Source organism: Cyprinus carpio, chromosome B17, assembly GCF_018340385.1.
Source record: "Cyprinus carpio isolate SPL01 chromosome B17, ASM1834038v1, whole genome shotgun sequence".
Lineage (NCBI taxonomy): Eukaryota > Metazoa > Chordata > Actinopteri > Cypriniformes > Cyprinidae > Cyprinus > Cyprinus carpio.
The window spans coordinates 635,264-688,742 of NC_056613.1; the positions used below are offsets into that span (position 1 = coordinate 635,264).

General features: G+C 32.3%; 4 protein-coding genes across 5 annotated transcripts in view; 2 read left to right on the forward strand and 2 right to left on the reverse strand.

The window, feature by feature from the left end:
* The window catches only part of plcb2 (phospholipase C, beta 2), a 15,855-nt gene extending 9,926 nt beyond the window's left edge, over window positions 1–5,929 (reverse strand). The window contains exons 1-3 of one of the 2 annotated variants that reach the window (XM_042743150.1): window positions 5,792–5,929; window positions 4,309–4,420; window positions 1,781–1,858 (exon numbers count right to left, since the gene is read on the reverse strand). In XM_042743150.1, the coding sequence (XP_042599084.1) occupies window positions 1,781–1,831 (51 nt within the window). In that variant the 5' untranslated portion in view covers window positions 1,832–1,858; window positions 4,309–4,420; window positions 5,792–5,929. Of the gene's footprint in view, window positions 1–1,780; window positions 1,859–2,159; window positions 2,511–4,308; window positions 4,421–5,791 lie in introns of those variants that run through there. The other variant, XM_042743149.1, reaches the window with a different exon arrangement.
* LOC109072491 (putative transmembrane protein INAFM2) lies at window positions 5,928–7,288 on the forward strand. The gene has a single exon (XM_019088730.2). The coding sequence runs from the start codon at window positions 6,255–6,257 to the stop codon at window positions 6,762–6,764; it is 510 nt and encodes a 169-aa protein (XP_018944275.1). The 5' UTR covers window positions 5,928–6,254; the 3' UTR covers window positions 6,765–7,288.
* A 7,427-nt stretch (window positions 7,289–14,715) lies between these two features.
* On the reverse strand, window positions 14,716–44,813 carry LOC109045582 (coiled-coil domain-containing protein 9). Its single transcript, XM_042743063.1, has 15 exons — window positions 44,654–44,813; window positions 43,966–44,045; window positions 38,432–38,542; window positions 38,144–38,248; window positions 36,243–36,383; window positions 34,869–35,007; window positions 29,937–30,037; window positions 29,520–29,689; window positions 22,541–22,560; window positions 22,322–22,369; window positions 20,421–20,514; window positions 19,314–19,347; window positions 17,283–17,790; window positions 16,306–16,388; window positions 14,716–15,081 (listed from the first exon to the last, which is right to left on the reverse strand). The coding sequence occupies exons 1-15, from the start codon at window positions 44,796–44,798 to the stop codon at window positions 15,055–15,057; spliced, it is 1,806 nt and encodes a 601-aa protein (XP_042598997.1). The 5' UTR covers window positions 44,799–44,813; the 3' UTR covers window positions 14,716–15,054.
* Window positions 44,814–51,937: 7,124 nt separating this feature from the next.
* Window positions 51,938–53,187, forward strand: si:dkey-248g15.3 (cruciferin BnC1). The gene is made up of 6 exons (XM_042743151.1): window positions 51,938–52,093; window positions 52,303–52,351; window positions 52,513–52,523; window positions 52,668–52,691; window positions 52,790–52,813; window positions 52,910–53,187. Exons 2-6 carry the CDS (start codon window positions 52,339–52,341, stop codon window positions 53,072–53,074), a joined length of 237 nt encoding a protein of 78 aa, XP_042599085.1. The 5' UTR covers window positions 51,938–52,093; window positions 52,303–52,338; the 3' UTR covers window positions 53,075–53,187.
* Window positions 53,188–53,479: the final 292 nt, after the last annotated feature.

The following is a 53,479-nucleotide window of genomic DNA, read 5'->3' on the forward strand; positions in this document are numbered from 1 at the left end:
TTGAAATGAAGCAAAAATATTACATTAAAAATATTTAATAAATACACCTTAAAAAGTAAAAATTGGAACTTTGAAATGGTTTAGGTTGAAGTAATAAAATTACTAAAACTAAAACCAAAATATGAAATAAACTAAATAGTAATATCTATAAAAATATATAAATAAATGGCAAAAGCACAAAACACACTTACAAATATTTAAAATTAAAACTGAAATATAAAAATATGAATAAATACTAATATATATATATATATATATATATATATATATATATATATATATATATATATATACATACACACACACACACACACACACACACACACACACACACACACATATATAAACTAATAATTTTGAATTTTGAATATTGTATTACTATTTAAGTAATACATACAATAAAATTTGATTTTGGGCATGGATGTAAGGTAAAGAGGCAAACACAAGTGAACTGAATCTTTATATCCACATAACATTAATAAAAACAAAGTTGATGATTATGAGCTCGATGCGTTTGAGTGTATATTATCACACAATATGCTTTCAGATCTCTGCGTGTTTATATCCAGCAGCCAGAATGTTTCTCTGCCCACAGAAGAAGCTGAAAGAGATCTGAGATCTGACACACTGCAAACCTTCATCAGCACAAATCAATATTCACTCACACACACACACACACACACACACACACACACACACACACACACACACACACACACACACACACACACACACACACACACACGCTGGAGGCCTGCAGCTCTGATGAATATTATGTTTGGATGATACTCTCATAACAGGCAGGGCACTGTAAAATGAATCTAATATATTTAAAATGTAAAATATATACATAATCACTGCATTATCAAATTATGATATTTTCAGCTATTAGAACATAATGGAACAGCAAATATTGGTTGTGATTTTGTGATTGTAAATGCCATTGACAAATAAGTGCTATTAAAATTCTCTAAAACTAAAACCATAAACATAATTTTCTTTTAGTTTAACTTAAAGTACAAAAGTAACAAACTAAAACTTAATGAAAACTAAAATAATAATAATAATAATAATAATAATAATAATAATAATAATAATAATAATAAAATATTACAATATTTTACATTAAAAAAATTCAGAATTAAATAATAAATAAAAAATAAAATAAAACTGAAACAAAAAGCTAATAAAAACTATAGACATGTTTTTAAAAATACACAAAAAATAAATGAAAATGGAAAATATATTTAAAAAATAAAATAAAAATAAACAAAATATTATTTTTAAGTAAAAATGTCAAATTAAATGTATCCACATTTACTTAAAGGGCAAAACATTAGATGACTCTATCATGGAGTGCTGGACACTGTGTATGGTAATACTGTGGTTTCTGGACATGTATCACGGTAGTATTATGGTGCTCTCTGAAGTACCATGTAAATACTGTGGTACAAGAATATAGGCTCATAGTATATCATTCTGGATCATAGCAAATGTAGAAATACTGTGGGATTACCATCACTGTACCATAGTACTTTTTTGTGAGTGTAAGTGGCATTTCAGGTAAATAATTTAGTATATTTTGATAAACAGGTTTACAAATGATATAGAATACATTAACTAGTAAATGTAAAACAACAATGCATACATGTAAGAAGTGAATAGATGGATATGTTTTTATATATAGTTCAGGTGACACATAAAGATCTTACAAAATAGATTTAATATAAATTATTAATAATTATTATTATTTTTATTTTTTTCAAAATTCCTATCTTACCTTGCTCTGATTGATCCAATAGAGGTAAAATCCTTTCGGATCCATCTTCATGGTGACCGGTGTGGTTTTCTTGGAGTCCTGTCAAGCGTTTTTATCATAAAACCATTAAATATCTCACAACACGATACAAATTGAGAACACAAACATCAGAAATGGACCAGAAACATAAATCAAAATCGTCAAAGAGGCCTGTTTTCATTAAACACTGATAAATATTCCCCCCAAAAATCAGTTATGTCCCATGCTAATCGTGTCTTTTTATCTCTTTTTTATAATTATCAGTATCAAGACCAAAAGCACCTGTCGTACGGTCAAATATGAATCCATTAACCAATCTCATGTGTTTATATGAGTCCTAACTCTGATCCCGTCTACTTACTTCTTTCCATTTTGTGAACCTGTCTCCCTTCACCAGATACTCTTTGACATCAGGCTCCTGAAGCGTGTAGCGGTTTCGATTCATTTTGGACGGATCACCACAGTAATGTGGTCTAAAGCTTCAGTCCTGAACTCATTGTCCCCGGTGAGAATGAAGGACTCCGGGGAAACTCGGCAGGACGTCCAGCCTTCAATATGCATTGCAAATGAACGGACCCACCCTGCTCAGGTTTACACCATTTATCTGTGCTAGCATGCCAAAAATCAAACTATAGAGCAGCACAGGATACAAGAATCCAGAACAGAATGTATATATTTAGGCCTGAATTTAAATGTATGTACATGAATTTCATATAAATTCCCATGCATTTGGATTACGCACTTTTAACAAAACAAACTTATAAGTTTGTGATGCATATTTATCAGTCATACATAAATGAAACGGGTCAGATTTCACGCTATAATTTATTAGGAACTACGTATTTACATCTATTTGATTTTATTTAAATAATCAGCATAAATCAAATAAAATTAACATAATGTTTAGTGTTCAGTTAAAAAGTATGAACTTAATTAAAACATGGAATAAGCTTATGTTTAAAATGTTTAAAACACATTCAGTTTATTAGCACTATTACAGAAATCATGACTGACAAATATGCATCATATATATATATCATTCAAATACATAAATATTAAATGAAGGCATAAATATCAAGTGAGCTAATAAAACGTTTTGGTAACATTACAACCAGGTTATAAAATTATTACCTACATTTGTGAATATTAAAAGAACATTCCGTTTTTTTTTTGTTTTTTTTTAAACATTATATGAATGCTACTTTTTAATGTTCTCTGAAGTGAAGTAGTTACATTTAAAGAATGTGTAAATAATGTTTCTGTGGTAACATTTTGAGAACATTATAAGAAGTCTGAGTGAACATTTACTGGAATGTTTGTTCATAACTTACACAAAAAATGTATATGATTGTTATTAAATGACAAGCATAATGACAAGGAGCCAGTTTCACCCGAGTGAACGAGGTTTGACATTATTAATGATGTAAGATTAGAATATGTAAATATTAGCATGGTTCTGGTTGACAGGTTTGACACACAGATTAACGTTTAATAGATTCATTACTATATTCATTCACAGAGTTCATTCATCTGCTCAGTTTAGAGTAAAATCATGAATCTGTTCTAGAATGACCCGGACTGTGGTCAGAACAATATTCATGTCGTTTGGCTAATAGTCAAATATGAGCTGACACATGGAAATCATCACGGAGCACATTAACATGAGGCTGTTTCCTAAAGGACACACATTCACAACACGTCTCACTTCACAATAATCAGAAGACCTCAGAAGAATCAAGCACACATGGTGTGTTCATTAATATTATACTTTTATGTGGATGATGTTAGAGACAGACTATGAACTGACAGAACATTAAATGTGTCACTGAAACAATGTCACATATACACATTTATCTAGCCAAATATGCATGTGACAGAGTTGAATTGTGTTATAATAAATATATATATATATATATATATATATATATATATATATATATTTTTTTTTTTTTTTTTTTTGTGTATAATTATACACTATATATGTGCGTGTAATCCAGCCCAAATCCTTAATCCTAAAAGACAGAAAATAATTAAAAATAAAATATACAAGTCTACTAAAGATCATACCCCTAAACGAATTTTTTTTTATATATATTTTATATATTTAATATATATATTTTTTAACATTTTTTTTATTAAAATGTATTTATTTAGTATTTATTTATGCCATATATATATATATATATATATATACACACACACACAAGACCTACATCTTCAACAACAACAACAAAAAGTTTACTAAAATAACATAAAATAGCAATAAAATCAATAAAATAACCATTTCTATTTTGTGGCTTTAGCAGTAAGCTTTAGCTACATAAATACAAACACAGATTTATAAAATAAAGTTCACTTGCAAAATGTTAACTATTTAATGATAATCATAAATACTGTAATAAAGCAGCATATGTTTGTTTTGGTAGAAACGTGCTGGGAGTGTATTCCAGTCTGACCTCTGTCTCACACAAACAGACCATTAGAGCTGGACAGCAGTGATTGGCTCTTACCGGCCAGCCAATCAGAGAAGGACATCATGGTGCAGGACTCCGAACTCTGAATCTGATTGGCTCCTGCAACAGCAGCAGCAGCACTTCCAGGAGATATGGTGTCAATCAGGTCCTGTGGCATCAGAGGACAGTCAGGCGAACATCCAGCAGGAGAATCGTCCGTTTGAATGTCACAATTAACCTCTTAATTACTGATAGGAGGGTCACGGTGTTAAAAGGGTCAATACGGCCAACTATTATCAGTAACAAATGATTCTGCATGTTTAGTCCACATCAGTGAAGATGCTTCAGGGAAATGCATCTTTATTCAACTTCATGTTCGATTAAACAAACATCTGCATTCACTGCAAATGTTTAATCATTTTGCTTTTATCCATAATGAGGGAAACACATAATCTATCATAGAACAAAACATACAGCCAGAATGCATAATGTAGGAGATCATTTATTTTAATGGATCTATAAATTATGTAAATAAAAATAGCATCAGAAGCTCATATAAAATATTCATTGGCCATTTAGAAATGATTTATTATTTATCAAAAGCACTAGTGGAAGGATTTCTACGAAACAGTAATGATGTGGATACCATAAATGTTATAAAAATATAGTGCTTTCTTATTTGAATGAGTTAAAACAATATATAATAGACCTATATTATTAACATATACTTAAAATAATATTATTCTGCATCTTATTTTCAATAAAATGAATGATTTTTAAGGTATTTGGGCAATGGGATATTTTTGATTGACAGATCACATTTCTCCATAAAAGGAAGATCTGGTAATCAATAATAAATGTATTTAATAAACATTATGCTTCATTCTGCAGATCATTAATCGATGTACATTCAAATAGGAATATCTTTAAAGACACTTTGATTTACACATTTACAGTTTATGGTTTATCAGATGGTTTTATCCAAAGTTTATTTATAACTTATTTAATATTATTATTATTATTATTTATCAATATTAAATATAGGTATAATTAATTAAATTAAAAAAAAAAACATTATAAATATAATTTTTATGACTATATTCTCGACTGTTATTAAAATGACTGAATCCAAGTTGATATGATTTTTTTGAACAGTTAACTGAGATACCATTATAGTTTGTATTAATATTTTGAATCAGTTTTATTATTTTCCATATTTATTTTAATTTTAGTTTTAATAATTTTGTCGTGTGGTTTTGTCATTTGCTTTTTAATTATAGTATTTAATATTTTTGATTTCAGTTCAGTTTTATTTATTTTTGTGCAACAAGTTAAAATGGGAAATGTTTTTCTTACATTTTAATTGATTGAAGCTCAGGTTAATTTTAGTTGATGAACGAAAATGTTTTGTTTCAGTTTTATTTGTATATATTCGATTCATAAAATACGTTCTTATATCTGAATGCACAGCATACAGAACAGCATTATATAATATTTTTTCAAATGCATTTTGATGAAAGTCATCATAATGTTCCCAGACCTTGTGTGAACTGCTAAGCATCATGATGTTGGTGTGTTTTCTCCCTTCATTCTCCGCTGGTCCTTTAAGAGCCTCCTCCTCCTCTCCTGTATTTTTAGCTGATGAAGCCTCTTCTTCAGCTGAATAACACACACACACACTCGCACGCGCAGATGTGTGTACAGTATGAGGATCCGTCTCATCATCCTCAACCCTCTCTAATCCATCCCGTGATACTTGGATCAGAAGCATCACAGCCCTCGGGGGGAGAAAAAGGCTGCGCTGGATGCTGGAAAACACCAGAAGCATCAGCAGCACCACACCGAGCCGCAGCATGATCCTGACGTATTTCTGAGGCAGCTCGAGCGCCATGGATGCACGCGACACGATTTAACCCGCGCGTAAAAGAGCCTCAACATCCTTCAAAACGGACGGAGTCGTGGAGCATCGAGGGAAAACCCGGGCCAATCGGGACCAAGGCTTCATGCCCAACATGGAAAGGGGCAAACCAGCCACCTACACGGGCGACAAGAAGGCAAAGATGGCTGCAAAGACCAACAAGAAGTGGGTAAGACTGGCCACGGTGTTCGCCTATGTTTTATCCGTGTCTCTAGCTGCGATCATCCTCGCCATCTACTACAGCCTCATATGGTCACCAAAGTCCTCCTCCACCTCCACCAACGCCCCCGCGAGAGGCAACGGAACGGAGAGCAACAGCACGCAGGCGACTCCGATCCACATCAACGCCACCGGCACCAACGCGTCTCTGGCGCAGACGGCCGCGTCCCTCTCCAAAAGCGCGCACTCCCAACCCGCGGATCTCTACACATACATGCCCAGCGACAGCCAGACCGCAGCGAAAACACCAGGAGAGTCCTCCAGGAGAGGCCAGACTGGAGACGCGCAACCGGAGACGCGCTGGAACGAGCGCGCAACGTCGCTTGAGGACGACTCAAGGCAAACTCACTCAAATAACCGGCACAGAAAGACCTAAGACTTAAGTTTGAGACTTGGAAACGTTGCTGCTCGTTGGAAACGTTCACAGGCCGAGACGAGGCCGTACACCGACGCATAGCCTATATAGCAAAGGCTCTGATAGTGTTTAACCCTTCATATAGGCCTATAACCTGTTTTGTTTCGCCTTAATACTCGGCATCGTTGATATTTTGGGAGCGTATCATCCGAAGCGACTGTCCATTGCGCTCTATGCCTTGATTCGAACAGCCATTCTTTCTTTTTTGGGGGGTTGGGAGGGGGACAAGCTTTTAAAATAGCAGCTCTAAAAGCTTGCATGAATTTCAACTAAACCTGTTAACCAATTTAATCAGGATTCTTGTGTTAGAGGAACCTGTGTCGATGCTCAGGTATGTGCAAATATCCATGTAAATGTATTGTTTAGTAATGTACATACATGCTCTGGAGACTTTTAGCATCACTAGATCATTTTTATAACAAATGATGTACCATAAGTGTAGAATACATCACCGTAATGGTAAATAAACAACCTACAACTACAAACACTCATTTCCATTCATTGCACAAGGGGTTAAAGAGAAAGATGCTCTTGTGTTATATAAACCAATCTGGGGAGCACATCGATCACTTTGACTAGATTAAAAACAAGCTGGCAAGGTAACGAAATTACAGTTTGGTTAAAGTGAGCGCACTGTTTAATCCTGCATTAACCCATAATCAGATATTAAGATCAACGCAAGATTGGGTTAATGCTGGTCAGAATAGGGTCATTTTTCAGCTTCACAGCCACACGTTTTCACTCTCTTCTGTGTCTTCTGGCCTCATAGTGACTCTCATTTGCTTATTTGTCATCGGTTTCTAACTGTTTGCATCCATGCATGTTTAGTAGTGCCTCTCTCTCTCTTCGTACAGTACGTGATGAAGGTTTATTGACTGACTTCTGAAGTCAAATGCAGGAATTACACAATCCTGCTCTATTTTCAGCAGCGGCTCTTTGACCTGTTACAGCACAGGCCAGAAAATATCTGGGAGAAATTTGTGCAACTCGAACACAGAGATACAAAACGGCGTTCGTACTGCACATTTATGAAAAACACAATTGCCATTTTTTTGCCATAATTTGAACGTTCAATGCAATGCCAAGATGTTTTGAATAGTTTTCAGTGAGTTGATATGCAGTTGCATATTCACCCAAATCTCAAAAATCCACCTTCAGCTCTAAGATAAAGAGTTAAACGCTGAAAGAGTTTGTTCCAATCACCCACCACTAAATCTGTTGATGTTGTGGTGTAACTCTATACTTTGAGTGCACTATTAAGTAGCCACTTCTTGCAAACAAGATGTTTTGGACATGTTTTTTGATTCATCCTGTGATTGAAGACGACTGATTCATCAGCTGTGGGTACAAATCAATGATAAAGCGTCAGTTTGCGCACTTCAAGAGCACAAAACCCCCTTGAGAATCAATTATTAGAGGTGTTTACCAAGTCAGTCCTCACTATTACTAGTGCTGATAGTCATGCGATCAAACCTCCAGCACTAAGTAGTGAAGGTGAATGTGTGCGACAAAAATCCAACTTGAGCCACATACATAGACCATGATGATATCATTATTTACTTGAGAACACCCTAGCAACCATTTAGCATCATTGGCAATGCATTTTACAAAGACAAATTTCCAAAAAAAAGGTAATATTTCTTGTACATCTGATTTGCAAGGCTTTAACAGAGCATCCAATCCAAAAGGAAGCAAATATGCATATATATATATATATATATATATATATATATATATATATATATATATATATATATATATATATATCATATGCATATGCAGTACTGGGTACATATTGTAGTCCATTACGGATTACAGATTTTTGGTTATTCATTTTTGGTTATGTATTCTTATGAGTACTTTTTTAGATTACTTAAAGATTAGTTTTTACCTAACTTGTTTTAAAATGTATCATTCATAATCAATAATACGTTTCATAATTATTTGTTTTTATAGTGTTTTATTTATAGTAATCGGAAGCATGGAGCGCAATTTTATTTACATGACATTTACAATGCCTTTCTGTATTGTGAATATAGTCAAAACTAAATGGCACGACACAGTAAGATTTTTAGAAAGGAGACTTTAAGAGAGAAAAAAAAAAAAAATTAGGAAGAAACAATAAATTTTGAATATTTCTCTGCCATTGTGTGAATAATATGTAATCAAGCAATCCATAAAAATAAATGTAATCTAATTATGAGCGTTTTAAAATGTAATATAATCTAATTACAAGTATTTACTTTTTGGTATCAGGGTAGTAATTGATTACATGTCACCTGGATTATGTAATCAGATAAAAAAATTAAGTACTTGTAATTAGATTACATTTTATAATGCTTATGATTAGATTACAGTTACTTTTTCTATGGATTACATGTTATTCACACATTATCTGACCAAAAATATTTACTTGAAGTCCCCCTGAGATTTTGTTAAGTTTCAATAATTTAACAAATTCACATTATAGTGTTGAAGAATTAATTTAGGTTTATTTTTTTTCCTGATTTAACTTGCTTTTCATCAACTCACGTACACACAAGTGAATCATATACAAGTGAATCATATACAAGTGAATCATATGAATCATAAACAAACCAAGCAAAAGTTCTTGCATGCAAGTTGAATCAGTGGTTCTCAGTTGGTGGGTTTATGGTTGATCCAATTAGTGTTAAATGCAATTAATAAAGCACAATTAATCTTAAAATTGTGTGTTGCTGAATATCCAAACAAATCTGTTAAAAACACCTCCTATAGCCTATCATTTGTTGTTCAAAAGTCATGTGTCCAATCACACTCTATGACTGCAAATTCAATATTATAAGTGTTTGTTCCATGTGTTAGTTCTCATGTTGATTATGCATTCATAAAACTGTCATGTTTATTGCATATATTGCATATTTGGCTCAAGCAGTTCATGCCAATATGAATACACCTCACGTCTGGTATTTCTGTATGATAAACGATGTGTCCAGTCGCTAAAACCTGCATCCTGAAGCAAAACCATTTGAGAACCACTGGATACAGTAAAAGCTGTTGTTTTAAAGAAAGTGCGGGATTATGTTGCAGGTTCATAATGGGCTTTTCAATTATCATCAGCAGACGGAAATGCATTATTAATCAAGCTGAGAGTGCTGTAACCCATCACCGGCTGGATTTCCCATCAGCAGCGTCTGCGCTCACAGCTGCAGGTGCTCGTGATATAATCGAGTGTGTGCCGAGAGACCACCGCACTGCAGCACAGACACGAGGAAAGGGCCAAAGCTGCACTCATGTGGATTTTGCGAGCCTTTTTGTCCCATTTCTGGAATAACTGGTGGTTAGAAGCACTACAGGCTTTTTATAGGGCTGATGTTCCCCTAGGTCTTGAATTGACTATAAAAAGACAGTAACAAACTGTGCAAAAGCCCATAATGTTAAAGAGCTTAAAATGTGTCAGTGCTGAAACACTCAGTAAGAGAAAACTGCACCAAAAATATATTAAGGGCTGTCAAACTGATTAATCACATAAAAATAAAAGTTTGTGTACACATTTAAGATATATACACACACACACACTGGTATGCAAACGTTTGGGAACCCCTTGCAGAATCTGTGAAAATGTGAATAATATATAAGAGAGATCATACAAAATGCATGTTATTTTTTATTTGGTACTGTCCTGAGTGAGATATTGTACATAAAAGATGTTTACATTTAGTCCACAAGACAAAAAAAGTAGCTGAAATTATTAAAATAACCTCATTCAAAAGTTTGTGAACCCTTGGTTCTTAATACAGTGTGTGGTTACCTGATGATTCATGACTGTTTTTGTTTTGTTTTGTGATGGTTGTGCATGAGTCCCTTGTTTGTTCTGAAGAGTTAAACTGAGCTGTTCTTCAGAAAAATCCTCCAGCTCCTGCAGATTCTTCAGTTTTCCAGCATCTTCATTTGAACCCTTTCCAGCAGTGACTGTATGATTTTGAGATCCATCTTTTCACACTGAGGACAACTGAGGGACTCAAACACAACTATTAAAAAAGGTTCAAACATTCACTGATGCTCCAGAAGGAAATAAGATGCATTAAGAGTCGGGGTGTGAAAACTTTTGAACAGGATGAAGATGTCCAAATTTTTCTTATTTTGTTGAAATATCATTTTTTTCCCAAATAGTACTGCCCTTCGGAAGCAACAGAAGATACTTGAATGTTTCCCAGAACACAAATTAAGTACAATTTACCTTCATCTTGAAATTCAGAAAGTTTTCACCCCTGGCTCATAATGCATTGTTTCTCCTTCTGGAGCATCTGTGAATGTTTGAACCTTTTTTAATAGTTGTGTTTGAGTGCCTCAATTGTCCTCAGTGTGAAAAGATGGATCTCAAAGTCATACAGTCACTGTTGGAAAGGGTTCAAATATGCAAAAGATGCTGGAAAACTGAAGAATCTGCAGGAGCTGGAGGATTTTCCTGAAGAACAGCTCAGTTTAACTGTTCAGAACAAACGAGGGACTCATGCACAACCATCACAAAACAAAACAGTCATGGATCATCAGGTAACCACACACTGTAGTAAGAACCAAACTTTTGAATGAGGTTATTTTAATAATTTCAGCTATTTTTTTTGTCTTGTAGACTAAATGTAAACATCTTTTATGTACAATATCTTACTCAGGACAGTACTAAATAAAAAAATAACATGTATTTAGTATGATCTCTCTTATTTTGTGAAAATTATTCACATTTTCACAAATTCTGCAAGGGGTTCCCAAACTTTCCCATGCCACTGTATATATATGCACACACATGTAAATATTTCTTAAATATTTCTATAAATGTACACAGTACACACATATATATTATGTAAATGCAAAATTTTATTTTGGATGTGATTTGTTGCAATTAATCGTTTTGACAGTCCTAAATTAAGTTTAATATCTTAATAGTTCTAAAAAGGCAAAATTTTATATATAGCAACATTTTAAAATTAAAATAATAAATACGATAAAAATTGTTGCTAAATTCAAACATAATTTATGCTAATTTAAATGTTAATACTATATATAAAAATATACTGCTATATATAATATATATCACTATTATTTATATGCAAACACGCACACACAATTGTTGCTAAATTCAAACAATTTTAATATTAATAATATACAGAATCAAAAATCTTAAGAGCGCTTAATGGCTCTTAAAAGGCTCCATTTATTTATTTATTAAAATAATAATTAAAATTAAGAAATTGAAAAAAATCTAAAAACATATTAAGGTATATTTTATATACTATTATATATAATGCATACCATTACATACCACTCTCTCTCTCTATAAATATATGTAAAAAACATGAATTGTCCTTAAAATGCTCCATTTTAATATATTCCATGTATTAAAAACTTTAAAATTAAAATAAAAAAATATGCAAAATAAAATCATTAAAATGTATATTTTAGATATTATACATTTTATTTTGTATTTAAATTTTTAGGAGACCCACTCTTAAACATCTCAACGATAAACAATAAAATAAAGCAAATTATTATAAAATAATTACGGTCAGTGTGAAAGGAATAAGTGCAAGATTCAGTGCTTTTTTAACTTCAGTTTGACTGTATCAGTGCTCACGGAGTGACGTTTCAAATACTTTCTTGAATGTATTTGCTTTTTCTCTAGACATGAGTATAATATTTGACCAAACACAAGCAGATGAAAGTACCTTCATCTATAACCCGAACCACGATGATCATAAATCATGTGAGTCAGGTGAAGGTCCCCGCGGATGATGCCGTCCCCGAGCGCGCCTGCTGGAAAAGGTAATTAAAAGAGTAACAGAAGACAAAGCTGTGTTTGAAGAGAACAGGGAGTGATTTCCAGAGCAACTGGCCGATGGGAGGCTTTTAAAAATAATAAGACGCTAATCCCAAAAGATCCTGCATTAAACTGAACGCAGAGCTCTGATGCAGCACTGCTTCTTCAAAAATACACTTATTTTATTAGTATGTTCTGCACAGATGTCATTGCTGTAGAAGTGGGTTTCAAATTTACTACACAGCAATGATTATTTTAGCAAATCCAGATGGATTGAGAAAGTAAATCAACTTCATCAAAATAATTAATTGGTGAAGTTTGATAAGCTCCGCCTCCTTGATTTAACAAAACAAAGTGAGGCTGGAAAATAATGATGAACAGTTGATCGCTGGAGTCAAGAGAGCTGACCTGAAATATCTACATAAAAACTGAGAATTAATTCATGCATGTAATGGGTTTCACTGAAAATCATGAAAAATAAAGCATTGCGATATGAGTCACAATCTCAAGTTTTATATGTGTACTTAATTTCAATATTTATATAAAAATAACACACACACACACACACACACACACACACACACACACACACACATATACAGACAGACAAACACACACACACACACACACACACATATATATATACAGACAGACAGACAGACACACACACATACAGACAGACACACACACACATATACAGACAGACACACAGACACACACACACATATATACACACATATATACACACACATAGACACACACACACACATATATATATACATATACAGACAGACAGACACACACACACACACACACACACACACACACATATATATATATATATACCATAGACAGACAGAACACACACACAGACAGGACAGACACACACACACACACACACACACACACACCTATATATGATATATAGATATACAGACCAGACATTGGCATACACACACACACACACACACACACACACATATATATATATATACATATACAGACAGACAGACAGACACACACACACACACACACACACACACATATATATATATATACAATAGATATACTATACAACATATACAGAACAGACATACACACACACACACACACACACACACACAAACACATACACACATATATAGACAGACAGACAGACAGACAGACAGACAGACAGACAGACAGACACACACACATAAATAAAAATATATAAAATAAATGTTACACCACAAAAGATTTATTCTTAATGTAAATGTGTTGACTGGCATTAAAACACATATATTATGACATTTAAAGGTAATAAACTTAATTTAAATGTAATTAAGAAATGTTACATTTTAATAAAGAATTTTTTTTTTTTTTTTTTACAGGTAGATATTGATGGTATAAATTCATAAATCATGTTCGTTGTAGGTATAATTTTAGTGCATTTTAATATTTTGTCCAGTGAAATCAGTGCAAGCATCACAGTACAGAGCTGGTAAAAGCTTTTAATGCTTATTATTTATATTTAACATTTACTTCAAAACCAAATGAACACAAAATAATTAAAGTGACGATATAAAAATCAACCCTTAGTCACCTAAAACATCAAACCCTTAAGTGTCTGGACTCAGAAATACAGAAACGTGGTGAAGATGAACATCAGTACGATCATAATTCACTGCCATTTACAATCAAACAATAAACTAGTGAGTGCTAAACTAGCAGGTTAAAGTAAACCTGCTTCAAACCGACCGGCCTGTAACTAAAACACGTTCATGTCGTAAACATCCTGCTAATCTTTTGTAAAACTAAACAATTTAGACCTTAATAGTCCTTCATTTTTAATCAGATAGCAAAACCAAACAACTGGTTTAATAGTTTTCAGTTCATTCATACAAAATAAAGTGCTAATTAACATACTTGAACCATCCTTGTGAACTATCCACACTAAACCCCACGACACATGTGCGTATAGAGAATATTATATGGCAACCGAAAGGCTTCTGTCAGACATATATGAGTTATGATGAAGAGTACTACTAGGTTAGTCAGTTAGTGTGCTGGTTAAGTCTAAATGCACACTGTGTCTATGGGTTTGTTCCACTAAAGTTATATATTCATTTAATTTGTTTTTAGGTTACACTGAAATCCCACCAAAGATCCCCCAAATCCATCTGAACTTTGGGTTTGGTGGCTCAGAAGAAGGTTAACTGTGCGTTGAAGCGTTAACAATCTTTCACCTACGAGAAGATAAACTAAGCAGAACAATCACAACCAGTGTTTTCAGCATCCAATAAACAACACGACGCTCAAACGCCCCCCAAAATACTCCAAACACAGAAGCTCGTGAGCAGCGACTCAGACAGGCCCCAGTCAGTCAGAAACATAAGCAAGTGATGTGTTCGTTCTTCTGTTTGTTTTGGTTTTAGTGCGTGACGTTTCGCTCCAGATGTGAGTGACATCATTTCCTGTCTAAACCACTTTCCCATTCTCTCTGGCCTGGAAAAAAAAGAGAAATAGTAAAATAAATCTAAATATTTCAACACAATTAAATAGTTGTATGATATCAATATATTAATATACATTTGTTTTTTTTTCTATATGAAATTAAAACTTATATATATATAGATATATCTATACACACACACACACACAGACACATATATATATATATATCTCTATACATATACAAAAAACTCAATTTAATGTAGACAGACTCATTTAGTGGAAGTGCGGGCCCATACACATTATTATTATTATACAGTAATATTGTAATTGTAGTTGCAAATATATATATATTTTTAATTTTATAGTGAGATACTACAATAATATTTTTTTATTTTTTATAAATGTTATAATAATAATAATAATAATAATAGAGATACTACAATAGTAATTTTTTATATTTTTATTTGGTTATGATTATAATAATATTTGTTATCATTATTAACTTAAAAGTATTATTATTTTTTTTTTAAGAGATACTACAATAGTAATTTTTTATATTTTATAATTTTATAGCTATACTATATATATTTAAACAATTATTATATTGTTTTTAATTTGTTTTTGATTTATTTATTTTTATACTTTTTATTTTACTACTGTTTTTATATATATTTTAATATGTTATATTATATATATATATATATATATTTATATATAAGAATAAAAAAAATAATTCTTCACACATTTAATGCAGGCCTCTCATAAGACACACACATTTAATGTAGGCAGTAAATAATATTATTGTAATTTTTTATTGAATTCTTACATTTGTTTTTTTTAGTATTTAATATTTTTGTATTTTTTTATATTAGTTATAATAACCATTATTATTATTATTTTATAGCCACAGAATAAAATTTTTTTTTTTGTTATAATAAGCATTATTTTTTTTATTTTTTTTTTACAGAATAAAATTTTTTTTATTTTAGCAGAAAAATCCCAATTAGATTTTTCCCCAAATTGTGCAGCCCTAGATCAATGCAAGAAGACCAGAAATGGATATAGTGTTGCATTTAAACACTTAAAAACTGATGCAACCGTGCTCTTTACTTTTGCAGGACGAGTAAGTGGCCTGGTTACATATATAGTGCTGCTTTCTAGGGTATTTCTGCAGCACTTCAGCTGGATAATGGAGTTTCAGTGGGCCGCTAAATCCTGTGAGGTGGGACACTTCAAATCTGCAAGTCAAATGAGGCTTTACTGCAGCACACTCACCAGATCAGCACCGGTGCTGTGGTCAGGAAGAGACTCGGCCGGCTCCAGATTCAGGACAGACAGACTCGAGTCCATCAGCTCTTCTGCCACACACACACACACACACACACACACACACACACACACACACACACACAGTCTCAGTGAAAACACATGAACGCACAAACCCCAAAAACATGCTGCGCATCACAGTCATTTCAGTTTATAATAGAGTGCATTAGTGCAACCCACTTTTTCAGTGTCACTAGTGAAAACACATTATCGGTGAAAACACAAAAACATGCTGCGCAAAAAAAAAAATACAAATAAAACAACCAGGAAAATATCCAAAATAAAATCTCAATCTTTAAAAAAAAAAAAAAAACTATTTACAATAATACTTAAATAACACTGCTTGCCGATAGTATTTTTCCATTTATATTTCCCATACTGTTGGGAAGTTTTTTTTTTTTTATAAAAAAAAGTCTTCATTAAATAAATATTAATAACTTTTATTTAAGCATTAGAAGATGCACAACATAAGATTAATACATTACTTTTTATTTTATTTTAAATGGAATATTTCAATAGTAATTTTACTTTGTTTTAATTTATTTTTTATTAAATAATAATAATAATAATAATAATAATATACAACATTACAAACTTTGATTTGAAGCAGACAAGTATTTGAAAATCAGATCAAGAGACAAAGATTCAAGACTGTGAACTTAACGGCTTTAGAGAGGGAAAGAACTACAATCCCATGAAGCACTGCAAACTACATAATTGAATTAAAAACTAAAATGTTTATTTAAAGTTGTTGACTATATCGGTAGAAACAATATATTTTGTTACATCTAATAATACAAATATCAGTCCTTCATGGGAGGGGGCGGAGCTTTTTGGCTCGCTGAGACTGATTGGTGGAACTTGCTGTACAGCATTATGGGTAATGTAGTTTTTCACCACAAAATCTGCGACTGATGTTCTCGTACCGTTCCCTCTGTTTGAGCAGCTCTTGCTGTGTTCAACAGGTTGGTTCTCGTCAGGTTCTGCCGATATACGAACATCTCCGGCTTTGGGACACAACTCTTCGCTTCCTTCAGTGAGCGGATTCAGCTTATCCACAGGGTTTTCCTGCTCTGGAGAGACCGGTTTTGTCTCCTCCGGGACACATTCGCTGTGATCTCGCGCCAGTGTTCGTCTGTCGTCTTCTACAGGGCTGTTCTTGACCTGTAAAGTTGTTTCTGTGCCATTCTTGTCGTGGATTTCAGAAAACCGGACCTTTTTCTCGGTGGCCTTGAGAGCGGATTCTGTAGAGACACATCCATTCTGCTCTTCCGTGCCATCGGGGGGCTTGACTTCGGTCGTTTTGAATGAGTCTTTAGATGCACGTGGCTTTGTGTTTTCAATGTCAGTCTCTGGATTGATGTTCTCCACCTCAGGAGCACAAAGAGCGTCGAGTTCCTCTAAAAACTCCTGCAAACTGCTCTCTGGATACACCTGGCACAAATCAACCATCAGGTATATAGAGAGGGCATTAGAAAGGGCTTCACTTTAACCTCAAACTTGAACGGTTTTGAGTGAATTTCATGAAAACATCAAGAAGTTACCCTAAAAATCGAATAAAAAAAATTTACATTTAAGACATATTTTAAAGCCTATCTTTAAGACTATCAATATATTATATTGTGCAAATATATTCATAAAAATTCAGCAAATTTTCATCTCAAAACTTCATGAAAACATATCCAGAAGTTACCCCAAAAATCTGTAAAAAAACCCCAAACAAAACAAAACAAAACATAAATTCATAAATAGAATTTGAAGCCTACATTTAGGATAATTAATATATTTTGTTACATTCTTTTTTTTGCTAATAAAATTAGGAACATTTTCATTCCGAACACGATCAGTTTTGAGTGAATTTCATGAAAACATATCCAGACTTTACCCCAAAAATCAGAAAAGACAGAATTTAACCCTTTAACTGGCCCCCTTTTTTAAAAATAGGCATTAAAGTGCATTATCCAAACTTAAATTGTTGTAATTTATGAACACTTTGGAATATAAAAACCCAAGGTTGGTCTCTTTTTAAAGAAGAAAATTAGCAGATTTTGGCAAACATGGATTTTTTTTCCAAATTAAAGTATCAAAAAGTTATAGAAGTTTAAATGTACTGTAAATAAAATGCGCTATATTAATTTTATTTTATTTATTATAAATATTTTACATAAACAGGTTTTACTCTAAACTGGTATAAAATTAAAGCCTTGTGTCTAAATAAGTTATGTTCCAAATCTGAAGTTGATATGAAAAAAATTGAGGTTCCTGTGAGATTGTATTTTGGGCGTCATACCACAAACAGCCACTGGGAGCCATCAAAACTCCTTTGAATTTTGCTTAATGCATTTTTCTCTAGATTTCTCTGTCAATTTTACTTCTATCTCAAAATAACCACCAAATATGGAATCCTGAGACTCAGACCTTTCCAATGATATGTTTGGTGCCAAGATTATAAAAAGTTTTGATTCTAAAAGACCGTAATGCATTTTGTAATATGACACTTGACTCCGCCCACTAATGGGGGGGAGGAGACCGCCATAAGATTTTAAAGTACCATTTCCATGGTAACGCAATGTCCGATTTCAAAATGGTTTTGACAGGATGAATCTTGGGCTTCTAAGCTTTCAAATGATATATAATTTGATTACTTAAAGATTTTATAGAGAAAAATGACAATAAAAAAAGAGTGCCAAGCGTCCCACAGGTGGGCCGGTGACAGTTGTGTTTAGAAATAATATTATATTTATTATGAAGTTTTTTTCATAAAAAATAAGCACATTTCATTCCAACTTAATCATTTTTAGTGAATTTTATGAAAACATGTCTAGAAGTTACCCTATATTTAGTACTATTAATGCATATTATTGTGAAAATTATATTCATAAAAATTAAGCCCATTTTCATCCCAAATTCAAAACTGCAGAAGTAGCGCTACTATTAATAATAATAATAAAAATCACCTGCAAATGCTCCTCCTGCTCTTTAGCATCCCACCTATGAGGGCAAAACCAAGAAATGATTTGTAATCTAATGTTCAAAACAGTTATCATATCATATTTATGTCATATATCATATTATCATACAGTAAATATACAGCATATTAATTTACTATTAAAAATGGTAATTGTTTTAAATAAATGTTTTAGTATCAAAGATATTGTGAAATTAGAATTGAAGATATTATGTTGTTTCTTAATGTATTTTTATTAGTAATTATTAATTTTTTAATATTATTTATTATAATTAATTATATTTAATTATTAAAATTGTATTAAAGTTTTAATTTAAAATTTAATATTTAACATTATACAATTTAATTTCTTTATGTATTTTTATTAGCAATTATTCAAATAAAATAATTACATGTATTGTTTCTTTTTTACATTTATTATTATTTTAATATTATTTATTATAATTAATTTGTTTAATTATAACATTTTTATTAAAGTTTTATTTTAAAATGTAATATTTAACATTATACAATTTAATATTAATATTATATTTAATATAATATAATATTTGATTTAATTTTAAAATAAAAAAATATTTAATAAATAAATATATGCATATATATATATATATATATATATATATATATATATATATATATATATATATATATAAAACACTGTATTTTTAGTAAGTGATTTTAGATGACATTATTTATAACATCTTTAATAAAAATACATAATTGAATAAGAATTTAATATTATCTTTATCTTCTATTACAGTATCACAATATCTTTGATAAGAAAATAAAATGTCTGGGCTTTTTGTTCAGTTGCTGTGTGTAATGAGTAAATGAACATCCATTTACTGTACAATAAGGAACTGCTTTGAACTCATAATAAGGTTTTAAAAGTCAAATTATGAGGACCAGATGATTTTGTGGTTGAACGTTAATGGCAGTGGAAATGCACAAAACCATAAATCGCTCTGAAAAGCACTTCCCATCATCCTCTGAGGGGGCGTAAATGTATGACATAATGGCTTTGAGGTGAGATGTGGCGGGATGTTACTGTAAACGCTTCAGCACATTAACAGTCAGCAGTATGAGGTCAGTTTACCTCCTCGCTCGACCCGTCAGACGGTCTTTACCCTTCGCTTTACTGCCCACCACTGGAACACACTTCCTCTTCCTGTCTGACGCCTGCTGTCCACCTACAAAAACCCAAACACATACTGTAGAATATGATTTAATTCATTCCTATTAACTCTTATTATGGAAAGAGTCTTGATATTATAATCACACAGCGCCACTATGACCGCATGAGATCATTTCATATTTTTATAAAAGTTTCCAGTGAAATTAAAGCTTGAATTTTTATTCATATTGAGTCTTTTTGTGGGCATGAGATCATTTCATATTTTTATAAAAGTTTCCAGTGAAATTTAACTAAATTAATTGTATATAAATTTAATTTTAAAATATTTTTTTTTTATGATGTGACATTTTTGTATTTTGATATTTTTTTATGATTTGATATTTTGTATATTGTTTTATTTTAATATTTTTGTTTTAATATTTTGTATATTGTTTAATTTACTATGTTATATTTTTATTAGGGGGTCAAATGGATTAATCACGATTAATCACATCCAAAATAAAAGTTTTGTTTACATAATATATGTATGTGATACAGGGTATATTTATTATGTATATATAATACACACACATAAATTATATATTTAGAAAATATTTACATGTATATACATTTAACTATTTATATTCTTATATTTTTATATATATATAAATATTTTAATATTTAAACATAACTATTCTTCTTAAAATATTACCAATGCATGTGTGTGTGTTTATATATACATAATAAATATACACAGTATACACACATATATTATGTAAACAAAACTTTTATTTTGGATGTGATTAATCGTGATCAATCATTTGACAGCCCTATTTTATATATAAGCTTTCCAAAGAAAACTGCGAGCTCAAATTGTAATTATATATATATATATTGTCATATAATATATATTATATATAGTCTATATATATATATATATATATATATGTATATATATGTATATATTTTATACGCTAATACTATACTATATATATTATTACCCCCAGGTGCGTAGATATATATAAGTTATTGTATATATATAATATTATCCATATATAGAATAATATGATATAATATATTGATAATTCTATATATATATACCACATATAGAAATATATATATAATATATATAATATAAACACCCACATACACAATTTAATATTTTATACAGCTTCTTAAATAAATTGTGCTTGACACATAATTTAATGTTTTTATACAAGCTTCCAGTGAAATTTGAGCTTGAATTTTATTGCGGTGTTGAATAAAATAGCTAAAAAGTGCTACTACAAAGAGTATTATTAAAATAATAATAATAAAAATATTAGTATTTTAAACTTGACATGCAAGAAACAGGGTTATTAAGGTTAGATAAAATAAAACTAATGTCATAAAACAAATTTTGTTATTTGAAAACTTTTACTTGGCAACAATTTTTTATGCAAGAAACAGGGTTTTTTTGGTTAGTTTAATTAAAAAAATGAGGCTAAAACTGAAATTAAGTTAAATCTACATGGACATTTAAAAATTCACAAAACAACAAAATGACTAAAACTTTAACCAAAATTAAAATGAAAACAGAAAATAAAAACAAAGTGCACATGGAAAGAGAATAATTGTATTTGCTTTTGCACAATTTATACAATATCTAAATACTCATAACTTCTTTTTCCATGTTTATTTCTAATATCTATTCACAATTTTAATGCAGATTTAAACATCTAAGCATTAAATGTGCTGCTAATTAAGATCTGAATGGTCTACTTTGATCAAATGTGGTCAAATCCACGGATTCAGAAGTATTTGTAAGGTTTGAGATCAACTCATATCTATATCAAACATTATTTTTTTAGGCCAAATGATCAAGAGTTTTAGGTTTTACGCACCTCTGGATTCTTCTGCTTTCATATTTCCTCTTCTGGTGTTTCGACCTCCTATAATCAAATATAATTAACACATAAGATAAAATATTAAACACAATCCACACACAAAGCACAACCAGACCCTATCAAGAAAATGATAAATATAACATCTCAGCTGTAAATGAGTTTGATCAAACTGCACTATAATTAACACATAAGATAAAATATTAAAGATTGTTTGACCATGTTCCTTTTCAGAGAACCTACAACCAACTAACACTATTGGGAAAAACCACTGACGCAGACGGCAGCGACGCAACTAAACGGAAAGAGTCAAACGGTCACCACTGATATACAGTTAAACCTCTGTTTGATGTTCCTCCATGTTCCTTTTAGGAGTGCATATGAATATAAGTCTTTGGAAAAAGGTCGCTGACGCAACTAAAGGGTTGAATAAGCTCACAGAATAATTTAGTTTTAGTGAGGATGAATTTTAGTTTGTGATGGATTACTGTTGGATGGTTAGCTGGTGAGCTTTTCTCTTCTTGGTGAATTGATCTTCACAGGTTCACGGGTTAGTTAGCTAACATGTCACAACAAAGCAGCAAGCTTTTTTATTTCCAGAGTGCACCACGAATAATATTTATTCAGTTTAAATATTTAATTCATTTACCTGTGAAATCAACATTTCACTGTGACACAGACTGTGCAAAACGTTTATTATAAACTTTTAAAACTTTTTTTTATTGTTTTGTTTATTTATATTATAGAAAATCTAAATAGAAAAACCTGCTAGAAAAAAAAAAAAATGTCTGGGACACAGTTTATCCCAAAATCAAAAGAGAGAAGAAATAAATGCATTATAATCTGCATAAAGAAAATTAAGCTTATTTTAGGACCACTAAGATTTCTTTGAGGTGCGATTTTATTTTTTTTCTTATGATTATTTATATTATTTAATAATAAAAACACACATATATATATATATATATATATATTTATGTTTAATCAAATTTTAATTTTTAATTACACACACACACACAATAATAAAAACACACACATATATTTTAACTATATCTATATCTATATATATAGATATATCTATATATATTTAGTATATATACTTATATATATATATATCTATAATGATTATATTATATATTATATCTTAAAAAGCTATATTTATAAATAACTATAGATATTGTTTAATCAAATTCAAATTTTTAATTATACACACACAATTAGATGCATGAATAAGAGACGGTTTATCTATTCACATTTTTAATGTAAAATTCAATTGTTTGAATTAAATTAGAATTTGTATTATATATAGATATGTATATATATACCATACATACAATTTTTATACATACATATATATATATATCTATATATTATATAGTATATATGATTATACATTATACTATATATATATACATATTTACAAGTGAAAGTGGCAGCAGAATGGTTTATAGTTCATCGTTGCGATTTTTTTTTAGGCACCCATTTTCTTTATGTAAAATATAATTTTTATATTTTTTTTAAATGATAATCTTTTCTTTCTTCATTTTGGAGTAAAATATGAGCTGTCTTTGTGAGCTTTACCCAGACATCACTTGAACACAGGGATGATATTTGCCTGGGAAAAGTAATCATTGTGACGTGATTGTTCTGCTCTCTTGTACAGGACGTTCACTGATCGAGTGTTTTTCTATCTTCTACCTCCCACAAAACCATGGGCCCTGAAGCATCTCGCGGCCCTGAACGATCTCTAGTGCATGTAAACCTTTCCAAATAAGGCAAGGCATTCAAAGCACCCTAAAAATAACCCCCTTTCCCTTCCACTCAATAGTGCTCACGTGGGGGAGATTATTTCTTCCAGAGGAACCCATCTGAAACGCTGAAGACTTCCAGACACTTGTTAACATTTGGCCTGAAGTTTGTTTGTGGTACTGCATGTTCAGGTTTGAAGATGATGACATTACTGACAGCATCTCTACATCACTATATACAGAAAACACAGATGATGCACTTTCAGTGGTGCACAGAGATCCAGAGCCCGGGTGCACACTAAGATAATGGTTGATAACTAAACTAATCATCAATAACTTCTTTTTTTTTATATTTTTGTTTAGTTTTTTAAATATTGGTTTGTTTGATTGAGCGGCCTTTTGACATCCCCCCCCCAAAAACATATCAACTTCTGACTCAACCGATCACGTGGGTTTGGGGCGGAGCTAACTATTATTATGCAAATCCATTTGGCGGTACTCTTAGTGAAGAAATTACATGCATAAAATTAAACAGTACATCACAAAACAGCTTTCAAAACCCATTTTACTTTTATAATATAATTTATGAGAATTTAAAATATTTATAAAAAAATAAGGGTGGCTGAAAAGTCAGCAAAAGTAATTTAAGGAGGAGATTTATTTTTTTCAAAATCCATTTGATTTTTTCCCCCAAATTTCCCAATGTTTTCCATTTTAAACTTTTCTGATATCTGTTGATGATTTAATTAAATTTTAATAATAAAAAATATGTCTAAATCAATAAAACTATGCTTTAAAATGCAATAATTACAATTTTATAAAACAAAAAATAATGCCTTATTAAATACTGTATTTTATCAAAAGCTTTGTATAGTCTGTTGTAATTTTTCTGTATTTTGAGTTTCATGATCCAGTACAAATCTATTATCAGAAACAGTGGTAATCATATGAATGGCTAAAACTAACAATTTAATGAATGTGTTAAGTAATAAAAATAAAATATGCATAAAATTTCTTTCATTTTTAGGCAACCAAAGTTCTGCACAACAGATTTAAATTTAAAACGTTTGAAATTCTGAAAAACTGTGATAATCCTTTACATTTTAGTTTAATAAACTGTATTATTATCATTATTATTTATTTTTTTGTAAATTAATGTTATTATAATTAATAATAATTTGTTATTATTATTTATTTTTATTTTTACTGTAAAATAATAATATATTTCTGTCATAATTTCTTCAAGTTAAACCACTATAACCGTTTAAGAGCGGAAAGATTAATTTCATGCTGACCTTAACAAATTAATAATAATGGAATTAATAATGACGATCACCATTAATAATAGCACTGATTAAATCATTTTTTTTATTTGTTTTTTGTTGTGATTATCAAATTTATTAATAGCACTGATTAAATCATTTTTTTTAATAGGATAGTTCTTTTTTTTTAATTTGATGGTACTGACTCTGTCCATTCATGAATGATTTTTTTTTTTAATAAAAAATAACATAAAAATATCTAAAAGCTCTGAATTATAAATGTACTGAATTTATGCCACAAACACAGGACAAACCTTATGTTTCATTTCTAGAAAAGTTCAATTCTAATAAAGTTTGATTTAGTTTCTTAAATTAAAGTCATCCATGTCTCAGGAGCTCAATGAACGGAGACATTTGACCCAAAATACCACACAAGAGACGTGACTGATAAACATTCCCAGAAGCACCAAATCCAAAACAGCTTCAACAGATGAATATATATGAAGTTTTGATACAAGTCCATGATATTTCTATTCTATTTAGTTCTAGTTCTTCTGGATCAGCTGGTGTTTAACTGAACAGTAGCACTAGCTGAACACTGGTGGAGTACCTCAAGGCTCAGTACTAGGGCCGTTACTTTTCACACTTTACATGTTACCCCTGGGAGATATCATCAGGAAACACGGTGTTAGCTTTCACTGTTATGCCGATGACACTCAGCTCTATATAACTTTGCGGCCAGGCGAAACATACCAATTTTAAAAACTAACGAAATGCATAGTCGATGTAAAAAACTGGATGATGAGTAATTTCTTGCTGCTAGGTGTTAATTATCGGACCTAAAACCTCCCTATGTAATAACCTAGAATGCTGTCTAAGACTCGATGGCTGCTCTGTCAATTCTTCGTCATCAGTCAGGAACCTAGGTGTGCTATTTGATAGCAATCTTTCCTTAGAAAGCCACGTTTCTAGCATTTGTAAAAACTGCATTTTTCCATCTCAAAACTATATCTAAATTACGACCTATGCTCTCAGTGTCAAAATGCAGTAATGTTAATCCATGCGTTTTATGACCTCAAGGTTAGATTATTGTAATGCTTTATTGGGTGGTTGTGTCTGCACGCTTAATAAACCAAACTCCATCTAGTCCAAAATGCAGCAGCTAGAGTTCTTACTAGAACCAGGAAGTATGACCATATTAGCCCGGTTCTGTCAACACTGCACTGGCTGTCCCTATCTAACATTGTATAGATTTCAAAATCTTGCTTATTACTTATAAAGCCCTGAGTGGTTTAGCACCTTCAGTATTTGAACGAGCTCTTATTGTATTATAGTCCTCCACGTCCGCTGCGTTCTCAAAACTTTGGCAATTTGATAATACCTAGAATATCGAAATTAACTGCGGGTGGCAGATCCTTTCTCCTATTTAGCGCCCCCAAACTCTGGATAACCTACCTAACATTGTTCGGGAGGCAGACACACTCTTGCAGTTTAAATCTAGATTAAAGACCCATCTCTTTTACCTGGTTTACACATAACACACTAATACACTTCTAATATTCAAATCCGTTAGATTATATTTTGTTTGGGTTGATTTGGTTAGGTGGAATTGGGATAGGTTCAATTCCAATAACACACACTTGCTACATCGTTAGAAGAATGGCATCTACACTAATATTAGTCTGTTTCTTTCTTATTCTGAGGTCACTGTAGCCACCAGATCCAGTGCTATCCATCTCAGATGGTGGATCGGCACCTAGAGATGACCTTGACAGTCCTGAATGTCAGCGGAGACCAGGACAACTAGATGCATCCCAGAGACAGATCCCCAGTAAAGACCTTGTCTCCTAGACGGCAACCGGAACAACAGGAACCAGTTAAGTCCTCTGCACAATCTGACATTGCTGCAGCCTGGAACTGAACTGCTGGTTTCGTCTAACCAGAGGAGAACTGGCCCCCGACTGAGCCTGGTTTCTCCCAAGGTTTTTTTCTCCATTCTGTCACCGATGCAGTTTTGGTTCCTTGTTGCTGTCGCCTCTGGCTTGCTTAGCTGGGGACACTTAATATCCAGCGATATCGTTGACTTGATTGCACAGATACCATTTAAACTGAACTGAGCTGGATAATGATGATGACATAACTGAATTCAATGAAAATTTTGTGTTTACTATTGTCATTTTGCATTATTGACACACTATTTTCCTATTTAATACTGTAAAGTGCTTTGACAATCTGTATTGTTAAAAGCACTAAATAAATAAAGGTGACTTGACTGATACGAGATTTGGCAAGATGTCTTGACTGTTTTGACATCTACAGAGCTTTTACAGTCATCAGAGCGTAAACACAGACCTTTTATAACTTCTTGGACATTAAACAGGAGTACAGCTCACTGATGTGTGCAGCTAAAATGTCAAAGACTATTTATGAATCCTACTGCATTTTGCTTCCAAAACATTTGTCAGAGTGAGATATTAAAGTTGGATCTAAATGCGAGTTTGAAGTGAACTGTGCATCGCCACGTTTCCCAATGGTGATGCTTCTTTTTCATAATTATCAGTGTGATATTACTGCTGCAAATTTAGACAATAACAAGAGAAATTATTCTATTAACTATAGGCAAGATTTTAAAACAGCTGCAATATCTATTTTGACATTGCTTTAGGCTACTTTTTAGGTAGAAAGACTTATCTAACTTGTTAGAGTAAGAACATTTGCAGAAAATGGGAAAAAACATTTGCGAATAAAGCATCGTTTCCATCACAAGAGAACAAAACGTCACTTCCCGGGAAACTGCCGCAAATTATCAATAATAAAAATGGAAGTTGCAGTTAAAGACACTCAAAATAATATTTAGGCCTGATTTTATGATTTCTGTATTTGAATCGCATATCAAATTATCACGCATTACAGTTTTAACTAATGAACTTAATGTGATGCAGATTTCAGTCAAACATAAATGAAACAGAACAGATTTCTGTAACAGTACTAATAAGATGAATGTGTTTTAAGAACACAATAACCATGTTTATATATTTATCATCAATACAATTTCAATTGGTTTCAATGTTTTTAAACTAACTGAATACTGCTTCCTCCACAGCTAGTCATATTTAACCATTTTCATACTTTTTAATTTAATTTTTTTTTAAATGCAATATCCCACAATTTACATAAAAATGCATGGATGGAAACAGATAATGACTAAATAAATACCTAACTATTGGTTAAAACTTTTTGACTGAATCAATTGAATTATCACAATGAACAGACCTATGCTGATTCTGAGCAATTTGAATAAATGCATTACAAAAATATGATTATTTAAAAAAATCAAATAAATTAACTATTTTGCATCTAGTTGATTTCATTTAAATAATTCACATTTTTAAATGGTTTGGATTTTAGCTTTATTTTTGTTTTTGGGTGATGTGATCTGTTTCATTTATTTTTTGCTTGAATGTATGATTTGCATTAAGTTTATTTTTTTATTTTATTTTAGTTCAATCCAAATAAATGGAAATTGTAGATGCAATTTAAATACATTTAAAATACATTATCTTAAGTGTATGGCTTCCCCCCCTACATAATAAATGACTTCCACTTCAATTGAGCAAATCATTTTTTTAATGTGCATTTTAAAATTTGATGCACATCTTGGTGCTCCCATCCAACTTTTTTTTTTTTTATGCAATATCCCACAATTTACATAAAAATGCATGAATGGAAACACAGATAACGACTAAATGGATACCTGACTATTGTTTAAATTATACCAGCATTAACAGCTAAATATTACTGTTATAACACAACCTTCTGTTTGAAAACAGATTTCAGAAATGTAACCGAATAATTTATTAAAGGTAAAATAATCTTAAAAGTAATTTGGATCATTTTAAGCATAAAGAAAACAAAAAATGACTTTCTTTAAACCTTCACTGATGAATTGATGAATCATTTAGTTCAGGAGCAATAAACAAAAAGATATCTGAAGGTGTCAGTAAGACAGAGAAGAACCAGGCCATTATGATTCAAACAGCTGGGATTTATGTATGTATGAGGCAGTTAAACATGCAGAAAACGAACAAACGAAAGAAGAAATCAAACTAAATCAAGGTGCAAACTAAAGCAAAGCAGGTTAGTTGCTCTCACGTCAGAACAGAAATCAGGTTCAGGCATCTGGCTTACATCAGATCGGTCTTCTCCATGTCCCAGGCTCTCCTCCACTGGCCTTTAGCGTTTTTGTGCCGTGCCACGCGCTCGCGGTCGATCTCCTCGCGCTCCTTCTTCCACCGCAGATACTCCAGCTGCTCTTCTTTGGATGTGACGAGGTTCAGGTCAGCGACGGCTTCTGTGACCTGCCAGATCATTTGAGCGTCAAATACAGAGCAAAATCTGCATTCTGTCTATCACAACCATGTGGAAACCGTCTAATTTGATATGCAGGTGCATTTAAATACTGGTCAAACACAAGGAAATGAGAGGATGGATGGAAAGAGGTTTACACCACTCCACTTTAAAAACAATATGATTAGTGACATCTGAACATCTCTGTGTGTAATTGAATTAGACGTTCAGACAGAGAGTGTGTGGAGACGCTCTCACCGGGACGACATACGAGTCCTCACATCGACTCCATTGATCTGGTTTTTCTGCGTCGTCCTGAACAAACACACAGATGAGAGACAATGGTCCCGAGCTAAAGACTGTTACAGATCAAGACTTCAAGACCTATGATTACTCAGCTGAAGATGTTTACTGTTAAAACACAAATCATTTTAGACTTCAAATTGAACACCTCATTAATATTATATATTAAAACAGCAAATTTGTTGTTTACTATAATGTATATTTAGTAAAAAGCAATATATACACATATGCATGTAATATATATACACAAACTAATTCATCTGTACATATATGGAGGTCCCTATGCATTATTATTATTTTTTAAAATCTCTTTTTGCTATCTTTAATTTTTTTTTTCTCCATTTTTATTTTTCTGGTTGAAATTAAATTTTAATGATCAAAAGGCATATGTACTTAATTAAAATCACATAACATATAATTTAATTTAAGAACGATTTACTAAAAGTTTAACAGAAATGAAATTTTTAGAGACCTATGAAATTATTTATTGTTATTATTCGTTTATTTTTTAAATTTTGTTTTATTTTTTACCAAATTCTGTTTTCCATTTACATTTTTCTTTTTTTTTTTGTTTTTATTTTTTAATTTTAATAATAGTATGTTTTATTGTGTGATTATATGAATATATTTTAATATTTTCATTTTTTTTTTTCCCACCAGAAATTCTGTGCTGTGTATTGAAATTGTTCTAGTAATCAAATGAAGGCATAAACCTTTAACATTTCTACATGGCAGGTGAATTGGTGTAATATGCTGTCTATTTATTTCAGTAAAAAGGCTAATATTTTGGACATGGTTTATAACGGACACTCTGCATTGAGCATTATTGTACACTGGAAGATACACACTGCCCTCATGTGGATAAACATTAAGTAGCGCACTTGCTTTAGTGACCTTATGATCAGGATGAGATCCTCTTCGAGAGAACAGTGTTTAACACCCTGCAGCATGTGCATCTGAAGCTTTGTTAATTAAAGTTCAATAATGCAAAGAATAATTGCAACTAACCATATAATTGTGAATACTGATGTTAGGATAGTAAAATAAATAGACTAAATATATAAAGAGTGAAAATAACTTTTAAAGGGAGGAGAAAACATGTTGATGTTAAAGTCTGTGCATGCGATCAAGCTTTACAGTACTTCAGCATAAATCAACCTGTTAAATCAGTCAAATAAAAGTGAAATGAATAGGTATAATAAAACAAAAAACAAAACAAAAAATTTTTACTAAAACCTTGAAACGAAAGCAAAACATAAAACAAAAACTAATTAAATAACAAAAACTACAGTACAGTATACAGTATTATTTCAATGATATTAAAATTAATTATAATAAATAACCCCGGTGTGATGACCTCATCATTAAATAAAAACATTATAGCATAATAAAACCACACAAGGCAAGAGAAAATCCAGATTAATTCAATAGAAAACCACCTGCACTGAAAAAAAAAAAAAAAAAAAAAAAAAAAAAAAAAAAAAAAACACAAGTATATAAAATACTCATTATAGTATTTTTATAATTACAATATTGTTATAGTAACACTTTACAATAACGTTTTATTTGTTAACTATAGTTATCTATTTTAACATGCATTGACAATGAACAATACTACAGCATTTATTTATTTATTTAGACATTAAGAAAGGTTAATTTAATTCAGCACTAAGTCTATGCCGTTAATGCTAATGCCATTTCAGTCTTGGTTTTTAAGGTTCTTTCAGAGTACTATTTTGTCTCCTGAAAATCTGTATCTTGAAGCAAAACCAGTTGATAAACGCAGTCCTAAAGAGAAACGCACACTACTGTGACAAAACGAGATCACGCGGAGTCGCTCATTCTGGTGCATCAGCCGCATAATAAACCCATTCAGAAGAAAGAGCAGCCAGATGTTAATTAGATTAAAACATACGGCTCATTATGATCGCAAACAATGAACCCTGAGAGAGAGAGAGAGAGAGATTTTAGAGCGACGCTGGCTCTCCTCACAGCGTTACAGCTGCGTCATGATGTCACTCTCCACGCTCGACTGCACTGATGCATTATGGGAGAATCCTTCCACATACAGTACATCTGTGACTCAGTGAAAGCACGACTCCCACTCACATGATTAAAATCTGTCTGTCAGCTGCGAGAACATCTGCTGTGATGACAAACCAGGAAATACAAGAGAAATATGACAGGAAATTAATATTAAAATAGTCCTTTGGTTCAAAATATGGCATAAACTGCTTTCTGAAATCATGTCTGAAAAAAAAAAAAAACATCAGAAAAATGACTTATGCATCAACCAACTGTCTTATAAAAACATACAAAAAATGAAGCTTCTTCCTACTTTTTTCTCACTAAATATCCCGATTCACTCTGAAAACATCAAATTATGGAATTAATATGGGTTTTAAAGCAACTAGCAACCACCCAGATGGCCAGTGCTGTTGTTATTAACTACTAAAACACTTTTGGCAATTGAAATAAAGCTGAAGAAAAAAAAAAAAAAAAAAAAAAAAAAAAAATAAAAAAAAATATATATATATATAGATATATATATATATATATTAAAAAAATATAATATATATATATATATGTAAAAATTACTAAAACACTATTAAAAATGATAGAAAAAAAATCTAGTAAAAATCATGTTTGTTAATTTTAAAAAAAACTTAAGTAATTAAAAATATAAATACTACATTAAAAATGCATTTAAAATATTTACATAAAACTTAAGTTGAGGTACTAAAGGTATTAAAAATAAATCAAAGCTAAACAGAAATATGAAAATAAAAAAAGCACAAAATTATAATAGAATTACTGCTAATTGCTTTTTTAAATTTGACAAAATTCAAGGAAACTAAAATATAAATATATTTAAAACTTAAACTTAAAATATTTAAATTAAAAATAGAAATTGAAAATAAGTTGAAGCTTAAGTACTAAAATTACTAAAACTGAAATTAAATATAAATTAATAGCTAAATATAATATAGAAATATAAATAATAAAAAAAGGAAAAAAAAAGCCAAAAAAAAAAATTAAATCAGTAAAACTTAAACTAAACACAAAATCAGAAATGCTGTTGGCAACTAATTAAAATAAAATAAGTTGAAGTTGACTAAACTAAAATTACTGAAACTGAAATGAAAATACATTAAAGCCAAATAAAAATATTTTAAAAGACTGCTCTAGCAACAACATAGCAACACGTGTGTTATGGCCAGTGCTGATATTATTAACTAAAACTATTAAAAATCTGACTTCTTTTTAAAAAGTGAAAGTTACTGAAAAGACAGAACTGAATTACAACATGCTTACTTTGAAGTTCTTAAATTACTAAAACTGTAATAAAAATAAATTAGAAATATAAAAAAAGAAGAAAATAAAATCACTAAAACTAAAATGAAAACCGAAACCATAAAAACTAAATCTAATTAAAAATGTTAATACATATACTATAATAGCATAAAAAGAACACTAAAATAACTCACATCTGATTTAAAGTTAGAATACTGAGACCGAGTGAGCTCCTAGCTCACATTCAGTCAGTGATCAGACAAAAGCTCTGATGATAAACAGCACACAATGGGCTGCATTATCCGTCTCTTTCAGACTTCAGAGGACAGAAGCAGCTGCCACCCAGACAGCTCAGCCCCGCTGGGTGTAAAACACACCCCAACATCACATCTGTCCACTCCCTGACATCCCCACACCACAGTGACAATCTCACAGACATGACGCTAAACTACAGCTCTACTAACCGCTTCTGGGCTCGGCTTTCTTACACTAATAGTTTGGGGACATTTTAATAAAGCAATGAGCCCCAAGAAGCTGTGGTTTACAGAGAATTTATAACAGCTAAGGGGCGTTGTTAGGCACGATGCGAAGCGGAGCATTAGCTGTTATAAATTCACTGTAAACCACGGCTTCACGGGGCTTATTGCTTTTATAAAACGGTTACTCCGTAGACGTAGTAAGTTTTCACAAAATAAAACAGAACAAGTAAAGTGTTATGATATTAATAAAAACAGTATTCTTCCACCAAACAAAGTAGTTCCTCAGAAACAGTTGTGGTTGCAACATTGATGTTGCCGAGCAACACACAGAAGTAAACAAAGGTGTTTGTTACTTTGTAGAGTAATTTACAACAGCTTCGAACGCGGCTCAGCCAATCAGAATCAAGAACCGGAACGATCTGTTTTATAATAAATATTTTCAGTTGAATTGGTATTTTAGATTTTCTGTTTTAATTTCTATATATATATATATAAGAAATTAAAATATTATTAAAGTCTTATTTTAGTTTTACTTTAAGTATGGAAAATGCTTTTTTAAAATAAATAAATGAATTAATTTTTGAATTCATCAAGGGATGCATTAAAAATTGCATCCAAAATGCAATTCTTAAGCAGCAAATCAGCATCTTAGAATGATTTCTGAAGGATCATGTGACACTGAAGACTGGAGTAATGATGCTGAAAATTATATAAATAAATTACATTTTAACATATATTCACATAGAAAACAGCTATTTGACATTGTAATAATATTTCAGAATTTTTACTGTATTTCAGATCAAATAAATGCATCCTTGGAGAGCAGAAGAGACTTCTTTTACAGATCTTGTCAAGCGCAAACTTTTGAACAGTAGTGTAAAGCAGGCTGAGGTAAAATACACAAACACAAACAAAAGAGAAAAGGTATAAATGCTGGTGATGTGTGGAATCCACCAGAACAGCTGAACAGACTCACAAACTCCTGCCAAGAGCCCTGATGAACATTCACACTCTTGTGATCAGCTCCGTCTCAATCGATTTACATCAGCAAGGCTTGAGAACAACATGAAGAGACACATGCTGCTAATCACACATCACAAGAACGTCTGCTCACCTCCGGGACTCTCTTTGCAGACTGAGCTCGCTGTGTTCCTCGTGTGTTGTTGGACTCCAGCTCTTCCTCTGCACAGGACTTCAACCTCGCTGGACTCACGGGACGGTTTCTGTCCTTTCTTTCGCCGAACACCCTCCCCCTGAAACAACATGATAAAACACTCTCTAACAGCGCTGAAATGCATGCTTTAACATGAGTTGTGACTGACATAAGTTGCCAACGACAACCTTCATAGCTGGGCTTCATGAAGTAGATTAAAAACCGTGCCATTCGTTTTCTGTGCTTGCTTGTAAGGCTGCACGAATTTGGACAAAAATTGTGTGATTGTATTTCTATAATACCTATAATAATAACTGTTATTAATTTTATGATTATTATTATTATTACTAAATTGTAAACAAAATAAGAAATAATTACAACAGTAATTGTTCACATTATATATTATGTCTATATAGTTTTTTTCTTTCTTTTTTTTATTTTGTAGATCAAGTTAAACTAAATTAAAAAGGAGAAATGTTGCCTTGGCATCAAGTTCAAATAATATACTTTTTGTAATATTTTATTTTAGTTACATTTAATATTTGATTTTAGTTAAAAATAAAATGTAAATAAAATTTAACAGAAATAAAATAAAATGTAAAAATATTTAAATATTTGATTTCATACTAAATTAATTTTTTCTAAATAAATAAAACTACAAATTAAATAAAAAATAATGAAAACTTTACAGACAGATTAAAATAAATAAATAAATAAATAAAAATGACCAACAAAAAATTATTAAAAATAATAAAAAAAAAAAAACAGAAAAAAACTAAAATAATAAATATTAATTAAAATTGAAAAAATAATACTGATACTAAAATAATGCTGATTCACTGTAAAAAAAAAATACTATTTAAGAAAAATTACGCAAAAATAATTTTATTTTATAGTACAACTGTAAAATAACAATACTAATATTTATGGCTGTAATAATCTCTCTTTTTTATGTTAAATCATAAATCATACTTTTATTTTGGCAGAAAAGCAAAAAGAGACTCTAAAGCTTCTCTTGTTGACAACAGCTGGTTTATAAGTGCTTCTCATGTTTGGGAAGAATGTCACTGTTTAGGTTTTATTTAGATGAATTGCTCAGCCCTAGTTCAAAGTATGAACAGATTGCATGACATCATTAAAGGTAATCAAAGGGAGAAAATGGGACTTTCCCAAAACGAGCAGTTTATTAAATAAAACCCCCACATCTAAGAGTCACGATCTACAGAAGGTTTGAAAGGAGTCGAACATCTAGTGCCTGATGGCTTTTGTTCAGTCGGGTTTAAAGAGTTGACAGAATGCAGTCAGAGAACGAGAGGAAGGTTGATTCAGTCTCACCTTGATGTTTCCTGACGTTGTGACGAGCAGCTGCCGTCTCTTTCCTCTCCCGATGCTGAAGACGCTTGATCCCGGATCCTTCTCCTGCTCTCCGTCCCTCAGTCCTCCGGGCCCCGAGCGCTTGGTCACCACACGCTGATCCTGAACACAACACACACATCACATCAAAACTCCCTTCCATTATTCATATCTACAGCTATCATTGATTTTCTCTATGTTTAGTTTACTTCAGGTTCCTGCAGGACAGCACAGTGGCTCTCAACCTTTTTGACTCAAAGGTCCCCCATTTAGTATTGTTAATATACTATATTATAGTTTTTAATCAATATTTTTAATTAGTTTACTTTTTATATATATATTAATTTGAATTTTAGATCAAGTTTTAGTAATTAATAACTTTCTTTTTTACAGGTGTTACCATTTTAATTATAGTACATCAATTTAAACTAAATTAAAATGAGAAATGTCGCTAGTTGAAACTAAAAGATGTAATTTTTTTTGTTTTTAAAATATTTAATATTTTATTTTAGGTTAGGGACTTCTTTATGGTTCTAGTTTTAGTAAACTATAATACCTGTCCACAAAAACATTTAAAGGCCCCATGACTTTTCTATTCATTTGCGATTTATTGGATAAGGATTAAAGATAAGGATTTTTAAAACTATTAACTATTATTACAATTTCTACGTGATACAATGCTTTAGAGCATGGCATAAATAGAAAAAAAAGTATATAAGAATGGCCAAAAATAAAAATGGCAATTGAGATGGAAAAGTCATGCAAATTAATAAATCAAGTCTAAAAATCATATTTTCAAAATAAATGCAGGTTTTTCAAGATGGTGGGAATCTTGGTTTTTAAATAAATAAATAAATAAAAACCAGTTGCTGAGGGGGTGAATTAAAATTTAAATGTTTTTTTATTCTAAGTTATTTTAAGTCATCTTGAGGTCCACTGTTTCAGACATCAAATCACATGTATTTCAATATATAAATGTTCACTTTGTACAACAGAAACTGTTTCAAAGCAGCAAAAAAACAAACAAACAAAAAAAAAAAAAAAAAAAAAAAAAAAAAAAAAAAACAGGATAATAACAAAGTTGCAAAATTCACCAATTATAAATAAATACAAATATTTCAGCTGTAAAGAAGCTCTACAACAGACAATAGTCTCTTTTTTCAGCTCAATTCAGTTCAGTGTTGATTCAATTCCATTGTGGCAAAATCCATCAATTATTATGAAATGAATTCAATTATAAAGCAGCTCTACAGAAGTTGAAGACATTATTCAGCTCAATTCTGTTCTATGCTTATTCAGTTCAGTTCTAGAACATGTTGATGTTGCAAAGATAAAGTTAGGAAAAGATACATTTCTGTACTGACTGTTACATTCGAGAAAATATCGTTTAGAGAAAGTGTAAATGTAGGTGCATTTAATGAAAGTGCAACACTGTAAGTATTAAAATGAAAACCATCACTAGCTTTATTAAGCTCCAACCAGAGACTAAAAATAAAGATATAGCAATTTGAGCATTATTGTAAAATAAAACAATTATATAATAATAAAAATAATTTTTAATAATAAAAAATAAAAACATACAATCTGCAATTAAATATAATATAAAGGAAAATAATATAATAATTTTATATAACAACTGTTAAAATCACAAAACTAATATTTATGGCTAAAAACAGGGAAAAAAAATTGAATTTGAAAAAAAAAAAAATTATGAAAACTAGGAACTGAAAAAAATAATTTTTTTATAAATTTCTTTTAAACTGTATGACTTCCATTACTTATTAATTAGAAATGCTTTTTGATTCCTAAAAAAAAAAAAAAAAAAAAAAAAATTAAGTCTCTCTGGCATCTGTGTTTGCCTGTGCAGGAATAAAGCAGCTCACGTTAGAGGATTTGTTGATGGTGATGGACAGATCATCAGTCTTTCCCTTCCTGCTGTGGAGTGACATTCCTTCCTGTTCCGCACGCTTTTTATCCTCCTCCACTTCCTGCAGAACATCATAAACCTCAGCAAGGCAAACACACAGTGCTTTTTCTGTGGAATCTTTGATCTTATAACATTTTATTTTTCACAATGAATAAATAAATGATTTCTGAATGAGGTTTCGTGACTTTAAATATTTTGTTTACAAACTTAAATGTGTTTCTGACTGATTTTAAAAGGTTTTCACCTGGTAGCGTTTCATAAGTGCTTCGTTTTTCTTCCGTAAGGCCTCGATCTTTTTATCCAGCTCTGCGTCCTTGTGTTCCTTCTTCATCATCATCATCATCTCTGTGGGACTCTGAACAGTTTATGAACATGTCAACATCACGTACACAAACACAATAATCCGAACAATCTGTGCAACATCGCATGGATTATGTCTGCCAGCAGGCTTTCTGTTATTTACGGCGTCTCGCACGAAAATGAAACTCTTTCTACACAAACAGCAGCGTAATGGTCTTTCCTTGACCACTTGTGGAGGAGGCATTTGAACAGTCTGGAGCAAAAATAAGAGAATTACATAATGCAAATAATACAAAATAAAGCTGTATTTATGTTATGTAAATGTCTATAAGATGCCAGGTACCCAGAAGAAAGAGTCCAGGATGGTAGCTGAAATACAATGGCATAGAAGTAGTTGCACACCAGTCAAACGACTGTTTACATGTTTCTTTAACACCGCGTGCATCTAACTGCACACGAACGCTCCATTATTAGCATCAGCTGCTACGAGCGGCAACATGATCTCAGCGCACTAAACTCCTCATGCCATGTCAGCTGTTTCAAGACGTCTGACTTTCACATGTGACCGTGATTTCAAAGGCTGTCACTCAAAACACGCTCAATAACCTCAAGATTTCGACTATAAAAATTATTACAGTAATAATCATTATTGCGGTTATTACATTATTACCACTACTAAATAGAAATATAAAAAAAATAACGATTGTAATATTTTATTGTAAAATAAAAAACAAAAAACATAATAAATCTCATTAACAATAAAGAAAATTAACTATAATATGTATACATTAACTATAATATAAAGAAACATTATATATTAATTGTATATAACTGTAAAATCACAATACTGATATTTATTGGTGAAAACAGAAAAATAAAACATTTCATAGGATTCTGAATTCTGAAACAATGTAACTTTAAAAAAAATTGCTGTTACATTGTATGAGTTTCATTATTTAAATTAATTAGAAATGCTTTTTGATTACCAAAAAAACAAACAAAAATGAAACATTAAAATGCAACCCAGAAAAAATAAAACAGAAAAAAGTGAATCCAGAAAAATAAAAATGGAAAAAAGTAATACATAAAAAATAAATCAGAAAAAAAGGAGAATCCAGAAAAATTAAAGAAAAAAAAAATGCAATAAATAAATACATACAAAAAAAGAAAGAAAACTAAATCCAGAAAAAAGGAAACAAAAGAAAAGGGGAAACAAACTCAATTTGTGGAAAAACTAAGGCCCTAAATATACAAATAAACATTTCTAATATCACAATCATGTTGAGCAGCTTTATTAATGCAGCACGAACAATACGCCTGACGCAGCAGCACCACATTCACAGCACGCTGAACTGCTGCGGTTTCTTTAAATGGCTGCAGAGTTGGCAAAAGGGCAAATGCTGGATGCACCGAGGGAACGAATACTTCACCACGCAGCTGAAGAGAAACGTTTAGCACAGCATCCTATCCACTGTCAGTAAACCAGGCATCGAACCGAACCTGTATCTGTGGATTATTTCAGACAAAGAAAGCTGGAGCGCCTGCAGCAGCGCTACGGTGCGAAAACCTGACTGACTCCAGGCCAGCGCGACTCCCACACAGAGTAAATCTGGATCTGAAGAGGCTTGCAGAGATTTGAGAGAGAACAGTCAGATTTCAGCTCAAAACAGAGATTCCTTGAGGTCGAATGATGCTTTTATCCCAAGCAAACCGCTGCAGATCACAGACTCATGCCTGGCATCCTCCAACAAAACACAAAATAATATTCTGGGCTGTTAAAACAAGCATCTCCATTACTAGTGCTCAGTTACATCACCAAAAGGACCATTTAGTCAATGCACAGCTCAAACAACACACATTTTACTGAGAGTCGAACTCCAGTTCCAGCTCTCTAACTCTGTATTTCAAGGCCAAACCAGAGCATTACAAGAAATATTTAATAAATAATCACAATAAGCTAAACTCCACCTCTCAGACTGACATTTGACCTCATCTGTTTGAAGCAGGAGAGGAAGATAAAGCTGCCGTTCCCTGCGGTCACTTCATGTGAAGAGATTCTCTGTGAAATACAATGACTCAACGCTCATTCAAAGCCAATGAAAAAAACCCATGCAGTGTTTGCATGCTTTTAAAGTGACAGCACACCACAGATGATGTGCTACAAGCATGCAAAACAATATAAAAAATAATGAATATTTCAAATTGTGCAAGTTGTGTTTTTTTTTTTTGTGTGTGCAAAATACTGTTTGTTTAAAATCAGAAGTTTTGTTCATGTTTTTGCTGTCATTCAAATGTGCATCAGCATTCTCTAAATATCTGTAAACAGGAATTTTCTTGCTTTTGCTGAATTAAAAAGTCTGAAGTACTACGTAGATGTACTTTAACAATCAAAACATAACATTCTAATATACGAGCGCAGAAACAGACTCACACTCATTGCAATGTGATTTATTAAGGGTTCCTGATTGGTTAATATGAGCAGAACACCAAACATCTTAACTTTGTTAAGATTCTCAGCATTCCTGTTTCTCAAAGGACACTGAGACATATTATGTGGGACCAGACCAAGATGTCTGGGGGAAAACAAAAAACAAAAAAACATGCAGACTATTAATTCAAATGTGGTAAAAACCACTTTATCGTGGGATTCATCGTTTATTCACTCATGCTGTTTTGAACACATTTGACTTGCTTTTTTCTGTGGAACATGAAAGCAAGAAATGTGAAAGTGGTTGGTGTTTTTTTTTACCGAAAAGCTGCAGAAATTGACAGAAGCACCATAAAAGCACCATCCTGAAGCTGTGTGAAGATTTGGAGAAATGTAGCACTGTCTCATCAATGGATGCTCTGCAGTGAATGGGTGCCGTTAGACTGTGTCCAAACAGCTGATAAAAACAGCACAATGATCCATAAGTAATCCACAGCACTCCAGTCCATCAGTTAACATCTGGAGAAGACAAAAGCTGAAACAAATCCAGCATTAAGATGTTTTTAACTTCAAACCATTGCTTCTGGCTAAAATATGAATCCATAATCCATAATAACGCTTCGTCCAGTGAAAAAGTCCATCTCCTGTTGTCTCTCACATCTGTGCAGATTTCTCTCCTGATTCAGACAAGAACACTTTTTCACTGGAGGAAGTGTTATTATTGATTATAGACTCGTGTTTGAGTTAAAAACATCTTAATGCTGGATTTGTTTCATCTTTTGTCTTCTCCAGATGTTTACTGATGGACTGGAGTGCTGTGGATTACTTGTGGATTATTGTGATGTTTTTATCAGCTGTTTGGACTCTCATTCTGACGGCACCCATTCACTGCAGAGCATCCATTGCTGAGACACTGATGCAATGCTACATTTCTCCAAACCTGATGAAGAAACAAACTCATCCTGATCTTGTCAGGTCTGAGGGTGAAGACATTCTCAGCAAATTACCATTTTTGGCCGAACAACTCTGTTAAGCATTCTTCAAAATATCTCCTTTTGTGTTCAACGCAAAAAGGATGGCCTCATAGGATTAAATGAACTCGGCTGAACGATCCCTTTTTAAGAAGCATCTAAAGCGATTACGTATTGAAGGGAAGTGTGCACAGAACTCACAGAGACTTCGGGTTGTCAGGAGACCAAAACAAACCTCGCAGATGTACAAACACGCAGAGGAAAATCCAGCGCAGCACGAGTCAACGTGAATCATCAGTGCTGCAAAAGCACAGGGAACATTCTTCCAGCTGCTTCCTGCGCTTCCCACTCATCCGTACGGATCACATGTCAAAAAGCCCAACACAGCGGCTCTAACTACCAGCTGACGGACGCTCTCGTGTCTATACCGAGGCCTCACTCTTCTGGGGAGCGTAAGACAAACGCACTTCTGACGACAAGCTTAGTTGCAGCTACCATCCTCATCCAGACGAGCAGGATCCAGAGAAGAGCAAAGATGTGTACGAAAGAGTGGGAGTGAGAGAAAGCTAGTGGAAGAATGAGAAACAGTGGCACTCACAGCTCTGTTCATGTCAGCAGGGAAATCTGGGATCCTTCCAAACGGCAGGCAGCCGACGCGGCTCGGGGAAGAAGCGCATGGAGTCCCAGATCATGCCTTGATTACAAAAACACCAGCCGGGCTGCGAGCCAAGATCCCCGAACGCAGAAAAGCCCTGCTAACGGATCCCGCCGCTCGGCCGTACGGTGCAGCCTCTCTCTCTCTCTCTCTAAAGCTCTTGCTCATAGTTAAAATTATCCCTCACTCCCCCACCCACGTCTGCAGTCATACCCCTGAAAAACTCCACAAATCACATCCATTCATTCCAAGACTCTCAATAGAAGATTTAGATTATCAAGTACTAATTTTAAAGAACTAATTTTTTTAATCTGTATGTTTATGAGTGTTTCTTTAACTATGGGCTCATTGAACTTTTAGAAAAACTTCCTTTCACACTCTCACAAGTCAATTTAAAAGCCCAAATTTACTTACTCTCATGTTCTTGCTTAATAGGACAGGGCCAAAACAGGGGTTGAAAAGACAATTAAATCATAAAAATACTAAATAAATAAAAATAATAGCTTAAATAAATAGATAAATAAATACAAATTTCTAAAAAAAAAAAAAAAAAAAAGTAAATGACAATAAAATCTTTCTAAAATAAAAAAAAATTAAAACATACAAATGTTAAATAAATTAAAAGATTAAACTAATTAATTAAACACTTTCTTAAAAAAAGTTTCAGTAATTTATTTGTTTACCAGCTCGTCATTAACCGTGAACACGCAAAAGTGCTGTTATTGAAATATTAATTCAAACCCATATGACAGGGTTAATGAAAAGTTAATGATTAATTATTGGTAAAAATGTAAATAAATTCTAAACAAATAAATAAAACATTTTCTGAAAAATAAAAAAAGATTAAATATTGAATTTGTTACCTTTCATATCATTAACCGCCATCAGAGAACCATTACTTGAAATATTACGTCAAAAACTCTTAATATAAATATTAATAAATTCAAATAAATATTTTGGGTTTGCCTGACAAAAATGTTTCACTCTCACTAGTGTATTTAAAGTAATAGCTCACCCAAAAATCACAACTTATTCAGATTTATTTTGTTTAAAAACCCAGATGAAAAAGTATTACAGAATTAAACAATAAAAAAGATAAATAAATAAAACACTTTTTTTTCCTCCATGTCATTAATTGATATCAGATAACCATGTATGTATACAAACGTGTTGATTAATCATTTAAATATTAATTTAAAAAATCTAAATATTATATATATATATATATATATATATATATATATGTGTATAGATCATTATTTTACGTACTGCAAAATATCATTGGCTCTTATTATGACAAATTGCCCTTGGTTTTCCTCACTTATATTACACTTTAGATAAATACTTCTACACAGAGCAGTTCTGAGTCAGAATGTGAAATTATACTAACAGTCAAAAGCACTGAATGGATCTCAAACACTCACATCGTCCTCCAGCAGAGAGTGTCTGTCCTCACAGAAGTCCATGAACATGATGTGATGCTCCTGGTGTTGCATGATGATTCCTGTAAGAAACAATGACAGTTCATGTGTGTATCTATAGACTGGTATTGTTGCATTAAAATGAACAAACATGATTGCAAGCAAAAAACATAAAGAACCCCAAGTGAACAGACAGTCACGCATATAATGCTTGTATTTTTCCCACGGTAGATCATTTGTATTTACAATACAGTACCAGTATGTATCATTATAAGTATGAATAAATCAAAATACCATGGTAGAGCATCACTACTTCAGTAAGGTTATCAGGTAAGTGTGGTTTGCTGGCTATTTAACATTCCTGCTCAATTTCTAAACTAGCAATATCATATTAATTTACTATATTAATATCACTAAAATATCCGCCAACTAATGTTAGACTAGCAACCAAACTAGTAACAAAATAACAAGCACAACACGTGATAAACAAGCATTAACCAACACCAAACTAACATAATCCTGTTTAAAACTCCACATACTACACGTGAAGGGTTAAGACTGCTCAAGATTTCCCTGCATTTTAAAATGTATTTTGTGTTCATCAAACATTAAAAGATAAAAATGAGGATCAAATGAGATCAAATAAACCAGATAAACCGGTACTCGTGTGGATGTGGGTCGCTCCGCTTACCTGCCATCCAGGTGATAACAAACTCACGACCTGCAGACTGAACTGAGGCCTGAGTCTCTGACGTCACTGTGTTGGATTTGGCGCCACCTGCTGAGCGGCGAGGAAAGCGCAAAGCCACGTGATCCGTGCTGCCTTGCATATTCATTTTAATACCTCTTTTTTTTTTTTTTTACGTATTTTATTTTTAATTGTAAGGGTGCGACCATATTGTAACTTAAAACAATGCTTTCAGTTCAGTTTTAATCCATCTCTAGCTGTACAAAAGCTGTCTGTTATGCTGCTTGATATTGCAAACTGGTATTTATTATCACATTGTGTTAATGTATTTTCGTAATTATAAACACTTCCGAGAGACTTCCAGTGCATTAACCGCTATAGGAAAATAACGAGAAGAATAACAACAACGTGCATTAAACGGTAAAACTGTTTGCACTACAAACCAGTGTGTTCATAATTAAGATAATACATTCAAATAATGTGCTATGACACACCAATTTTCAATATCAAGCAGCAAAAGGAACTGTTTCGTACAGCTAAAAATACCTAGATGCAGATGGGACCGGAAGCTAGACCCTTAGACTTTACAAATAGCTGCGCACATTTTTACTGTAAGAAAAAGATGGATAGTTATGGTATGCACGTGACGTCACCGTCAGCTGTAGTGAGTTTGGCTCGCAAGAAATCTGAGGTATATTTTTACAGGCTACAGAATGTACAGAATGTGGTCGGTGTTCAGATGTGGTGTTCATATTATGAGTATATGGTTATGGTGATTATGGTGTTAAAAGTATGTTTTCTTTTTGGGTGGTTTAGTTCCAACATATAGAATGTCAGCGTGTGAAACCCGGTTTGTACAAATATGCAACAAATTACCCCTGTGTTTGTGTGACCACACTTGAAACATAAAACTACAGCTGTAGCTGGAAGGGAAACTATCTAGTGTATATGATGTATGGCCAGTCACCTCCACAACACTACACAAGTGTACGCAGACCATTACAAATAGATTCGATAGCACTGGGGCTTTATATTACACTCACATACCTGCTCTTTTATTTATATTGAACATTTGTATTTGTGACTTCTCATGAAGCCAAAATGCAAAGCACACTTGTATCTCACATCTATCTATCTATCTATCTATCTATCTATCTATATAATGGATTCCAAAAAAGTTGGGACACTGTACAAATTGTGAATAAAAACAGAATGCAATGATGTGGAAGTTTCAAATTTCAATATTTTATTCAGAATACAACAGATGAAATGTCAAATGTTTAAACTGAGAAAATGTATCATTTTAAGGGAAAAATAAGTTGATTTTAAATTTCATGGCATCAACACATCTCAAAAAAATTTAGGAATAGGGTTTGTTTAAGGCTGTGTTTAACACTGTGTTGTTTTTATAACAGTCTGCAAACGTCTGGGGACTGAGGAGACAAGTTGCTCAAGTTTAGGGAATAGGAATGTTGTCCCATTCTTGTCTAATACAGGCTTCTAGTCGCTCAACTGTCTTAGGTCTTCTTTGTCGCATCTTCCTCTTTATGATGCTCCAAATGTTTTTTATGGGTGAAAGATCTGGACTGCAGATTGGCCATTTCAGTACCCGGATCCTTCTTCTACGCAGCCATGATGTTGTAATTGATGCAGTATGTTGTCTGGCATTGTCATGTTGGAAAATGAAAGGTCTTCCCTGAAAGAGACGATGTCTGGATGGGAGCATATGTTGTTCTAGAATTTGGATATACCTTTCAGCATTGATGGTGCCTTTCCAGATGTGTAAGCTGCCCATGCCACACGCACTCATGCAACCCCATACCATCAGAGATGCAGGCTTCTGAACTGAGCGCTGATAACAACTTGGGTTGTCCTTGTCCTCTTTAGTCCGGATGACATGGCGTCGCAGTTTTACAAAAAGAACAGTTTTCCACTTTGCCACAGTCCATTTTAAATGAGCCTTGGCCCAGAGAAAACGCCTGCGCTTGTGGATCATCTTTAGATATGGCTTCTTTTTTGACCTATTTTTAGTTTTAGCCAGCAACGGTGAATGGCACGGTGGATTGTGTTCAACCGACAATGTTTTCTGGAAGTATTCCTGAGCCCACGTTGTGATTTCCATTACAGTAGCATTCCTGTATGTGATGCAGTGCCGTCTAAGGCCCCGAAGATCACGGGCATCCAGTATGGTTTTCCGGCCTTGACCCTTACGCACAGAGATCGTTCCAGATTCTCTGAATCTTTGGATGATATTATGCACTGTAGATGATGATAATTTCAAACTCTTTGCAATTTTTCTCTGAGAAACTCCTTCTGATATTGCTCCACTATTTTATTTGCTGCAGCATTGGGGGAATTGGTGATCCTCTGCCCATCTTGACTTCTGAGAGACACTGCCACTCTGAGAGGCTCTTTTTATACCCAATCATGTTGCCAATTGACCTAATAAGTTGCAAGTTGGTCCTCCAGCTGTTCCTTATATGTGCATTTAACTTTTCTGGCCTTTTATTGCTACCTGTCCCAACTTTTTTGGAATGTGTAGCTCTCATGAAATCCAAAATGAGCCAATATTTGGCATGTATTGTATCTATCTATCTATCTATCTATCTATCTATCTATCTATCTATCTATCTATCTATCTATCTATCTATCTATCTATCTATCTATCTATCTATCTATCTATCTATCTATCTGTCTATCTATCTATCTTTCTATCTTTCTATCTATCTATCTATCTATCTATCTATCTATCTATCTATCTATCTATCTATCTATCTATCTATCTATCTATCTATCGTAATGTTTAATTTTTTTCATGCAAACTTTAATAACATGTTTTACATTGTTTAAAAGCAATTCTAACTTCTTTTTTTTAAAGTTTGTAATGTTTAACATCAGAAAAAAAATATGCACAGCACAAAACACTGTAAACAAGTATTTAAAAATAGCAGAAAAATTTGAGCTATCAAATCTGAGTTTGAAAACATTGTTAGGCATAGATCGCATGTCAAAAATAAGACAGCAAGTATTCTGCACTATGAGTCTTTTGATAATGTCAGGATCTTTCAAGAATAAACCTAAAGCTCATAATAGTAGCAGGGGCAAGTTCAAGCTCAAACCGGTGTGAACCGTTTTGCTACGGTTCCCAGTTTGAGCAACATGTTTCATTGAGACGTTGTGCAACAGTGTGCAACACGGTCTGAGATACGTTTTCACTTGTTTGGTGGGTGTATCAAAAATGTCAGCCCAGTCAGCAGCAGCATGTGTATAAACCATGCGGTATTAAAGAGACACCTTGCACAATGTAATTAACATCAAAATAAATTCACAAGAGCAAGTATATTGTTTGCACAGGTTTATTTACATTAAAGGCAAAATAACTGAAATAATAAGAGCACAAGCATAGATCTGGAACTTCTTTAAGTCGGTCTAAATATCATTTAGTAATTGCAATGTCTTCTGGTCCATATCCTTTCCTTAGGAGGGTGTGCTAAATACTGACATATTTATATATTTTGCTATTGTATTATGGAGTGACACTTTCATTAACTTTTCTATACCCCTGATTATATAATGGTAAATATTACAGTATCATAGCACAAGAACAGTGATCAGGATTAATGATAAGCCTACTCACAATTAAAATAATAAGGTCATATAGATCATAACACAGTCTCTGAGGTAAGAAGTGGATTATTCTTCACCTGAAATGTTTGCGAGGCAAATGTTGGATCACAAGAATTAGGAACCACAGTTTCCACAAATCCCTTCACTTGACTGAGATGTTCTCTTTTATTCTGGAGGGCAAGGGCAGGGACTGTAACTGTAACGTAGAGCATATTTTGCAGTATTAAACACGTATTTATACAGATTTCATCAGGCTCCGAAAATTCTTCAAAAAGAACACAAAGAATGGCCTTCTCATTTTTACATTTTGCACCGTTTTTGTCGGGTCTGAACGCAGCCCAGGTGTAGTGCTGACAGGACACGCCCCTATTGAACAACCAATCAGATGTGCGGATGAGTGTGAGGAGTTTAAGGAGTGGCTCTGTACAATTATTGTTATTAATGCTGCTAATACTAGTGCTCAACCCAGATAACTACACTGAAAAAATGAAAACTAAATTTTTTTAAGGTAAGTGGTTGCAAACTATTTATTTTAGCTACATTTAATAAATAAATATATATGCTGAAAGTTAGTAAACTAAATGTCTTTATTTAAATGTAGCTAAAATACATTGATTGCAACCACATACCTTAAAAATGTAGTGTTTAAGTGAACAACAACAACAACAACAAAACACATCGCCCACTTATTGAAAAGTTATTGCTAGTTACCAAGGCAAAATTTCTCTTTTTCATTTAGTTAACGTTAAAATACTAACTTATACTAAAACTTAATAATAATAATAATAATAATAATAATAATAAAAACATAAAAATGAAACTAAATTAATGAAACATACTAAAGTTTGTGCAGTTTTTCCCCCACCATTTCCTGAAGGTAAAAACTTTTGTTATTTAAAGGTATTTTTTAGGTCATTTAACTCATTTTACTCAGTTGTACTTTGTTTGAGTTGTTTTCCTCCATGGAATGCAAAATGAGATATTTTTATGACTATCCAAGCAGCTCTTTTCCATTTAAATGATGCTAATATCTTAAAACTTAGGACTACACTTAAAAAAAAAAAAAAAAAAAGAAAAGAAAAAAAGAAAAGATATTTATACTCATGTTTAATCATTGGAAACCTAATGAAATAAAGTCTTGTTTTCTAACAGAACAAAAAAAATCTGCCAATGGTACAAGAAAAATAAACTTAACTCTAAGGAAAAACAATTTTTATTTTTATGACTAATTTAATTTTTTAAGGTTTTCAGATTAATTTAAGAAAACAAGACTTAATATCTTAATTGCTTCTCAAGTAAATGTATCTTGATTCGAGAATGTTTACATATTTGTACTGGAAAACAAAACCCTAAAAAACAAAAATACTGAACATAATTTGATTTATTAATTTATTTATTTGCAGTGTGGGCTCTAAGCAGCCACCTAGCAACCACCCAGAACACCCTAGCAACCACATATCAGTTTGCATCAATCTGTGTGTCAGTGTTCTGCAATGATAATTATGACCAAACCTGCAGTTCATTATCTTGTCTTTAAAGATCATGGTGCAAAACATTCACCTTCTTGGCATGAAGTTCTGCTGCTTTCAAAACAAAAGCTGAGATCATATTTATGTACGAGTATAATTACAGTCACAATTATGTGTATATGAATAAGAACCTTGCAGGAGCAACTGTGACAAGATGAATCTCTCGAAGCCTGTCAGGAACATAATCTTTGTTGCATAAAGGAAACAACCCTGTCTTTTGGTATAATGACATTATTTCATGATAATTAAGCACATTTTCTCCCAAGGCTATTGTCTGCTTTTTAACATCCTTTATTAAATCAATTAGAGATAATACAAGCCTTTATGCGACTCTTCATACACCCTTTACAAATGGAGAGTGAGTTTATCCAGATTCACAGAGCAAACACCCAATGCTTTATGTTTCAGAAGAATATAAGACAAATATAAACCATTCAAACACTGTTACTGTCTTTTCAGTGCTCCTCTAAACTCAACACAGTGTCAGTTTACAAACATTCAAACTTTATCACCTCCCTTCATTTTTACATCATCTTTTCCAAATATTTCTTGACTTTCTTGTCATTTGCATACTAAGTCACACTGAATGTGTTTACTTCAGATAAAATATCAAAGCAAACATCATGCGCAAACAAATGCTGCTCTTTCTTTTATATAAATACCAATGTTACTTTTTACATGTAACTTCAGTGTCCAAATATTTTTTAAAGTTTCAGTTTTTCTTTCTTTTTTTCTCATGCCTTAATGCTTAATTTTATTGCTTAATATAATTGCTGATTCATTCTAAAGGATTGAGGATGAGTTTTATGGGTGTAGAAGGTCATCGGATAAGAAGGATTACAGACGTAAAACACCCGCCTGATTTTAATTGCCTCATATGCAAATGAAGACCAGTTCAAACTTTCTGTTGTTTTCCTTTAAGTTTTTTTTAAATGAAAAACTTTGTAGATTGCATAATGAAAGAGGATTGCTTTAAAAATTTTCATTTGAAAATATGATGTTTTGCATGCATCTTCTCAAGCTTTTTCACATTTGGCTCCCAAACTCTGAAATATTCCTCCTGATAACGTTCAGGGTTCAGACACACTCTCTCTGTTTTAATCTAGATTAAAGACACATCTCTTTGGCCAAGCATTCAATTAATGCATCTCATATTCTTGTACTGCACCTATATCTTATCAAATTCACATTATTATTCTTTAACTTGGGTTAAACAAATATTTTTGCTTGGTTGGAACAGCAGCTATGCTAATTATGTCTCTATTTGTTTCTCTGTTTCTGTAACTGTTACACAAGCTCCAGTCTGGATCCAGAACACCTGAGAAGAGATGATGCCAACACCTCAAAGGACCTCTGATGATGCAAACCCTGAAACAACATACAGCACTACCAAATTTGGTTATAAGTTTGATTGCAACATATAATCATTGCTGTTAATAGTGTTCATTGTCTGTTTGATTACATCTTTGATTGATTTTTACCGTACATTTCTGCCATGTGTACATCAATTTGACATGGTCACCACTAATAAGCTACTACTAAATATATTGTAGAAACTTAATTTTCTGTAAAGCAGCTTTGCAATGATTTGTATTGTGAAAGGTGCTATACAAATAAATTTGAATTTAATAAGATATAAATATGATGTTTTGCATGCATCTTCTCAAATTTATAAATAAAACCCATCACAGATTGTAAGTTGAATTTAGCTGACATCTCAGAAGATCTTTCAGATTTTTGTGGACTTTCTGGTTTGTGAAGTATAAAACTCACAAACTTTTTTGGGCGTTCCTCCATCTGCATCAATGGGATGATAAAATTCCTATCACCATGGGGGGGGGGGGGGGGGAAAGCAAACAAAACAAAACAAAACAAAACAAACAAAAAAAACATCTACACTATTTTACAGCAGAGTCAGAACATTTGCACTGAAACTCGCATGTTTTAACATGTACTGATAAGATGACTTATGAATTATGACATTTCTTTTTAGAGGATCTTGCATAAATTCATTCAGTGTTCAGTGCATCATCCACTCAAATACATGAATCAAAATTCATATAGATCATTTAAGACATATTCAACAAATACAGTGGATACTAAAAATATATTTATTTTTCATTCATCTCTTATTTCTTGTAGTCTGCTTTTTTAATGTGAGCACAGACTTGTTTATCCACTCTTGGGCGTGGATGAGCAGGTATCTGTGTCACCTGAGGGTGGATCCAAAGTATAAATACAAGCACGAGAACAGCATTTCCACACGGAGAGCAAGACGAGACAAGAGGTAAGACATTCCTCATTTATTAGCTCCGACAGATACTTGTCAAATGCATAATTCATGGGACCATTTGATGAAAAATAACAGACCAAAAAGTTACTAAATTTACTCTTTAGTATATTTATTTCCAAGTAGCCTATTTTATCTTATGAAATATTAGAATTTGAACATGCATGCAGAAGAAATCTTGCTTACAGGTCTTTTTCATTGTTTAGTGTTTAAAGACGTGTTGAATATCTGAAAATCTCAACATGAGTAATCCACGTAAGTAATATTTCATATAAATATACTGACGTTTTTCTGTTTGTGACATTTTATTAAAATTTAAAGAAATTTTACTGGTACACTTTCACAATTATTTCACTTAAATGCCATTAGAGAACAACTCTTAATGCTCATTTTTGTTTTCCAAATATCTTCTGCAGAACAACATCAGGTAAGATATTTACAATTCCTCTCGAGTATACAAATTTTATAGCATTGCAAATTTTATTAGCATTTGAATTGTGCATATCTGTGGATTCATTCATTAATTGTAAGTTTTAAAGAATAACACACTGATCGTTCTGTATATTAACAGGGCTGCAAAGATTCTGGCTCCATGGTATGAAGACAATAACGCACTCTTTACATTTCTACACAAATAGTTAAAGAACTTTTCCATTGTATGCTAATCCTATTCTCATATTTCCTGTCTCATAGAGCTCAGGAGACGAATGTGGACAGGTAAGAGCAAACTTTAGTGGTGGAAAATTATTGCGCTTTTTGCATATTAAAAGTTCCAATGAAAGACTGTAACTCTGAATTTACTTCTACTTGTAGAAGCACGGAAAGGGCCAAGGCAAAGATAAAGGGAAATCTCAGCAACAGCAAGGACAGCAAGGACAGCAAGGACAGCAAGGACAGCAAGGACAAGGTCATGGTCATGGAGGTGATCATGGGAAAAAGGGACAAGCATGTGAGCAGCAAAAAGGAAAAAAGTGTTAAGGTCATAACCTGAGACCATGGTGGTCCATGCATGTCCTCATGCTTTACATATCAAAACTGGGGTTCAGCTCCATATTGTATTCAAATAATGAAATTAAAACACTCTTAAATGATGCGTGTCTGTCTTGAATGGTTTATAATGGATATCAGTTAGTTCTTGACTTAAAATGATCTCTAAACACATATGGGGAACTCAGTCAATGGTACAAAACCCAAATATCGACATTGGTAGTGAAACTGCGCTGTACAAGAAACCAAATGCCTGAGATGCTGCATTAACGACCAGCCAACATGTTAAAAGGTTGTGAACTGGAATTCCAAACGATTGAATGTGAAACCAATTTTTAGGAATAACGGATCCGCTTGCCACTGCATAAAAACAAATTACATCAGGTTCTGCAAGCT

Coding starts and splice junctions, on each gene's coding strand:
- LOC109072491 (XM_019088730.2), top strand. CDS start 6,255: ATGCCCAACATGGAAAGGGGCAAACCAGCCACCTACACGGGCGACAAG.
- LOC109045582 (XM_042743063.1), bottom strand. CDS start 44,798: ATGAATATGCAAGGCAGCACGGATCACGTGGCTTTGCGCTTTCCTCGC. Junction 20,515..22,321: donor GAAAGCAGAAGAATCCAGAG/GTGCGTAAAACC, acceptor GGGTTTTTGTAG/GTGGACAGCAGGCGTCAGAC. Junction 17,791..19,313: donor AGCAGGAGGAGCATTTGCAG/GTGATTTTTATT, acceptor GATTTGTGCCAG/GTGTATCCAGAGAGCAGTTT.
- si:dkey-248g15.3 (XM_042743151.1), top strand. Junction 52,692..52,789: donor GCAAAGATTCTGGCTCCATG/GTATGAAGACAA, acceptor CCTGTCTCATAG/AGCTCAGGAGACGAATGTGG. Junction 52,814..52,909: donor CAGGAGACGAATGTGGACAG/GTAAGAGCAAAC, acceptor TTCTACTTGTAG/AAGCACGGAAAGGGCCAAGG.